The sequence below is a fragment of the Lolium perenne genome, chromosome 5 (genome assembly GCF_019359855.2).
Source record: "Lolium perenne isolate Kyuss_39 chromosome 5, Kyuss_2.0, whole genome shotgun sequence".
Lineage (NCBI taxonomy): Eukaryota > Viridiplantae > Streptophyta > Magnoliopsida > Poales > Poaceae > Lolium > Lolium perenne.
The window spans coordinates 43,224,007-43,296,095 of record NC_067248.2 but is presented as its reverse complement, the minus strand read 5'-3'; the positions used below and the strand labels follow the sequence as shown (position 1 = coordinate 43,296,095).

The 72,089-nt window shown below is 42.3% G+C and overlaps 3 protein-coding genes across 3 annotated transcripts; 1 reads left to right on the top strand and 2 right to left on the bottom strand.

Annotated features, from left to right (window-relative positions):
* Positions 1 to 28,481: 28,481 nt before the first annotated feature.
* LOC139831471 (uncharacterized) lies at positions 28,482 to 32,920 on the top strand. The gene is made up of 3 exons (XM_071820751.1): positions 28,482 to 28,593; positions 28,914 to 29,160; positions 32,169 to 32,920. Exons 1-3 carry the CDS (start codon positions 28,482 to 28,484, stop codon positions 32,908 to 32,910), a joined length of 1,101 nt encoding a protein of 366 aa, XP_071676852.1. The 3' UTR covers positions 32,911 to 32,920.
* Positions 32,921 to 33,836: 916 nt separating this feature from the next.
* On the bottom strand, positions 33,837 to 41,805 carry LOC127298488 (anaphase-promoting complex subunit 5). Its single transcript, XM_051328337.2, has 20 exons — positions 41,517 to 41,805; positions 40,747 to 40,906; positions 40,531 to 40,646; positions 40,169 to 40,412; positions 39,466 to 39,559; positions 39,275 to 39,353; positions 39,088 to 39,173; positions 38,126 to 38,255; positions 37,983 to 38,015; positions 37,584 to 37,838; positions 37,227 to 37,304; positions 36,836 to 37,110; positions 36,107 to 36,166; positions 35,890 to 35,957; positions 35,690 to 35,795; positions 35,467 to 35,608; positions 35,133 to 35,231; positions 34,793 to 35,057; positions 34,642 to 34,709; positions 33,837 to 34,521 (listed from the first exon to the last, which is right to left on the bottom strand). Exons 1-20 carry the CDS (start codon positions 41,733 to 41,735, stop codon positions 34,366 to 34,368), a joined length of 2,733 nt encoding a protein of 910 aa, XP_051184297.1. The 5' UTR covers positions 41,736 to 41,805; the 3' UTR covers positions 33,837 to 34,365.
* Positions 41,806 to 46,743: 4,938 nt separating this feature from the next.
* On the bottom strand, positions 46,744 to 49,665 carry LOC127298489 (phytoene synthase 2, chloroplastic). Its single transcript, XM_051328338.2, has 6 exons — positions 49,165 to 49,665; positions 48,341 to 48,391; positions 48,049 to 48,221; positions 47,693 to 47,928; positions 47,247 to 47,439; positions 46,744 to 47,146 (listed from the first exon to the last, which is right to left on the bottom strand). Exons 1-6 carry the CDS (start codon positions 49,544 to 49,546, stop codon positions 46,997 to 46,999), a joined length of 1,185 nt encoding a protein of 394 aa, XP_051184298.1. The 5' UTR covers positions 49,547 to 49,665; the 3' UTR covers positions 46,744 to 46,996.
* Positions 49,666 to 72,089: the final 22,424 nt, after the last annotated feature.

The following is a 72,089-nucleotide window of genomic DNA, read 5'->3' as shown; positions in this document are numbered from 1 at the left end:
TTGTTTATGATCTTGCATGCTCTCCGTTATTAGTAGAGGCTCTGGCCAAGTCGTTACTTGTAACTCCAAGAGGGAGTATTTATGCTCGATAGTGGGTTCATGCCTCCATTAAATGCAGGACGGTGACGAGAAAGTTCTAAGGTTGTGGATGTGCTGTTGCCACTAGGGATAAAACATCAATGCTATGTCTAAGGATGTATTTGTTGATTACATTACGCACCATACTTAATGCAATTGTCTGTTGTTTGCAACTTAATACTGGAAGGGGTTCGGATGATAACCTGAAGGTGGACTTTTTAGGCATAGATGCATGCTGGATAGCGGTCTATGTACTTTGTCGTAATGCCCAATTAAATCTCACACTACTCATCATAACATGTATGTGCATTGGCATGCCATCTTTATTTGTCAATTGCCCAACTGTAATTTGTTCACCCAACATGCTATTTCTTATGGGAGAGACACCACTAGTGAACTGTGGACCCCGGTCCATTCTTTTACATCGAATACAATCTACTGCAATACTCGTTCTACTGTTCTCTGCAAACATCATCATCCACACTATACATCTAATCCTTTGTTACAGCAAGCCGGTGAGATTGACAACCTCACTGTTAAGTTGGGGCAAAGTACTTTGGTTGTGTTGTGAAGGTTCCACGTTGGCGCCGGAATCCCTGGTGTTGCGCCGTACTACACTCCGCCGCCATCAACCTTCAACGTGCTTCTTGACTCCTACTGGTTCGATAACCTTGGTTTCTTACTGAGGGAAAAACTTGCCGCTGTACGCATCATACCTTCCTCTTCGGGTTCCCAACGGACGTGTGCTTTACCATCACAAGCAGCAAAGCTTTTTCTGGCGCCGTTGCCGGGGAGATCAAGACACGCTGCAAGGGGAGTCTTCCACTTCCAATCTCTTTACTTTGTTTTTGTCTTGCTTTATTTTATTTACTTTTTTGTTTGCTGCATTATATCAAAATACAAGAAAATTAGTTACTTGCATTACTTTATTTACTATCTTGTTTGCGTTCTCCATATTAAAAATACAAAAAAAAAATAGTTACTTGCATTTATTTTATCTAGTTTGCTTTATTTACTATTGCTAAAATGGGTACTCCTGAAAATACTAAGTTGTGTGACTTCACAAACACAAATAATAATGATTTCTTATGCACACCTATTGCTCCACCTGCTACTACAGCAGAATTCTTTGAAATTAAACCTGCTTTACAGAATCTTGTTATGAGAGAGCAATTTTCTGGTGTTAGTTCTGATGATGCTGCTGCCCATCTTAATAATTTTGTTGAACTATGTGAAATGCAAAAGTATAAGGATGTAGATGGTGGCATTATAAAATTAAAAAATTTTCCTTTCTCATTAAGAGGAAGAGCTAAAGATTGGTTGCTATCTCTGCCTAAGAATAGTATTGATTCATGGACTAAATGTAAGGATGCTTTCATTGGTAGATATTATCCTCCTGCTAAAATTATATCTTTGAGAAGTAACATAATGAATTTTAAACAATTGGATAATGAGCATGTTGCCCAAGCATGGGAAAGAATGAAATCTTTGGTTAAAAATTGCCCTACCCATGGACTGACTACTTGGATGATCATCCAAACCTTTTATGCAGGACTGAATTTTTCTTCACGGAACCTATCGGATTCAGCTGCTGGAGGTACTTTTATGTCCATCACTCTAGGCGCCGCAACAAAGCTTCTTGATAATATGATGATTAATTACTCTGAATGGCACACGGAAAGAGTTCCACAAGGTAAGAAGGTAAATTCTGTTGAAGAAACCTCCTCCTTGAGTGATAAAATTGATGCTATTATGTCTATGCTTGTGAATGGTAGGACAAATGTTGATCCTAATAATGTTCCATTAACTTCATTGGTTGCCCAATAAGAACATGTTGATGTGAACTACATTAAAAATAATAATTTCAACAACAATGCTTATCGGAACAATGCTTATGGGATAAAATGACTTAATATCGGAACAATGACTTAATTTCAACAACAATGCTTATCGGAACAATGCTTATGCTTATCGGAACAATGCTTATGGGATAAAACTGCTGAATTTTTTTCCAATATTGGGGATAATGATCCCATTGCTTTAGATCATAATGGTTTAGATTTTGATGATTGTCACATCTCTGAAGTTATAAAGTTCTTACAAAAACTTGCTAAAAGTCCTAATGCTAGTGCTATAAATTTGGCCTTTACGAAACATATTACAAATGCTCTCATAAAAGCTAGAGAAGAGAAACTAAAACTTGAAACTTCTATTCCTAGGAAGTTAGAAGATAGTTGGGAGCCCATCATTAATATGAAGGTGAATGATTTTGATTGTAATGCTTTATGTGATCTTGGTGCAAGTATTTCTGTTATGCCTAGGAAAATCTATAATATGCTTGACTTGCCACCATTGAAAAATTGTTATTTGGATGTTAATCTTGCTGATAATTCTACAAAGAAACCTTTGGGGAGGGTTGATAATGTTCGCATTACGGTTAACAATAACCTTGTCACTGTTGATTTTGTTGTCTTGGATATAGAATGCAATGCATCTTGTCCCATTATATTGGGAAGACCTTTTCTTCGAACTGTTGGTGCTATTATTGATATGAAGGAAGGTAATATTAAATATCAATTTCCTCTCAAGAAAGGTATGGAACACTTCCCTAGAAAGAGAATGAAGTTACCTTTTGATTCTATCATTAGAACAAATTATGATGTTGATGCTTCGTCTCTTGATGTTACTTCATTCACACTTTCTGCGCCTAGCTGAAAGGCGTTAAAGAAAAGCGCTTATGGGAGACAACCCATGATTTTACTTCTGCACTTTTGTTTTATATTTGAGTCTTGGAAGTTGTTACTACTGTAGCAACCTCTCCTTATCTTAATTTTGTTGCGTTGTTGTGCCAATTAAAGTCTTTGATAGTAAGGTTCATAATAGATTTGGATTACTGCACAGAAACAGATTTCTTGCTGTCACGAATTTGAGCAGTAGTCTCTGTAGGTAACTCAGAAAAATCTGCCAATTTACGTGTGTAATCCTCAGATATGTACGCAACTTTCATTCAATTTGAGCATTTTCATTTGAGCAAGTCTGGTGCACCTAAAAAATTCGTCTTTACGGACTGTTCTGTTTTGACAGATTCTGCCTTTTATTTCGCATTGCCTGTTTTGCTATGCTTGATGGATTTCTTTGTTCCATTAACTTTCAGTAGCTTTGTGCAATGTCCAGAAGTGTTAAGAATGATTATGTCACCTCTGAACATGTGAATTTTGATTATGCACTAACCCTCTAATGAGTTGTTTTGAGTTTGGTGTGGAGGAAGTTTTCAAGGATCAAGAGAGGAGGATGATACAATATGATCAAGGAGAGTGAAAGCTCTAAGCTTGGGGATGCCCCGGTGGTTCATCCCTGCATATTTCAAGAAGACTCAAGCATCTAAGCTTGGGGATGCCCAAGGCATCCCCTTCTTCATCGACAACATTATCAGGTTCCTCTAGTGAAACTATATTTTTATTCCGTCACATCTTATGTGCTTTACTTGGAGCGTCTGTTTGTTTTTGTTTTGTTTTGTTTGAATAAAGTTGGATCCTAGCATTCATTGTGTGGGAGAGAGACACGCTCCGCTGTTGCATATGGACAAATATGTCCTTGGCTTTACTCATAATGTTCATGGCGAATGTTGAAACTGCTTCGTTAATTGTTATATGGTTGGAAACGGGAAATGCTACATGTAGTAATTGGTATAATGTCTTGAATAATTTGATACTTGGCAATTGTTGTGCTCATAAGGATCATGTTTAAGCTCTTGCATCATATACTTTGCACCTATTAATGAAGAAATACATAGAGCTTGCTAAAATTTGGTTTGCATGATTGGTCTCTCGAAGGTTTAGATATTTTCTAGTAAGGGTTTGAACAACAAGGAAGACAGTGTAGAGTCTTATAATGATTGCAATATGTTTTTATGTGAGTTCTGCTGTACCGGTTCATACTTGTGTTTGCTTCAAATAACCTTGCTAGCCTAAGCCTTGTATTGAGAGGGATTACTTCTCGTGCATCCAAATCCTTGAGCCAATAACTATGCCACTTGTGTCCACCATACCTACCTACTACATGGTATTTCTCTTCCATTCCAAAGTAAATTGCTTGAGTGCTATCTTTAAACACTTCAAAAGTTATTACCTCTTATTTGTGTCAATGTTTTATAGTTCATGAGGAAGTATGTGGTGTTTATCTTTCAATCTTGTTGGGCAACTTTCACCAATGGACTAGTGGCTTCATCCGCTTATCCAATAATTTTGCAAAAAGAGTGGCAATGGGATTCCCAGTCCCAAATTAATTAACCTTCATAATTTTACAAAAAATAGACACTCCTCCATGGTATGTGATTGTTGGACGGCACCCGAGGATTCGGTTAGCCATGGCTTGAGAAAGCAAAGGTGGGGAGGAGTGTCATCTAAATAAAACTAAAATAAAAAGGCACTCCTTCATGGTATGAGATTGTTGGCAGGCACCCGAGGATTCGGTTAGCCATGGTTTGTGAAAGCAAGGTTGGAAGGAGTGCCACCCAAAAATAAAAATGTTTCATGGGAGCCGCTCTTCGAAGGTTTGTCTGGCAAGGGGGTTAGAGTGCCCATTACCATTCGTTGACAACAACAAACACCCACTAGTAGGAAAACCCTTATAGGCGGAGCTTATTTCTGTGGCGCACCACTAAATATGCGCCACAGAATATTATTTTGTGGCGCACCATTCTGGGTGCGCCACAGAAATAGCTTAATTTTGTGGCGCACGCTTTGGTAGTGCGCCATAGAAACTATGTGGGGCCCACATCCTGCCACCACCAATTATTACTGTAGGTATTTCTGTGGCGCACATGTCGTGCTGCGCCACAGAAATAACTCTTTCTGTGGCGCACGTGCTTCAGTGCGCCACAGAAGTAGTTGATTCTATGGCGCACCTGCTCGGGTGCGCCACAGAATTAAGGGACTTATATCATCTCGCCCGTGCCCTCCCCCGCCTGTTCACCTCTCCCCTCTCCCGAGCCCCTCCCCTCTCCCCTCTCCCGAGCCCCTCCCCTCTCCCCTCTCCCCTCTCCTCCGTGGTCGCCTGGATCCGCCGCCGCCGCCTTCCTCCGTGGTCGCCTGGATCCGCCGCCGCCGCCTTCCTCCGTGGTCGCCTGGATCCTCCATGGTCATCGCTGCCGCCGTCGCCGCCGCCTTCCTCCGCGAGGGGCGCATGCCGCCGCGGTCCTCCCATCCCCGCCACCTGCAGCACAAGCTGCCCCTACGGCGAGGAGGGGCCGCCGCGAGGAGGGGCCGCCGTCGCGGCAAGGTGGAGGAGCCGCCGCCTCCTCCTCCTCCTCCTCCACCCCTGCCGTCATCTTCAACCTCGTCCTCCACCCCTGTCATTGGTGCTCTCTCTCCCCTCCCCTCCTCTCCCTCTTAATTCCTCCTCCGCTGCCCCTATGGCTTGTGTTTGCAAGCTCTGGTGATCATTTGATCACCAATTGGTTGATAATTACTTACTGCTTTCTCTATCTATGCATGTTGCTTGATATACTGTGTTGTTGCTTGATTTGTATAGCTTCTCACCATGTACTGGTGGTTGCTTATGCTTTGAAAAGCATATGAATGGATGCATGATGCTTGCCAAGCATCCCTGTTGCCTAGCAGTTGACTAATTCATTTGTCTGTGAAACTTTATCTTGTTAATGTAGATAATTGAGATGAACTACTTTGCAGTAATGATTCTATTACTGTATTTACTTAAGCTAGATGGATGCCAACTATTGTTGGGGACCCTAGCTTCATTTTGAATCCTGTTGGGTAATGATAAGTGTGTAGGCTTGGTGGTTTGGATGGTTTGGTGGTTGAATTGGCCTTTGCAGTCATGAACTGCTGGCTTGGTAAATCATCTGGGATGGTTTCCTTCCTAGTTCCATTTGGAAGATGCTACTATTCAATTGGTTGGCATAACCATGGTGACTTGAGTTGGTCAAATTCCCGGTCCTTGCCATTTGTACCAGGCTTCACTTGGTCTATGATTAAATGATGACCAAACATTGTTATTCCACCCTATGTGCTTGTGTTTGACATGGCTGTTGCTATGTCTCTGTACATATTTACTTGATGGATTCTTGTGAGCTTATGGTATGCTACTATGCTACTGGTGGGCTTGTATACATACATATTTGTAGTTGCTCTTGGTTGGCCTAAGAATGCTCCCTGGCCAGATGCTTGATGTCTTGGCTCAGCCAATGATGCAAAGGCTGAGGCAAAAACTTGGATAAGAACAGATACTAAAATGTGTGATTTAAATGGAATGCTTATGATGGTATACTAAAATAGAGATATCCACAGTAGGGGATCATGTAAATGAATGCCACTGTGGTATCCTTTGAAGAAAATGGGAAGTTTCTGATGGTTTAAAAGACTAGGTGATGCTAGGTTATTAAGTTGGCTGTCAAGGTTGGTTTTATCTGGTTAACTTGGATAGGCTATGTGTTCTTGCTTACTTATGCATATCCATCTCTCTTTGGATTGACTAGCTCAGGGCTTGGCCTCTCTCTTGCCGACATCACTTGGTTACTACCAAGTGATGAATAATCCCTTATGGTACCCCAGCTTTGTTTTGAACTCAACCGAGTAATGATAAATTTGTATTTCTTGTTGGCTTTGATGAAAATAGAGATATCCACAGTAGGGGATCATGTAAATGAATGCCACCGTGGTATCCTTTGAAGAAAAAGGACTGTTTCTGATGGTTTTAAAAGGCTAGGTGGTGCTAGGTGATTCAGTTGGCTACCAAGACTTGTCTCATCTGGTTAGCTGGGATATGCTATGTGTTGTTGCTTGTTTAGGCATATCTATCACTTACTGGATTCTTGGTTCTTGATTGGCCTCTCTTTTTCCAGCATCACTTGGTCTATATACCAAGTGATGAATAATCCCTTTGGAGCATCTGCTCCATGCATGCTATGTGTGTTTGAGCATCTTGACTTATGTCACCATGGTTGCTGGTTTGTTGGTGTTTTTGTACTTGCCGATGATTAGATGGTTGGTCGATCACTCGTACACTCGGGGGTGGAGCAAGTGAGGCTTGGTGTGATGGCACAAATATCAACTTGTGCATCCTACCTGGCCTCACTTACTCCATCCCTGGATGTTAATATTTGTTTCGACCAACAAAGTATGAGGCATATGATATCTAGTTGAGATACCACTTGGCTCTTTCTTCCATTTTAGTGCCGATGATTAGAATGTTTGGTCACCTATACGCCGCAATATACTTTGTAGACGAGCCCCCTTTCCCTGGCCGCCATTCCGTGAACGAGTCCTTGACGAGACAACAACGCCGACCTGCCTCTCCGGCGCAGCACCACTTTTCTTCTCTCGCCGTCCGATACGTGAACGAGTCCTTAATGCCAAGACGGTGCCAGCCTCCCTAGCATCATGCCGACCCTGTTGTCGCGCTTGGGCCCGTGTCGATCACGCGCCCTGCACTCTTCGCCTTTTTGCCCGGTGAACGAATAGACTAATCGTTGGAATAAGGAAGCCGATGACGGCCGATCGCAATTTAATCTTGCGACCGGCCGTCATCGGTTTCCTTATTCCAACGATCAGCCTATTGGTTCATCGGCAAGAAGAACGATGCAGGCGCGGCTGACACACGGCTTGAAGCGCGGCAACACGGCCCGGCATAATGCTAGGCAGGCCGGCACGGTCTTTGCATCAAGGACTCGTTCACTGGACAGCGAGGGACTGCCGTGGTTCTGCGCCGGAGATGCAGATCGGCGTTGTTGTGTCGTCAAGCACCCGTTGACGGAACGCCGACCGGGGAAAGGGGGCCCTTCTGCAAAGTATACGGCGGTGTATACTGCAACTATGGTTTCTGATCATAGTATTGTTGGAGATATGCCCAAGAGGCAATAATAAATTAGTTATTGTTATATCTTAGTGTTCATGATAAATGTTTACATCCCATGCTATAATTGTATCAACCGAAACATTGGTACATGTGTGTTATGTAAACAACAAGGAGTCCCTAGTAAGCCTCTTGTATAACTAGCTTGTTGATTAATGGATGATCATGGTTTCGTGATCATGAACATTGGATGTTATTAATAACAAGGTTATGTCATTAGGTGAATGATATAATGGACACACACCCAAATGAGCGTAGCATAAGATCAAGTCATTAAGTTTCATTTGCTATAAGCTTTCGATACATAGTTGCCTAAGTCCTTCGACCATGAGATCATGTAAATCACTTACACCGGAAGGGTACTTTGATTACATCAAATGCCATTGCGTAAATGGGTGGTTATAAAGATGGGAATAAGTATTTGGAAAGTGTGAGTTGAGGCATATGGATCAATAGTGGGATTTGTCCATCCTGATGACGGATAGATATACTCTGGGCCCTCTCGGTGGAATGTCGTCTGATTATCTTGCAAGCATATGATTGGATCATAAGAGATGACATACCACGGTACGAGTAAAGAGTACTTGTCGGTAACGAGGTTGAACAAGGTATGGAGATACCGATGATCGAACCTCGGACAAGTAAAATATCGCGAGACAAAGAGAATCGGCATCGTATGTAAATGGTTCAATCGATCACTAAGTCATCGTTGAATATGTGGGAGCCATTATGGATCTCCAGATCCCGCTATTGGTTATTGCTCGGAGAGGAGTCTCGACCATGTCTGCATAGTTCGCGAACCGTAGGGTGACGCGCTTAAGGTTCGATGTCGCATAAGTAGATTCGGAATATGAGATGGAGACTGAAGTTTGTTCGGAGTCTCGGATGGGATCCAGGACATCACGAGGAGGTCCGGAATGGTCCGGAGAATAAGATTCATATATGGGAAGTCATTTTCAGGGTTACCGGAAAAGTTCAGGATTTTTCGGTATTGTACCGGAGGTTCTAGAAGGTTCCGGAGGGTACCATAGTGGGGCCCACCTATCCCGGACGACCAACATGGACCGGAGGGGTCGCATAGGCCCACATGGGCCATGCACACCAGCCCCCCCAAGGCCCATGTGGCTGTACCAAGTGGATAAGATCAAATCCCTTGAAAATAGGGACTTAACTTGGGGGGGAAGTTCCCCCCTTGTTTTGGCCGACCCAAAGGCTTGGAGGAGGGGCCAAGGCAGCCCCCCCACGCCTATATAAGAGGGAGGGGAGGGCTGGGGTGCAGCACATCATTTCCCCAAGCCCTAGCCGCCCCTCTCTCCCTCCTCCTTCTTCCTGCGCAGGCTTGGCGAAGCCCTGCAGGAATTTCTCCTCCACCTCCACCACCACGCCGTCGTGCTGCTGGGATTCCGAGGGGATCTATCACACCTCCGCTGCCCGCTGGAACGGGGAGAGGATGGGCTTCATCGACACCGTACGCATGACCGAGTACGGAAGTGCTGCCGGATTGCAGCACTGGGGACGATCGTCTACATCAACAACGAGATCTGATCTCGTAGGCTTTGGAAATCTTCAAGGGTTAGTATCGTATCAATCTCGTTGCTCCGATCTTGTAGATTAGATCTTGGGTGTTCCATAGATTAGATCTTGGATTTATTCGTCTTGCGGTAGGAAAATTTTTGTTTTCTATGCTACGAACCCCATCAGTGGTATCAGAGCCATGTCTATGCATAGATCTGTTGCACGAGTAGAACACAATGGTTTTGTGGGCGTTGATGCTTTTGTTGCTTTAGTTTGTGTACTTTGCATCTTGCGGGATGGTGGGATGAAGCGGCCCGGGCTAACTTTACATGACCGCGTCTCATGAGACTTGCTCCACGCTTGACATGCAACTTGTATTGCATAAGTGGCTTTGCGGGTGTCTGTCTCTCCCACCATATTGAAGATTCCAATTTGCACTTTCTATTGTCAACACTAGTATCACCGTTGTGGTTCATGTTCGTAGGTAGATTGGATCTTACTCGAAAACCCTAAACCACGTAAAATATGCAAACCAAATTAGAGGCGTCTAACTTGTTTTTGCAGGGTTTGGTGATGTGATATGGCCATGATGTGATGATGATTATATTTGATGTATGAGATGTTCATTATTGTATTATGGCAACCGGCAGGAGCCTAATGGTTGTCTTTAAATTTGTTAAGACCTGCGTGTCTATTCTTCATGTAATAGCTTTATTTCAAGTAGTTGTTATAGTAGCTATAAGTGATGGACAACCATGAAGCGGTGCCATGGACCTTGGTGCAATGCTGGTGATGATGGAGATCATGCTCGTGTGCTTTGGAGATGGAGATCAAAAGCAGAAGAAGAAAGGCCATATCATATCACATATTATGAATTGCATGTGATGTTAATCCTTTATGCATCTTATCTTGCTTAGATCGCGACGGTAGCATTATAAGATGATCCCTCACATTAATATCGAGATAATAAAGTGTTCTCCCCTCGTATGCACCGTTGCTACAGTTCGTCGTTTTGAAGCATCTCGTGATGATCGGATGTGATAGATTCTACGTTCACATACAATGGGTGTAAGCCATGTTTGCACACGCGGAATACTTGGGTTTGCTTGGCGAGCCTAGCATGTACAGACATGGCCTCGGGACACAGGAAACCGAAAGGTTGAACACGAGTCATATGGATGATATGATCAACATGTTGATGTTCACCATTGAAGCTACATCATCTCACGTGATGATCGGTTTTGGTGTAGTGGATATGTATCGTGTGCCACTTAACAACCATGAGGGATGTTGTATTAAGTGGGAGTTCATTAGTAATTAGATTAAAACATGAACTAATTATCATGAACATAGTCTGAATAGTATTTTGAATTAAAGTTTGTAGAATTGGCATCCGTTTTCTACCATGCGCTAGTCTTGTAATTGAGATAGAAATACTGTTAAGTCTGACAAGTAACTTTACGGACTGGTACCGTATTGTTAAAGAATCAAGATATGATTAAGTCCTAATGCAAACTTTTAGTAAACCTCACATTGATGATTCAAAGAGCAATGGTTTCAATTAGTACAAAATCATCTTGTCTCCGTGAAACTTGAAGTTCAAATCCGTTTGAAAAGTAAGGAGCTGAAAATTTTGTTTTCAGAAATAAGCGAGGTATGAGATATATGTGATATCTAAGACCTTATTGCAAGATGATAGAATATAATCTAGTGAGACTACATAAACTCATAAGTTTTATGGGAATGTACGAAGGTTGAAGACGCCAGGCGTCCCAATCCTCCAACTAAGTTGGGCACTAACGATATTCGCATATCCATGAAGTGATCGTCCTCAGTATGCACCGTTGCTAAGACTCGTCGTTTCGAAGCATCACGTGATGATCGGGTGTGATAGATTCTACGTGTGCATACAACAGGTGCAAGCCATATTTGCACATGCGAATACTGAGGTTAAACTTTACGAGCCTAGCATGTACAGACATGGTCTCGGAAAGTCGTCATGATATGATGGATAAAATGATGAGTGAAATTGTTCATCATATTACAAAGTTGCTAATAGTGAAGTCTGGAACACTTGTCATATGATGATCAACTTCAAGGTAAGAACCTCAAGGTTATTGGTATTTGACCAATGGACCTAGAAGTTATTGAAGGTGAAGTGTTTTCTGAGAATAGGGAAAGCTAAAAGAGAAACCACAAAGATATTTTGGCAGAAAGAAAGAAAAAGACTAGAAAGTCTAGCTCAGGTGTATATAGATGATATACATGTTATGGATGTATTCCTTGTTTGGTCACATAATAAAATTCTTGGGTATTTGTACCAGATTGGTTGGTATGAGATGTCATACAATACAACGCAATACAAGAATACGATGGCCTAAGTGACTGATAAGGAATATGGTAATAATGCACGTCTGGAACATAATAAAGTGTTATTATGTCTCATCGTTGGCATTCTACCTAGCCCTTAGAGTTTATAATAAAGAACTTAATAAATTGTTATTTTGCTCTGGTCAAATGAAAACAATGAGTTGTTCAAATTATGACATTGCTCCATGTACGATGGATAAGTTATTATAAATCTTAATGGTGAAACACACATACATAACACTGACGCTAAAATGCCATAAGGCAAATGATTTGAATTCCACTCATTAGTGGAACCGCCATTTAGGTCATGTTAGAAAGGAACGCATGAAGGAACTCCATTTGAATGGAATTTTGGAGTCATATGATTTTTGAATCATTTGGCGCTTGCAAATCTCTTCTAAAAGGAAATGACTTAAATACCGTTCATAGGCCAAGAGTTGAACGGGCAACTAACTTAGTGGAAACATACATGATGATATATGTGGTTCACTGGGCATAGTTGTGTGCGGGAGATTCTTCTACTTCATGAAAACTTCCAACAATGAATTGAGTATATATATGTGGATATATTCGATAAGGAAGAGGTTTGAAACATTTGAATGGATTCAAATAAATTTCAGCATGAAGTGGAAATCATCGTAATAGAAAAGTCAAATATCTATGATTGGATCATAGTGGAAATATTTGAATTACGAGTTTTAGCGAACATATAAGAGAGTTATGAAGTTGTTCTACAACTCACGTTTCTTGGAGTATCATAGTGATGATGAAGTATCCGAGATACGTATCCAAACCTTGTTGGATCAAAGATGAGATAAAATATTGATGCCATTATATTTTTATGGATTATGCTTTAGAGACTACCGCTTTTACACTAAATAGAGCATCATCATAATCCGTTGAAATGACACCATACGAGTTATGGCATGGGTATAAAACCTAATAGTCCTTTCTTAAATTTTGGTATGCATAGCATAAGTAAATAAGTTTACAACCAAAATCGGATGAATGTCTTTGTTGGTTATCCCAGAGAATTGATTGGGAATTCTTTCCACTATGGAGACAAAGATAAAAGTGTTTGTCGATATTTCTTACTTATTTCAAAGAAATTGTTTCTAGCGAACTATTTGAGTGGGAGGACAATGGAACTTGATAAGGTTCATGAACCTGAGCATGATGATCAGAGTAGCACAGCATCGGAAATGGTTCCGGAAGTAGCTACGAAGATCATGGCTCCCATGTCTACAAAGTGTTATAGTCATGGAGATCAAAGTACTTATTGAACCTTGTAGGTATGGTTTACTTTATGATCAAATAAATGATTTGTGGACAAAGGATTGATTTTGAACAATAATAAACCAACTACATACAAAGAAGTTATGATGGGCCCTGACTCCGTTAAAATGGCTATGCGCCATGAAATCCAAGATAGGTGAATATTTTTGAAAGTAAATGGATCTATAACATAGATGGACTTGGATGGAATATCCTTAAAGAAGCTTGACTTATCGAAAAATTGTTTACGACAAAGTTCAAAGAGTTGACTACGATAAGATTAGATCTTCCGTGGCAATGCTTATAGTCTATGTGGATTATTCTAGTAATCGCTACATATTTCTTTTATGAGATATGATAGTAGGATGGCAGAAATACATTCCTTACCAGAAGTATGTATGAAGGATGTATACCAGATACAACCAAGAGTTTTGCTGGTCCGTGGAATACTAGATAGGTATACAAACTTCAATTGGATGAAGTGAGTATCACGGAGTTGGAATCTTCACCGGATGAAATAGTCAAAGAGTTTTTGATTTCATCAGAAACGATGAAGATGCTTGCATTTGCAAGAAATTAAGTGGGAGCGTTAATACATATTTATAATACTTTATGTAGATGACATATCGTTGATTATAAATAATGTAATTATATAATTGATTAAAAAGGTTTCATTGAGAATTAACTTCAATGAAAGGATATGGAGTGAAATATATTTAGTGTCAAGATCTATGAAGATAGATTGAAACACATAATAAGTTTAAGTCAAAGTACATAGAATGGATATTGAAGTAGTTCAATATAGAAATATTAAGAAAAATGTTCTTGTCATGCGAAGGTTTAACAACACTTGAGTGTATGTGACACTCAATGAGTAAAAACACATGAGTGACTTTAGATCACGAATAATATGTACAAAGTCAGATGTCCTGTGCTCTAAAAGGGAGCATATACCAGAATGATTCATGTGATGATCATTGGACAACAGTAATAATATCCCTGAGTACTTTAGAAGAACCAAGGATATATATATATATATAGTTTTTGTATGGGGTAATGACAAACAAATCGCTGTAAGGTGTTGCACCGATATTAGTTTGGTCACATATAAAAATATTTTTCAATCTCAATTAGGATAAGTGTTGATTAAAAGGTAGCGCAATGAGCTAGAAGAAGTCTTTGCTAGATTTAGAAGAGTTCTAAATAGTGTGACGGATTCTACAAACGAAGGCAGAATATATCATTGTTTTGACAATGACTAAGAGTGTTAAGTCGAGGAGTTCTTTGAGAACTTGGTGTAGTTCCGATAGTGTCAGAACTTTGAAGCTATATTGTGTGTGACAATATTAGTGACTTATTTCAGACCGCGGAATTAAGGTTCCACCAGAAGACTGAACATATACAATTAATGCCAACTCATTTGGAAAATGAGTGATGCGTTGAGACGCAAATGAATTGCAAAATACATACGGTTCTGAGCATGTCAGATTCGTTGACTAAAACCTCTCCCGTAAGCAAAACATGATAAGCACCAGAAGGCCAAGGTGTTATATCTTTTCAAATGTAAACTAGATTATTGACTCTAGTGCAAGTGGAAGACTGTTGGAGATATGCCCAAGAGGCAATAATAAATTAGTTATTGTTATATCTTAGTGTTCATGATAAATGTTTACATCCCATGCTATAATTGTATCAACCGAAACATTGGTACATGTGTGTTATGTAAACAACAAGGAGTCCCTAGTAAGCCTCTTGTATAACTAGCTTGTTGATTAATGGATGATCATGGTTTCGTGATCATGAACATTGGATGTTATTAATAACAAGGTTATGTCATTAGGTGAATGATATAATGGACACACACCCAAATGAGCGTAGCATAAGATCAAGTCATTAAGTTTCATTTGCTATAAGCTTTCGATACATAGTTGCCTAAGTCCTTCGACCATGAGATCATGTAAATCACTTACACCGGAAGGGTACTTTGATTACATCAAACGCCATTGCGTAAATGGGTGGTTATAAAGATGGGATTAAGTATTTGGAAAGTGTGAGTTGAGGCATATGGATCAATAGTGGGATTTGTCCATCCTGATGACGGATAGATATACTCTGGGCCCTCTCGGTGGAATGTCGTCTGATTAGCTTGCAAGCATATGATTGGATCATAAGAGATGACATACCACGGTACGAGTAAAGAGTACTTGTCGGTAACGAGGTTGAACAAGGTATGGAGATACCGATGATCGAACCTCGGACAAGTAAAATATCGCGAGACAAAGAGAATCGGCATCGTATGTAAATGGTTCAATCGATCACTAAGTCATCGTTGAATATGTGGGAGCCATTATGGATCTCCAGATCCCGCTATTGGTTATTGCTCGGAGAGGAGTCTCGACCATGTCTGCATAGTTCGTGAACCGTAGGGTGACGCGCTTAAGGTTCGATGTCGCATAAGTAGATTCGGAATATGAGATGGAGACTGAAGTTTGTTCGGAGTCTCGGATGGGATCCAGGACATCACGAGGAGGTCCGGAATGGTCCGGAGAATAAGATTCATATATGGGAAGTCATTTTCAGGGTTACCGGAAAAGTTCAGGATTTTTCGGTATTGTACCGGATGTTCTAGAAGGTTCCGGAGGGTACCATAGTGGGGCCCACCTATCCCGGACGACCAACATGGACCGGAGGGGTCGCATAGGCCCACATGGGCCATGCACACCAGCCCCCCCAAGGCCCATGTGGCTGTACCAAGTGGATAAGATCAAATCCCTTGAAAATAGGGACTTAACTTGGGGGGGAAGTTCCCCCCTTGTTTTGGCCGACCCAAAGGCTTGGAGGAGGGGCCAAGGCAGCCCCCCCACGCCTATATAAGAGGGAGGGGAGGGCTGGGGCGCAGCACATCATTTCCCCAAGCCCTAGCCGCCCCTCTCTCCCTCCTCCTTCTTCCTGCGCAGGCTTGGCGAAGCCCTGCAGGAATTTCTCCTCCACCTCCACCACCACGCCGTCGTGCTGCTGGGATTCCGAGGGGATCTACCACACCTCCGCTGCCCGCTGGAACGGGGAGAGGATGGGCTTCATCGACACCGTACGCACGACCGAGTACGGAAGTGCTGCCGGATTGCAGCACTGGGGACGATCGTCTACATCAACAACGAGATCTGATCTCGTAGGCTTTGGAAATCTTCAAGGGTTAGTATCGTATCAATCTCGTTGCTCCGATCTTGTAGATTAGATCTTGGGTGTTCCATAGATTAGATCTTGGATTTATTCGTCTTGCGGTAGGAAAATTTTTGTTTTCTATGCTACGAACCCCATCAAGTATTTGTGTTGACCAACAATGTATGAGGCACTTATTCCATTTTGTCATTCCATTTGCTTTGAGATTTTCAAAATGCCGATGATTAAAATGTTTGGTCACCGTACACTTGGGGGTGGCGTAAGTGAGCCTGGTAAGATAGCACAAATATCAATCTCTTGTGCATCGGACTTGGTCTCACTTACGCCATCCCTGAATGTTAATATTTGTGTTGACCAACAATGTATGAGGCACTTATTCTATTTTGTCATTCCATTTGCTTTGAGATTTTCAAAATGCCGATGATTAAAATGTTTGGTCACCGTACACTCGGGAGCGGCGTAAGTGAGCCTGGTAAGATAGCACAAATATCAATCTCTTGTGCATCGGACTGGTCTCACTTACACCGTCCCTGAATGTTAATATTTGTGTTGACCAACAATGTATGAGGCATTTATTCCATTTCTCTTGTGCATCGGACTTGTTGGTCTCACTTTCTTCCATTTTCATCATAGTAGGAACTGGATGAAGGACCCCGATGCAAGCGAGCCTGGTGGGTAGAGATGAGGGAGCAAAGGAGGAACCGGATGAAGACTACTTTGTAGGATGAAGACTACTTTGTATCTCGAAATTGTGAATTTTGTATGAATTAAGAGTTGTATGCAAAACATTTGACACTTGCCACTATATATGTATCTCGATCGGGATCTAAGTAATGTGATGATGATGTCTATGTTATATCTGTGCAATGTACATGATATTTATATTATATCTGAATGTTGCTGTATATAACCTGTATATCTGTATATTGCTGTCTATAAACTGCATGTGTACAGGAGGCAGCACAAAATCGTGTATAATACAAGCAAATTCTGTGGCGCACTGCAAACCAATTCTGTGGCGCACTCTTTTCTGTGGCGCACCTAAGATCACGTGCGCCACAGATACGTTAACTCTGTGGCGCATGGGCTGGTGCGCCACAGAAAGCTTATTTTTGTGGCGACGTTTCTGTGGCGCACCTCCCATGCGCCATAGAATCCATTTTTGGTGCGCCACTGATGAGGCTTTTCCTACTAGTGACCTCTCAAAACTTTACTTTTATGCTCTCTCTATGTTTTCAAAATGAAAGCTCTAGCACAAATATAGCAATCAATGCTTCCCTCTGCGAAGGGCCTTTCTTCTACTTTTATGTTGAGTCAGTTTACCTACTTCTTTCTGTCTTAGAAGCAAACACTTGTGTTAACTGTGCATTGATTCTTACATACTTGCATATTTGCATTCATCATATTACTTTATATTAACAACTATCCATGAGATATACATGTTACAAGTTGAAAGCAACCGCTGAAACTTAATCTTCCTTTGTGTTGCTTCAATGCCTTTGCTATGAATTTATTGCTTTATGAGTTAACTCTTATGCAAGACTTATTGATGCTTGTCTTGAAAGTACTATTCATGAAAAGTCTTTACTATATGATTCAGTTGTTTAACCATTGTCTTTACCATTGCTTCGAATCGCTGCATTCATTACATGTGCTTACAATAGTATTGATCAAGATTATGATAGCATGTCACTTCAGAAATTATCTTTGTTATCGTTTACCTACTCGGGACGAGTAGGAACTAAGCTTGGGGATGCTGATACGTCTCCAACGTATCGATAGTTTCTTATGTTCCATGCTTGTTTTATGACAATACCTACATGTTTTATACATACTTTATGTCATATTTATGTATTTTCCGGCACTAACCTATTAACAAGATGCCGAAGAGCCAGTTGCTGTTTTCTGCTGTTTTTGGTTTCAGAAATCCTAGTAAGGAAATATTCTCGGAATTGGACGAAATCAACGCCCAGGATCTTATTTTCCCACGAAGCTTCCAGAATACCGAAAGGGAAACGAAGTGGGGCGACGAGGCGCCCACACAACAGGGCGGCGCGGCCAAGGCTTGGGCTGCGCGACCCTAGCGTGTGGGGCCCTCGTGGCGCCCCCTGACCTACCCTTCCGCCTACTTAAGCCTTCGTCGATAATAACTCCAGTACCGAGAGCCACGATACGGAAAACCTTCCAGAGACGCCGCCGCCGCCAATCCCATCTCGGGGGATTCAGCAGATCGCCTCCGGCACCCTACCGGAGAGGGGAATCATCTCCCGGAGGACTCTTCACCGCCATGGTCGCCTCCGGAGTGATGTGTGAGTAGTTCACCCCTGGACTATGGGTCCATAGCAGTAGCTAGATGGTCGTCTTCTCCTCATTGTGCTATCATTGTTGGATCTTGTGAGCTGCCTAACATGATCAAGATCATCTATCTGTAATGCTACATGTTGTGTTTGTTGGGATCCGATGATTAGAGAATGCTATGTTATGTTGATTATCAATCTATTATCTATGTGTTGTTTATGATCTTGCATGCTCTCCGTTACTAGTAGAGGCTCTGGCCAAGTTTTTGCTTGTAACTCCAAGAGGGAGTATTTATGCTCGATAGTGGGTTCATGCCTCCATTAAATGCAGGACGATGTGAGAAAGTTCTAAGGTTGTGGATGTGTTGTTGCCACTAGGGATAAAACATCGATGCTATGTCTAAGGATGTATGTGTTGATTACATTATGCACCATACTTAATGCAATTGTCTGTTGTTTGCAACTTAATACTGGAAGGGGTTCGGATGATAACCTGAAGGTGGACTTTTTAGGCATAGATGCATGCTGGATAGCGGTCTATGTACTTTGTCGTAATGCCCAATTGAATCTCACACTACTCATCATAACATGTATGTGCATTGTCATGCCATCTTTATTTGTCAATTGCCCAACTGTAATTTGTTCACCCAACATGCTATTTCTTATGGGAGAGACACCACTAGTGAACTGTGGACCCCGGTCCATTCTTTTACATCGAATACAATCTCTTTGCAATACTCGTTCTCTTGTTCTCTTGCAAACATCATCATCCACACTATACATCTAATCCTTTGTTACTGACAAGCGGTGAGATTGACAACCTCACTGTTAAGTTGGGGCAAAGTACTTTGGTTGTGTTGTGCAGGTTCCACGTTGGCGCCGGAATCCCTGGTGTTGCGCCGCACTACACTCCGCCGCCATCAACCTTCAACGTGCTTCTTGACTCCTACTGGTTCGATAACCTTGGTTTCTTACTGAGGGAAAAACTTGCCGCTGTACGCATAATACCTTCCTCTTCGGGTTCCCAACGGACGTGTGCTTTACCGTCACAAGCATCAATGAGCACAACGGTAAGTTTTCCCTCGGTAAGAAACCAAGGTTTAATCGACCAGTAGGAGAAATGCATGACTTCTAAAGGTGTTGCTAGCTGACTATTGGCAGGGCGCACTACCGGTGTTAGCAACAACGTGGAACCTGCACACAACAACCACAATACTTTGCCCCAACTTATAGTGAGGTTGTCAATCTCACCGGTTTGCTGAACACAAAGAATTAGACGTATTGAGTGGAAAGAGATGTTTGCAGTAATAAAAAAGAACATGATTGCAGAAAGTAAACAGAGCAGGATTGCAGTGGTTGAATTTATCAGTGTAAAGAAAAGGACTGTGGTCCACAGTTCACTAGAGGTGTATGTCCATAAAAATAAATAACATGGTGGGTGAACAAATTACAGCTACGCAATTGACAAAATATCGACCATACATGACAAGCAAATGAAGCCTGGTGATCACATGTATACGTGAGCACGCCCCGAATGCTTGACATGTGTCACTTTTAGTCCTTTCTTGTTATCCTCACATTTATGTTAACAATTCATATCAGCGTCTAACTCCCACTGAAGTCTGGTGGGACCATTTTTTGAATTCAAAAAGAGTAGACCCGGATGCATAGTATCGTAGGGCCCTACTTTTGAATTTAAATTGTAGGACCCACATGCCAGACCCTACATTTTGAATTTAAACAGTGGGACCTATTACATGGACCCAGTACCCGAACCCCACACTTGGATTCAAAGTGGTGTTCACGTTGCCACTTTCCAAAGCAAGCTTGTTGTAATACAGACCCAAGCATTCTTGTTTTTTCAAACCATGTTGTACCAACCTTCCAACATATGACAGCCATTACAGACATCATGCTCCCATTACACATATCTAAATCGACAGGCCCTTTTTTCCAAATAGACAACCCTTTTTTTCTCATCAAGTACATAGTCATATATTACACTTAATATATCTTCTTATTTTTATTGACAGGTTAGAGGAATGACCCATGTTTTCTTTATCGAGCTTAGCATTTTACTCATCTTTACTCCACAGCACCAGAGGTAGGAGAAGATGAGAAGTACCTCTACCTCTGTTCATACCGGCACACCTTACACAGCGTGTACCCATTATATTTAGAAGTAGACTGACTCACGGTCAATGAGAACATACAGTACTGCAGGGAAGTGCCAAATCAATCACTTCACCCAAATGGATAGTCACAGGTACTACAGCTTTGTTCAAATCACACCTTTCATTTTATCCTCCTACACTAGCTTCACCCAACCTTTCCTGTGCACACCACCCGCTGTGTGATGCTTTGTGGTTTGTTTTGCCTTATATAGCAGCAGCATCCCAACTCCCCTTATTGCCATTCCCCATGTCTACCCAGCCAGACCATGGTAATCAGAGAATCCCGAGCAATCGGTAGAGACACCGACCGTACGTTGTGGTCCACAGCCTTGTCCAGGTGAATAAGCGCTTCACGCTCAAACACAGAAACTGGTCCTCACCTCGCCGGTACGTCGGCGTAGATCCCCAGTTCAGGGTAGTGAACCAGGATCGTCTCCTCCAGCTTAAGTGTCCCCCGGCGAGTGCCGGTTAGCACCCACCCACATAGCGTCAGCCAGAACCTCCAAGTCCACGCGCGCCCACCACAACACCTTCTTCCTGGCTCAGCAGCACATCAGGCCAAATCTCAACTTTGTGTGTAAAGTAAACAATAGAATTACCTTTGGATAAAATATTGTTGTTTTCTCCCTAGTAGCAACATCACATCTACAATCTTAGAAGTTATTTTCACTCTTCCAGAAAACTAGAGGCATGAACCTACTATCGAGTATAAATACTCCCTCTTGGAGTCACAAACATCTACTTGGCTAGCGTATCTACTAGCAGCGGAGAGCATGCAAGATCACAAATAACATATGACAATAATATATAATCGATCTCAACATAGTATACAATATTCATCGGATCCCAACAAACACAAAATGTAGCATTACATAAGGATGATCTTGATCATGTAGGGCAGCTCAAAATATCTAAACATGAGGCACAAATTGGAGAAGACAACCATCTAGCTACTGCTATGGACCCATAGTCCAGGAATGAACTACTCACGCATCACTTCGGAGGCGGGCATGGCGATGTAGATGCCTCCAACGATGATTTCCCCCTTCGGCAGGGTGCCGGGAAGAGGTTCAGTACCCTCCCGAGATGGGTTCTGCAATGGCGACCGCGATGGAACTTTTCGTGGATGGAGGCTCGGGTATTCAGAGTTCTGCCGAGATCATGATTAAATAGGCGGAGGGGCGATATCGGTGGAGGACAGGGTGGTCCACACCACCCTTAGGCATGGGCCAGGGCTAGGCCGCGCCTAGGGCTGGCGTGGCCGCCATACTGCCCCCTTCGATTCCCCTCTAGACTCTGTCTTCGTTACGAAAAAATATTTACTTCGTCTTTTGTTTCGTCCAATTCCGAGAATATTTCCTATACAACTTTTCTGAAATACAAAACAGCAGAAAACAGGGAACTAGCACTATGACATCTTGTTAATAGGTTAGTGCCGGAAAATATATAAAAGTGCAACGAAACATGAGCAAGACATATATAAATTGGTGTAGAACAAGCATGGAGCATCAAAAATTATAGATACGTTTGAGACGTATCAAGCATCCCCAAGCTTAACTCATGCTCGTCCTCGAGTAGGTAAGTGATAACAAAATGATTTTTGAGGTGACATGAAGCCAGCACAATCTTGATCAAGCATTGTAAAGCATTGTGAGTTGGGATCTAAGTACTCTAAACATAGGCATGATACATATGATTCTAACAATAGAACTTAGCAACTATGTTATAACATGAAGAGTAACTCAAACAAAGGATCATGAATAATACTACATTGAAAGCAATTGTTTGTTTATGAGCATAGAGAAAACATAACAAAGTGGTACTCAACATGTCCTTTATGAAGTAGAAAAACATAAATGCTAGGACACCTTCAAAGTTCAGAGGGTGACTAGATACAAGTAATTTAAGAACAAGAAATATTCATAATCATGAATCAATTAATAATAATTTTGGAACTATGCACATCGCGCTAAGAATGACAACTATGCTATCTTAATTGGTGCATAAAGTAGAAGATGAAGACTCAACATAAAAGTAAAAGAGAGACTCTTTGAGAGTAAGCAAGGTAAACAAGTTTTATAAACCTTCCAAAAAGTATGGTGCTTATTAGCTTTGAGCTCTCATTACCCATTTGCCCCTATCATAAGCATCTTGAATGGTTAAAGTTAATGTGAGGCAAATATGGGCTATATGCTTGAAAATCACAAGTTGAAAATCTCATGCTCATTGAATAGGAGTACCTAAACCTCATGCTACTCAATTTAGATCCTAAATAAGTTCTTGTCATTGTAATTATATGATACGTCTCAAATGTATCTATAATTTTTGATGCTCCATGCTTGTTTTACACCAATTCATATATGTTTTGCTTACACTTCGTTGCACTTTTATATGATTTCTAGCACTAACCTATTAACAAGATGCCACAGTGTCAGTTCCCTGTTTTCTGCTGTTTTTGTATTTCAGAAAAGTTGTACAGAAAATATACTCGGAATTGTACAAAACAAAAGCCGAAGTCAATATTTTACCGAAACGAAGACGAAGTCCAGAGGGGGTCGAAGAGGCGCCACAGGGCGGCAAGACCTGCCCTTGGCGCGGCCTAGCCTTGGCCCGCGCCAAGGGGTGGTCTGGGCCCACCAGGCACCCCACCGACCTAAATCCTCCGCCTATTTATTCATATTATCGGGAAAACCCTGGATACCTGAGCCTCCATCCACGAAAACTTCCATCGTGGCCGCCATCGCAGAACCCACCTCAGGGGATTCTAAAGCTCTTCCCGGCACCCTACCGGAGGGGGAAATTATCGCCGAAGGCATTTACATCGTCATTCCCGCCTCCGAAGTGATGCGTGAGTAGTTCATCCCTGGACTATGGGTCCATAGCAGTAGCTAGATGGTTGTCTTCTCCACGTTGTGCTTCATGTATAGATCTTGTGAGCTGCCCTACATGATCAAGATCATCTTTGTGTAATCATATATGTTATGTTTACTGGGATCCGATGAAGAGTGTATACTATGTTGAGAATTATTATATCTTCATGTCATATTTTATTTGTGATCTTGCATCCTGTCCGTTGCTAGTAGAAACTCTGGCCAAGTGGACACTTGTGACTCCAAAAGGGGGTATTTATGCTCGATAATAGGTTCATGCCTCTAGTTTTCTGGGAGTGACATTAACTTCTAAAATTGTAGATGTGATGTTGCTACTAGGAAGAAAACAACAATGTTTTATCCGAGGGTAATTCTATTGTTTACTTTACACACATTATTTAATGCGATAGTCTTTTGCTTGCAACTTAATACTGAAAAAGGTTCGGACGATAACCTGAAGGTGGATTATTAGTCATAGACGCAGTTGGATTACGGTCTATGTATTATGTTGTAATAATGCCCATATCAAATCTCATAGTAATCATCTTGTCATGTATTGGTCGATATTCTATCAATTGCCCAGCTGTAATTTGTTCACCCAACATGCTATTTATCTTTATGGAGAGACACCTCTAGTGAACTGTGGATCCCGGTCGTTTCCTTTACACTGATAAATTCAACCTTTGCAATCTTGCTTTGTTTACTTACTTTAAGCTTTGTTCTCTTTTATTACTACAAATATCTATTTCCACTCGATACGTCTAATCCTTTGTGTTCAGCAAACTGGTGAGATTGACAACCTCACTGTAAGTTGGGGCAAAGTATTATGGTTGTGTTGTGTGCAGGTTCCACGTTGTTGCTAACGCCGGTAGTGTGTCATGCCAATAGTCAGCCAGCAACACCTTCAGAAGTCACGCCCTTCTCCTACTGGTCGATTAAACCTTGGTTTCTTACTGAGTAAAAACTTGCCGTTGTGCTCATCACACCTTCCTATTGGGGTTTCCCAATCGCGTCCATCAAGCACACGCCATCGGTGGTCAGATGCAGTGTGGGAAGACAGAGACCACACCACCATGTGAGAAGGAGAAGAACAAGTGAAGAAGTGAAGTGAAGAAGTGAAGAAGTGAAGAAGTGAAGAACCCCCTTTCACCCCTCCTCCCCTTTGATACCTTCTTTCTTGAACCCCTCTTTGCTCCCCGTATGTTGAACTACCCTCTTATCCCCCGTTGTTGAACTCCTCTGTGATGATAAACTGCCATTCGTAGTAGCCAGGGAATGTCATTATGAACTACCGTTCGTAGTAGCTAGGGATAAATTCGTGAACTGCTAGCTTTGTAAGTGTGCAACTGATGAACTGATGAACTGTGATTTCTATGTGATGGGAGGTGGTAGTATAGTAAGGTCACCCATTGTAGAGAAGATTGACCTTACGCTTGTCTAGATGGTACCAAACAGGTGTAGTTTCATCTGCATCGATATTTGGTGTTGGTTGCAGGCAAACAAACAAAAGGACCATTTTGGCCCAAACCATGTAGCCCGAGCTACCAAACAACAGGTCAATTCTGGCCCGTGGCTCGTTTTGAACCGGAAAGTGTGCTTGCACCACTACGCCGGTGAGCTCCAAAATCAGTCCAATCTACCAAACCGACCCAAGAGGTTTTAGAGTTTTTACGTTCTCAAACTTGGCCGAAAAGCCAAGCCAAAAAGTGAACGCCTACTCTCACGGTATTACAATACTTAAGGCTTTCGCTTGGGCCATACTCTACGTAGCAATTTCATCTTTAATGTACTATGGATAAATTAGCAACAAAGTTGTAGCGTTGACTAAAAAAACCACTTCATGTACTTATTTGTATATGTAGAAGGAATTTAGTTACAAGGTGAAATACCGTGTTTAGCGGCCGGTAACCGGAATTCCCAGTCTCTCTGCAAAAGTGTATACGTGCGAAAAATTGTAGACCGTCTAAATTTATGCTGAAGTAGTTAGTCCAACCTAAATTCTATGTGATTCCTTCGATCTCCCTCACACGCCAACTCATATGTTCCTAACATTAGATTCCTCCTTCTTAAAGAATCACATTTGAAATATTTATATGTTGTAAAGTTTGAAATCCCAATTTATTTTGAGGATCAAATAAACAACTTGTAATTTCCTGCAACAATGGTTACCGGTAATCCGAGTCCCCTGGGATTCTTTTTTCTTCCGTTGGCCAAATCCTAGATCTAATGACAAACTTTGATGTTTTTATATATCAGTTAACTTGTTTTGCAAAAAATATTAGTTAAATTAAAAGCAAAATAAACCTATCTATCTCTGATTGACCTCACAGTAACAAGGAAAACTTTAATAACACTGATTAGAAGCGGAGTCCAACAAATAATCGGATCCACTACATGTTCTCAGGAAGTATGAAACTGCACTCGAGCTTGGGCTCGGCGGCCGCCAGCAGGAGCGGTTCCATGGACAGCGACGGTGTTTTCCGGCCTTTAGGACGGGCTCGTGTCTCTGTGGGGTGGTGGTGACAGGGGTGAGATGACTTCACCGGCCTCGACCTCTCCTTCTCACCGGTGCTGCGGTGCGTTTCAGGCTGCTATTTCAGAAGGACTCCACCGGCATGTCTGTGTGGTCGAGGCCCGAGGGAGGCTGCTCCAGCTCAACCAAGGCTGCTCCGGTTGAAGTTTGAGGAGGAGCCGATTTACTTGTTTATTTTATTTCCGATTTGTCTCTTCTTTGTGTCCATCTTTGGATGGTCATACGGCGACCATAGAGCCAAGCAAATGTACCTATCGGCAGAGCAGTGCTAACAGCGACAATCAGCAATAGCAGGGATAAGCTCAGGAATAAAATCGGGCCCGCCTTTCATGGACTATAGAACTATAGCATGGAGAAAATAAATAGTAAAGCTTCAGCTAGCACACGCATATTTACACACCTTGATTACCGAGAACACAGTTATTGCGCTAAATCAGCTACCTAGGGAGGAGGTAATATAGTATTCATGTTTGTTCACACCTCTATAATTTTATTATTCTGGTTCTCGTGTGCACAATATAATATGTAGATATTTATATTTGCAAACAATGAAAATAATGATCCAACAAATGATTGATTAGAGAAGATGGAGAAACTAAATATATTTGTGTGATTTTATAAGGAATGTTGTAGTCATTACCTTCTCCTATCTACAGTGTAAACTTGTCTAGATTATATATGTCTTTCGTCTGCTCTAGCATCTTCAAGATATTTGTCATGGCCTTTCATTTTTAATTATGGGTATTTTTTTGTTCAAGAAATTTAGGTAACTTAGATGAATTTTTTGTTTGTACCAAACTAAAACTATATGGGTTTAGGGAATATACATTTAGTAAAAATATTTTTCTTTTACTACAAAGATTTTTTTTAAAGAAAAAAAGAACATATGGTCGCAATGCAACCAAAGATAAAAGATCGATCGCGCAAAAAATAATAAAGCAATGCCGGGTAAATATTATTATGTAATTGAAGATGACACATATTTCTATCCGCAGCAACGGGGTGCATGATTTGAGTTCTAATGTATTCGTTGATTTTTTGTGTTCCGGTGCAACGCACGGGTTTTGTCCTAGTATGTCCAAAATAAATTACCCTTTGAGAACATCTTCAACTGGATGGTTCTTAATCTGTATAAGTGATTTCATATAGTCAATCAACAAACATCGGGATACTTCCAATAGAGGAGGTGGTTTACCATGCACAACTTCATTACGAAGATGCCACGTTCGCCAGAGTATTATAAAGACATTGCAAATACTCCCCGCCTGGAAGATTAAGTACCAAGTAGGTTTAATAGCCAATCCGCTCCCGAGTGTTGTATCGACTCCAATAGATGAATCTGCAACTTTTCCGACATACAGTTCTATAGCTGTATCGCTAATGTGCATCTGAAAAAATGGTGCAAATTTATCTTGTTGTTTGAGGCGAGGAACTAAAAATATAGAATGCTCACAGGTACAAATAATGTATGATTAATTGCTTCATAAGTGAACATGGTTTGTTTAAAGCGGATGCAGCGTCTGACCTACCCGAGGACTTACTCATAATAACAAAGGGGTTCTCATCTAGTGATCTACTCCCTCCGTTTTTTAATATAAGACGTTGGGGATTCCACGGTCAACTTTTTCCACGTTACGAAATAATGTGACTTTCCCGTTTTACCCTCGTCTTGTCGCACCGAGACACGGTTCCTTGCTTGCGTCGCCCACCTTCCCCACTCGCTCCCCACCCTCCTCGCTCCCACTCTCCCTCCTCGCTCCTCCATGTCGCGGCCGCCCCCCTCCATGTCGCCGCACCCGACCGCCCTCATCGTCTTCCTCTTGTGCACCACCATCGCCTTTCTCCCCGCAATCCTGATTCCTCTCACATCCCGCCCGAGACGACGCAGTTAGTCGGACCTCAAAGGTCGTATTTTTATGCGCCAGCGACGTGCTGTTGGGCAAAGAGGCACTACTCCGGCGTAGATCTGCGTGCGCCGGCGACGTATTGCTGGGCGGAAGGCCCAGTATTTGCGTGGGCCGGCGATCTGCTACATGACGTGGAGGCACTGGATCTGCCTCAGGAGTAGCTGGAGCGGGACTGTGGCAGATCTCACAAGGCGACGTGAAGAGCTGAGGCAAGGCGACGGGGAAGGGAGAGACCCTGCGCGGGTGCCATCGCCGGCCGCGGGAGATCTGGCTGCTGTGGCGATGGGGATATCCCGCGGCTAGAGGAAATCGAAAGCTGCTGCAGAGGAAGCATCATAGAGGGGTTGTTCTCGGACGCGGGGTTCGGTTTCCCGTCCTTCTCCCGCCCCAACTTCTCCGCCTCCTTCTCCATGTCGGCTACCGCTGCAGCCGGCAACGCCATCTACGCCCAGCTCGTGAGTACCTCTGACTCTCTCCCCTCCGACTTTCTTGTGGTCTTGTGTTCTTCCAACTCGGGGTACTGTAATTGTTTTATGATCTGTAGTTTTTTTGTGATGGAACAATCATGGCCAACTACTCTAGTTTTTAATGAATTGGAGTACTGCTAGGCTGTAGTTAGTGATTTGCTTGTGCAAATAAACTGTAATGTGTTTACAACCTCAGATCTTATTTGGTCAACTACTGTATATAGATATAAGATGTATCCATGGTAACAAAACGTGTCCTAGTTTGATGATTTTTTTGTATCTACAATTTGCATTTACTTCTTTGAATTATGCTCTTCTAAACTCAAGTACTTCGTCTCATGGTAGGCTGGTAGCAATCATGTTCTGTGACATGAGTGGCGCCTCCGCAGCGCCACCAAGCCGTGCATCCTGCTGGAGCCCGGGCAGAGGATAAGGGACAACGTCCTCAGGTGGTACCACAACGAGGGCTTCGTGTGCGCGCAGGTGGTCAACTTCGGCAACCTCCACACCGACGAGGTTGTGGGCGAGGTCGTCGAGGCGGAGGTCACCGGCGTGGAGTACCAGTCCTGGGCAAGCTCGGCAATGTCATCGAAGGGAAGACCAAGCTATTGATCAACATAGAGTAATCGTTAACTCCCCAAACTCATCACATGTTCTTATTATTATGGTCCATATGCACAAAAACGACCTTATCCTTCCACAGTTAACGAAGCAATTCTGATGTGCAAGCAATTGCTTGGCTACCAACTTACTATGCTACAATGTCTGACGCTGTATTCTAGTTCAGGAGACTGACGCTGTATTCTGATTCTCGCAGTAGTATCATAGATGATGTGACAATAAGTATGTGTCCTATACTTGAGTATTTTTTTCTGGATTGTGTTGTGTTTTCTCCTGTCACTGTGTGTTTTGTATCAGAATATTCAGACTGGCACTACTCAAGTCCAGTACTGCACATATGAGTATCTGTCAGTATCTGAATTCTTCAGATATGCTTCACATGCTGAATATTCAGATAATTTAACCAGCTATCTCCAACATTAAATAGAAAAGAAGCTCTACAGTTTAAAATTTGAACTCTGTTATTTCAGTGGTACAATACATTAAAACCTGGTACATTGCATCTTTCAACCTGGTTCATTAGAGTACATTACAACCTGGTACTCCTATCAATAGTTTCAAGGTGGTACGGTACACATTTTGGTCGATTCCATCTATACTCATACACATAGTGCCATCTTTGTAGCTACTTGTGATGTAGGTATTGCATGTGCTTGATTCAGCTTGTGTTGCCTGCGCTTATTGCTTGTGCTTGCTTCTGTTGTAGCTACTTCTACTGTATCTACTTGTGCTGGTGCTTCTACTTGCTCCACTTCTATTCTCTTGCGCTTCCGATGCTTTGCCGCTTCTGCTTTCTTTGCTTCCGCTTCGGCTTTCTTAGCTGCCTGTAATTGCTTTGCTTCTGCTTTCTTTGCTTCCGCTTCGGCTTTCTTAGCTGCATGTACTTGCTTTGCTTCCGCTTTCTTTGCTTCCGCTTCGGCTTTCTTTGCTTCCGCTTCGGCTTTCTTAGCTGCATGTACTTGCTTTGCTTCCGCTTTCTTTGCTTCCGCTTCGGCTTTCTTTGCTTCCGCTTCGGCTTTCTTAGCTTCTTGTGCTTGCTTTGCTTCTGCTTTCTTTGCTTCTGCTTCCGCTTTCTTTGCTTCCGCTTCGGCTTTCTTAGCTTCTTGTGCTTGCTTTGCTTCTGCTTTCTTTGCTTCCGCTTCGGCTTTCTTTGCTTCCGCTTCGGCTTTCTTAGCTTCTTGTGCTTGCTTTGCTTCTGCTTTCTTTGCTTCCGCTTCGGCTTTCTTTGCTTCCGTTTCGGCTTTCTTAGCTGCATGTGCTTGCTTTGCTTCTGCTTTCTTTGCTTCTACTTCCGCTTTCTTTGCTTCTTCTTGTGCTTGCTTTGCTGCTTCTGCTTGCTTCGCCACTTCTGCTTTCTTTGCCGCTTCTGCTTTCTTTGCTTCTTCTTGTGCTTGCTCCACTTCTGCTTGTGCTTTTAGGGCATTTTGAAAAACTTCAAGAGGACAAGCAATGCTTGTAGGTAGTATTTTTAGGGCTTCTAGCCTTGTCTTGTTTGCATGAGGTATACTATACCCGTTGCCTCCTCTATGGTTAAGTACTTCAGTCATACAAGCCTGTAGAGATAGGAAAATCTTGTTCAAGGTAGATGCATTATATCCAGCGAATTCTTCCTGCACGTCACGAATGAGATCTTGTAGTGTTCTAGGGCTCCTGCAGTCCGTTAGAGATTGTATGGAGTTGAAGAACCCTAGATCAAGGACATTCAAATCTGGGCTATTCGCTGGTTGCTGCACCAGCCGGATGTCCATTCCAATATTAGCTACAGCTTCTTTGAATGCCGGATCATTTGGTAGTATGTGTGGCTTTGCGTTATCTTGTTGTATGAAGATAGTCTGTCCAGCATCTTCTACAGGCCAAGCAGCTCGAATTGCTGGTAGTACCTTTTCTATGAGAAACTCCCTCATCAAATCCCTATCAACTTTGACATTCTTAGTCTCTAGGGTACCTTTAGGCCTGTTACCACTCTTCCTTTGTGCTGGCATTTCTTTGACAAACGGCCACACACCAATCTTCCCAGAAAATGTAACATTCTTTGCACTATCAAACCTTGGTCTTGCAACGGCTGTGAGGAACATTACCTTGCCACACACCAATCTTCCCAGAAAATGTAACATTCTGTAATGGTGCGTTGATGCATAAAAAAAACCATTTGCAGCTATTTGAGAAGGTTCAGGTGACCAAACCTCAAGCGAGTCGTGGCACATCTGCTGAAATTTATATTATCTGTCTGAAATATAAAGCCCAGGGATGTACTTACTACTAAGAAAGACAAAAGAAGCCGTGAAGGGTAAGTATGCCTTCTTACATTGTCGCTGGAGTTTGCGTGTTCTTCTCTACTTTTTGCACTACTGTTTTTTGTACTTCTATATGTCTCAAGAATCAGGGCCATGCTGCAATAGTTCATTGTATTTATGTGTCTTGTATTATATGCAAGCATGCATGCTGTAACTATACAAGATTTAGAGAACACCAAGCTTTTGCTACTTCTATAAGTTAACCTTATTTTTTAAACCCCTGAAAGTATTGGTAACTATACAAGATTTAGAGAACACCAAGCTTTTGCTACTTCTATAAGTTTACCTTATTTTTTAAACCCCTGAAAGTATTGCTTTCTGTTCAACATGGAACTTTTCATACAGCCACTGGTTATATATGTCCATTTGTCAGTCTCCACAAGACCACCACACAGTAGAGTAGGATATATAACTTCCATTCAGATCTGGCATGTCTTTGTAAAATCATAATATAGATATTTGTCATGGACATCACTGAGCACTAAAGTCTAGTCATCGATTTCATAGTATACTTAGATTGCATTTTCCATTTTGTTTACAATGCACATTACAGTACCTGTAGCACCACCTCCAGCATCTTGATCCATTTGATCATCTTCCTCATTTACTTGCTCACCACCTCCAACATCTTCTTCATTTGCTTCATTTGGTGGAGTACAATTAAGGTCCGGCAACACCATAATTATCTGATGTGCTGCTCCTGCTCTTTGTTTAGGTATGTGTCTGCTGCTGATCTGAGTGGAGGGGCACCTCGAGGAGCACTTGGTGGTCAAGGAAGAGGCAAGGACCTATCAGACACTTTGCAGTATACCAGGAGCACCCGGGGGAGCAGTTGGGCGAGCCAGATCCGAGGAGCACCTGGAGGAGCACCTGGGCGAGCACCTGGTGGGCGAGCCAGATCCCAGGCGCACCTGGGCGAGCACCTGGTGGGCGAGCTAGACCACAGGAGCACCTGGTGGGTGAGGCAGAGACCAGGAGCACCTGGGCTAGCACCTGTTGGGCAAGGCAGAGCCCATGAGCAACTGGGCGAGGAGATGAGACTACGAGATCCTTGGCGAGGAGAAAGGAGGAAAGGATCGCGAGGTGAGGAAGAACCTGGGGAGGAAGAAAGCTGGGTGGAGGACGGTGCGAGGACGGTGAGGACGGCGCGAGGCGAGGACGGCGCGCGGCGAGGACTGGATCGCGAGGCGAGGACGGGATCGCGAGGCGCGGACGTCGCGGGGAGAGGACGGGATCGCCAGGCCCGGATTTCAAATCGGGGGTACAAATGTCTTTTTACACCGTTTTCACCTGGTCGGGAAAATGCTAAAACGTCTTATATTCCTGCACGGAGGGAGTACGACAGAACTAGCAAGTTCATATCATATCCCCGCCTTCTCGCAAGTCTCTGTATAAAGAGCAAGGTTTCTGTTGCAAAAATAGAATACCTTATTCATCATTTTATTTCTATGTCTTAGTGTTATCTGATCCCATCTCGTCACTTATTTGTTATGTTTGTGCATACCAAGGATTTGAATTCGATAGGCATAGGCATAGAAGGCACCGGAAATCGTCAGTGGATAACCGAAGTTACAACAAGAGCAAGCATTTCCTGACGGTCAGTGTATATCTCCCTCATACGCTGCTGCATCGGCTATTCTCCCTCCGCCACGCCCCTCTGATAACCAACAAGAAATTCTTATCCGGCTGTTCCATATGCGATGCTACCACACCTTCTAGGCTAGCCAACTTTGTAAACTGCTCTTCCTGGATAAAGGGTAAGGACGGGACAAAGAAGGCAGCCCTTCAGTGTCTTGGGAGGAATTTTTCTTGCTTTGCAGAGGGCGAGAAAAAGAAAATGCCACTGGAATGGCTCAAGGGGGATTCTTCAGAGGTGCTCGTCTTCTCCTTGCTTGCTGTCGGTTCCCATGCAAGGAAGACTGTACAAATTCCTAGCTTCTATCTGTATGGTTTGTGCTCGTTCTGAATTGTTCCATGTGCGTTATTCCGCAGTCAATTATGCCTCTGGTGGACTGAGGCGCTGAAACTTTGTTAGCTCTAAAGTTATCAGGACATCCTCCATTATCTTTGATCCCTAGTTCGTGTCTCCAGTTTTGCTGTTGGAGTTTGGCGGCCTTGCTTGTTGCCCCAGATGCTCTCTGATAAAGAGTAGAACATTGCTTGTTGCCCCAGATGCTCTCTGATAAAGAGTAGAACAGACAGGACTCGTATCATGTTTTGTGCCCGGATATGTAATCGATGGGTAGACCTCAAGGTGGACTGATGAATGCACATGGATTCTTTGGGCCAGTAGTATTTATGTTCTTTCATGTACATGTTCAAGGACACCATGATTCAGTTATTGTTTCGATGCTTGACTATCTGATTTTTAGTAAAGAGAATATAGTCAAAATGTATCACATCTCAAACTTCCATTACAACTGAAACATGTTTATAATTTTCATCTGGAGTAGATGATCTGGAAACTCTGACAAACAAAAACGAGAGGAAAAGAAGAAAAAAAATAGGATCTAAATTCCAAGGAATTTTCACTACACACAGCATAGAACACAAGTAGGTCCATCAGATTTGCTGCCGCCGGATATGCTGCCAGACAGATATGCACCTATCTCTCCATCGAGTCACCAGACGAGACTAGCAGCCAGTGACACAACTTGTTCTCCGTATGATCTACGATCAGATCATCAACGCTCTCATACTGTGTAAAGGTTCAGCCAGCGTGCATCCCAAGGTACTCACTTACACACAGAAGAGGCAGCTTGTGAGGAAGCCATGGATAGAGCCTTGAGATCAGGCAGACCGAGCAGACATCGCATCTGTTTATCCACCTTCTGCTGTCTTGCTGCTGGCCATACATGCTCGTACCAGGGCGCATCTTGTAGTCTAGCGCTCAACTGTGCAGCCTGACTACCTCAGTAAGCGAGTGAAGCCTCCTCGTCGCGTGGGTTCTCGACGGCGGTGACATGCTCCTTGAAACGAGCCGCTGCCTCCTCCCTCTCGCCCTCCTTGCCCAGATGGTTATACGCCATAGCCTTCAGATAGTAGGCCTCCGCCGCCATATCATGGTACTGCGTATCACAATGGATTTTTAATTCATGTGAGATGTTAGATCATTCTCGTGCATTTTGGACTCGATATCAGTAATATTGTTCTCCGGAAGAATGTTTGAGATGGAATCGTCAGCTCACCTCTAAAACCTGCAGATCTTCCGCTGCTTGGTTTAGAGGATCCAGAACAGCACAAGGATCTTCGGAAACTGTCATGATCCCGAAATGAACATCAAGCAACACAGCATAAAAGTTAGAAGCACATGAAGGTCAAAGCATCATCCAGATATACCTGAATATTCTGGATCAGTTAAGTAACATTTTGCTAAGACTATATGAGCTCGAGCACGCAGCTCAAGACCACCATGGCCAAGAATCATAGGAAGGCTTTGGTAAACAAGGCTTAATGCCCTCTTCGCATGGCTTGATCCAAGAGCTAGCCACAGTTCAGCAAGAGTAAGCGTGGCAGAAGCTTCAAGCAGATCCAAGTTAAATGATTTGCAGAATGATTGGCTTGCTAATGCGTAAGGAAGGCCAAGGACTGCATTGTCAGACTTCTGAGGGGGGAGAGGGGAAATATTAGTTCTCTATATTTATCAGGGTCTAGCCTCAACAAAAATGATTAGTCTTACTTTATGTATTTCAGCGAGTAATAGAAGAACACTTGCATTCTCTACTTGCATGTTGTAGTTGTAGCATGTAGAGAAAAGAGAATTCGCCACGACTGCTGCCTGCACAAAGGACACTCACGTATTGAGGAATAGATCTTTTCCTTGAATTGTTGGGCCAACATGGCTGAAATGTTCATGAACCAGTAAAGGTAAAAGAGGGGAATACATTTGCATATGGAAAAGTAGTAAATGCATTAGAATATGTGAATCCATTTGAAAATATGAAGTTAAAATGACCAGTAAGATGAGTAAAACATTTATTGGGTAAACTATAATAAGCAAGTAAATTCAAAACCTGGCTAAACTGTTTTGCAGCAAGTAGCGTGCGGGCATGCCGTAGACTAGCTTCAGTCTTCAGCTCAATGTCTACTCCACTGACAGAAGATGAGAGCACCCCAAATTCATCGCAGATTTGTTGCGCAACTCGCAAGTGTCCTCTACATAGATCAATTTTGACAACAAATATTAACAGATCAGATTGTGGACGCAGAATTCAGTGTCAAGAAACAGCTTTGTACCGATGCAGGGCACGATCATGTAGCAATTGCATTTTGAGAAGCTGGATGTGTGGATTCGTCGAGGATGGAAATTTCTCTTCGGCAAGCTTTAGAGCACCAAAAGCCACTGTACAACAATCGCATGATGTCAGGTAACTATGGAAACTTACATTAGCTCTTGGAGGTTATAGCACATATATTTGGGTCATATTGTAACTAACCAGAATACCCTTTGAAGACTACTAATTGTTGAATTAGCTTGACGTATGCTAGTGACAGCTCTGGTGAACTGTAAAGGAACATACAATATGATCACATATCCAGATTAGCAAAGCATAAGATCATTTACAAGGCACGGCTTACACATAACAGGAAAATGATGTAAATAAAATTGTAAGTGTTGAAGAAATATATTAGCTAGAGATTCATTTGTTATACCTTGCAGCATCAGCAAAGCAGGTTGTATAGACCAAAGCATTCATTCGAACCATCGGAGCACTGTGGAGAGGGTTAACCAACATCAGTTTTTTAGAAAGGATGCAAATAACAAGTTGGCAAGAAAGGAGACAAGTTGGAGCTTATTCCAAAATATGATTCAATATAACTTAAGTCTTCCTTGTGCAAAGTTGCTTGACACAAATATTTGTCTTGTGTGGTGACCATATGTGTAATCTCTGTAAACAGATTGTCTAATGAAATATATGGTTACATAAAAAAAAACAATGAAGTGGAAAAGAACATCAGCAGAAAGTTGGCAACAAAGGAGCCGATCAAATGCTTAACATAGAATGATAGAAAGAGGCTGAAGAAAACCACAGGGTTGAATTAAAGCTACGAGCTATGTAAGACCAAGATTTTCTAAAAAGGTCTTATGTGTATCAAACAGGTATAGAACAAAGAGCAGGGTCTATATCCCCTGTTTATGTATGGTACTATTAAAAGTAGGACAATATTTAGCAGTATCAATCGATAAACCAACAGCATTCGACCTAAGCATTTGCACTTTCTAAGTTGACACCCTTGGTAATTGCATATCCAACCAATCCACTCTGTTTCTCCCACACATCCACAATACTGTGCCTAGCTAGAACAATCAGTATAAAGCCTGCAGTTTCTGCAATGAAAATGCATTTTCACGATTAACATTTACAGAGAACAGGTAAGTACCTTCCATAATGCTCCCATGCAGTGGCTCTCATCAAGTACGCTGAGCCGGCTAATTGCAATACTGATGTAGGTATTGGACTTGGTTGTGCATTGAAGTGGAAACTGTCAAAGTCATTTACAATTTGTTTTCCAGGCTTTGCCGAGCTGCTACACCAGGAACTGGAAGCAGCGGACAGATTCCTAAGCCACGAGGTGCTGAAGCTACCATTATCATGTGAAGTTGACAAGTCACCTGTGCCAAAGTCGGACAAGACGTGGGAACTTAATCTTAAGTTCTGCAATAAAACATAAGACAAAAAGCTAATTAATTATAACCAGACATATACATCATCTCTATCAAGGATGAATGATTGAGTGTGATATTATTGAGTACAGCGTAATTGTAACATACCATGCAGACATCGGCAGGACATGTTCTAAGCTTTGTAGAAGCATTAGGGCCAAAAGACACCAATGGCCTCTGGACATGCTGGTAAGCCAAGGTTTACAGTGAGAAAAAAAATCAACAAGGATGCACCAAATTATAACACATGGTGACAGTCCTCTAGCCTGGTCAAGATCAAGTAACTTATGCCTGACACAGAGATAAATAAAAGAACAACTACGTTGTATGTTATGAGTTGTAATGCCATGTCTGGACGCCAGCATTAGGACAGCATACAGGAGCAGGAAGATGGACAGAGACACTTAAGAATGGCTGGGTATTCAAAACATCTTAAAGTCAAATAATACCAAACCGAGATCTTACCTTCAGATCAAATTTTGCAAGGGAGATGTGATCGAAGGATATTAAGCTTGTAAGTTTCAACATATCAGCTCTCTTAAGTGACCGCTTCAACAGAACAAGCAGCTGCTGCTGAATGGACAATGGCGTGCCTAGTCCAGAATTGTTGCCAAGTGAATATGGAGAACCAATTATTCCGACTGTGCTTGATATGCCTATCTTTGATAGTAGATTGGAGATGGCTCCTAATATGTATGCAAGGCAGGAATCGTCATTGTTCTGGAAAAACAAATAATAGCATCTGTTAAGTAGAACAGATGAAGAACAGCTTGCACTATATTTCCATGTCTCCAGAAAACATGATGTGTCCCAAAATGATTGCATGGAACTGTATTTGAGAAAGAGGCCAGTTTAGTAACTAACCATTTGAGAAACACGCACTGCTTCCGTGAATGCCTGGAAGAAAGCAACCAAAAAAAAAACAATGAGGAATGTGCAATATTAAAAAAATAAACGGAGTGATAGGCTGACCAAAGAAAACAAGAAAAACCAATACCTTATATTACCTCTAGGGCTTTCTTCGGATGTCCAAAGTAACAATGCAAGCTGCCTAAGGAAAGCAGAGCACTCTCATACTTTCCAACAATAATATCTTGGTTTGCGGACAAAGAGCGACTAAAAAGTCCTTGCCCTGCACTATACCATCCATAAAGCATAACCAGTTAAGAACAAATTTAGAAGAGGTTACTGTTATATGCAACATATAATTATGACCCTTTGGCTGTGGACAAAAGACTCCAAACAGTAGCGTTGAGCAATACTAAACCTAGGGTAAGAATTAGTTGTTTCCCTTTGGGTGGTTTTACTTTGCGTGCATTTTCAACAGTCTAGATTCTATAGCATATTAGCATCACAAAAGTACGCATATTTATCAACATGTTAAATTATCATAATTAAGTCTCTCTTGGTAAGTGGAATCTGAATGATTGCAGAAATGTCAAACGAAAACAAAGGCCCTTGTAGACAGAGAACATGTAAGGTTCTTGTATTACTTAAAGACATTGATTAACTTAGAAAAAATGTTTGCAGGCCTGGCCATCAGGCTTTTGCTTAACTGGATAGAACAGGTGTCTGAAATATCTATCACTCACAACATGTAATCCCTCCTTGCTGTAATATAGTGCGCATTGGTTTTAGCGGAAGTCAAACTCTACTAACGTTGACCGAGATTATTGCCAAAAATATCCATGTCTACAATACCCTATGTAAACCATATAAAAAATATATGTCATGTTGGTTGAATCTAATGATGTTAATTTGGTATTCTAGATGTTGAACATGGTTTGACTTTGAAAAAATCTCACACGCACTATATTTTGGCATAAGCATTGAGCTGGTGTCTTGCTCAACAGTAACATTTCAATCATACAAAAAGGTGGTCAAAATATCATGCACTCCCCATAGTATGGTTGGAGACTTAGAGGCAAAAAAAAAAAAGGTGTTGGAGACTTAGACGTCTGGGACTGACCTGTAATCAAAGTAGCGGTGAAGATTGTCTAATGCTGAAACATAGTCATCATGGCTCAGAGCATTCAGGTGTTGCAAGAACTGGACCTGTCAGGTAGACAGGGTGAAAAGTAAACCAAAAGTACTGGGAACTGTTCACTGCCTTGCATTGTCACGTACGGGATATACTATACTGTGCCATAACTTACACGATGAAGCTCTGGGGCTAATGTCTGAAGCTGCGTCATGGTGGCATTAAATGAATTCAAAGGCACCGAGCTGGGATCCCTGCAGCAAAAAGATCTGATGTTAAAGGCACTGCACATATCCTTTAGTGTTCAGTTAGTACTACAAAGTTGATGGCGGTATTAGCTGATTGTATGTAGTAAGCGACACTCACTTCTCAAGAATGTCTGCTTGCTGGTTAAGATATGCCTCTAATTGCCACCTTGATCTCAGACAAGTTGGATTCTCATCTGCTTTGAAAATTTTGTCTGCCAAAAAGAAGACATGAATACATCACAAGAAGTAGGTTTGATCTTTTGGCATAGTGGTAAACAAAAAAATAATTCTGCCAAATAGATTGCATTTGTTTGCCCCACCTTTCTGCACACGAATGGCATGAGAAAAAGAAGCATGTGTTTTGCAACAAAGGCTGGTATTACTATAACCAAATAATTATGCCACAAGAAAAGATAGTGTAGCAATTGTGACCCAGCTAGATAGTGGCACTATTCAAATGGCGTGTATTTTTTCTATCAAAAGATGGCATGATGGCATTTTAGGAAGCAAACATTTCAACTTTGGAATAAATTTTGAACTTATACTAGATATCGTTTCTAACATCAATATCAGTGCTAATTCAGGTAGTGAACTCTTTTCAAATATCCCATATGACAGGACAAGAGAAACTGAATAAATGCTAAATCCTGAGTAAGATTTTCTTCCATGTTGTGCTTGTTGCATTCGGTTTTTCTTATTGGTTGTGGTTGATTCTCAAAATTCTGGCGTGCCTACTTTGTTGGCTTCCTAAAAAAAATCTACAATCCCATCAAAATGAAAAAGAAAGATTAGAGCAACTTTGAAGGGTTTAGGGCGTTTACCTTCATCAAAATCATGGAGTGACATTGGTGCATGGATAAAAGACGAAGAGCTCTCCCCCATATGGCTCTCAGTGGCATAACCTTGACCGTATTTGTCAAATACTCCAGCTCTAACACCTATATCTGCATCCATCAGGTCGCTCATTTCCATTTCACTGTTAAAATCCTCATCCTCGGCCAGATCATATGCAGTCTCAGCGGAGTTACAATACGCCACAAGATTTGACAACAGATGGCAGACACCCTACAAGAGTTTTCAGCAAACACACTCAGTACCCTAACCCTAAGTAAGAAAAGGGAAGGGCGTAACAATATCAAAAACAAAATTAAGGGCTGTGAACGCCATATTCTACTTGTAGCACCTCGAAAGTCATTGAATTGAAGGCAAGTATACAGCACCGAAGATAAACCCCAAGCTGGCTATTAGGGTCCAGGAATTCGTCCTCCACACTTGCACCCTCTGGTGAAGTGAGCACCCCTGTCAGAAACCAATTGCAGGGTAAGCTATCTAATTGGGAGCCTTATATTTAGCAGGAAATAGCGAGGACTGAAAAGTTCATGAATGATGTGAATCTCACCTCGTAGCTTATCAAAGAAGTTAAACAGATCGTCCGGTGAGATAAGCCCTGACAGCGTGGTTGTCAACTGCTCACAGAGCCAACCGTTAACTAAATCATCTACTGCCTTCAACTGCCTTAGAAGCTCTTCCAGTGGCGGTTCCAGAAAATCCTCGCAAGACTACAAGAAGAATAAGGTAGGAGTTAAGACATGTATGGGTGAAAATGATGCGTTGTGGAGGGAGACGAGATGAGGAAAGCTACAATGCAATACACACACGGCCCAAACTTTACAACATATCACCATACAAACAAATCAAGTGGATGAATCGTATGCAATAATAGATCGAGAACAAATGTATGAGGGAACATCCTCTCGACCCAAGTCCAAATTGCATATATTAACAACGCTGCAATTGCAAAGCTGTAGGCCTGTAGTGGATTAATGATATGATGGTTGCATCAGCTATCAAGCATACAGATTATACGAGCTGCTTAGATAGAAATCGTGAGGCAAAACCGAGTAATAAACTGGCAAACAACTGATGCTTTACTGAATAGCAATACCTCTGTCTCTGCCCAAACAATAGGATAGATGATTAACCAGCAGAAGTTAAGCAGCTGATGCTACATTTCGACGCTAATTACTGTATGCAGCAGGATTTAGAGAGAACGGTAACATTAATCCCCACATGGTTAAGCGAAATCCGCACTCAATCTGGAGCACACTACCACAGACAGCCCACACACAGGAGGGACGGACAGAGAACCAGGGCCGAGAAGAAGCGTACCCGGGTGAGGGAGAAGAGGAAGAGGCCGAGGCGGTTGTGGTGGGCGACGGACTCGAACGGGAAGGGCGGCGTGGCGGGGCCCCCCTCCTGCTGCGGCGCGAAGACCTGCACGAGGTGGCACACCGCCATCCGGTGCGGCGTCAGCTCCAGCAGCGCCTCGCCGCCAGCGTCCTTATGCTCCGCGCCCGCGGCGCTGCGGACCCCCGCGAACACGTTCATGGCGCCGCCACAGCACAGCCGTCGGCGGCGGCGAGGTCGCCGGAGACGAGGGTTTTGAAACTGTTTCTGCTGCCTGGGAAGCGGGGCGAGTGAGTGGACTGGCGCGGGCTCTGGGGTTTCAGGTGTTGCTCGCCATGAGGCCGGCCCGGCAAGGCCTAGGCACGCACAGTGTTATGGCCCAGCCCAATACGGCTCGAATCCCTTTTGTGACGGGCCGAGAAGGCCCACGTGCCTACAAAGGGAAAGAGCTCGGCATTGATTGATTTTGTGCCTGGCCCGAGGGCCGGAAATACCTATTAGAGGGGCGTATTAAGCACGGGAGGTGCTACCCACCGAGCTGGTCGGTGCCGATCGGGTTACCGCACACCCCGCGCGCCCCCGCGTTACCAACTGGGCCGCAGCCCAACAACAGGTAAGCCGTTTTTTTTCGTTTCTTTTTGTTTTCTGCTGTTTTTTTTAAAACATCTTTTTTTTAAATCTGAACATTTTTCAAATTTTAATATTTTTCAAATTAAGAAGAAATCACTTTTTAAAAATCTGAACATTTTTCAGATTTGAAATTTTTTAAATTTGAAAAAAAATATTTTTTTCTATGAACAATTTCAAAATTTGAACATTTCTGAATTTGAACAAATTTTATATTTGAACAATTTTTGAATTTGAACGATTTTCATATTAGAACAATTTTTGAATTTGAACAAATTTTGAATATGAACGATTTTTATATTTGAACAATTCTTTAATTTGAACAGTTTTCATATTTGAACAATTTTCAAATTTTATTAATTCTCAAATTTGAACGTTTTTCAAATTTAAACATTTTTCGTATATAGACTTTTTCAATTTAAATAAAAAAATTAACAGAAAGAAAAGAAAAATAAAACAGAAAACAAAAAAAAAACGAAAGCGAAATCGAAAAAAGCCTAAATGGGCCAGGCCCAATACCCGACCAGGGTGTGCGGCAACCGCATCGGCACCGACCTGGTCGGTGTATAGGACTGGCCATTAAGCACCGCCCATGCGTGCGGATTTAAATGGACCGACCCAAGTTCCTGCGCGTCCAGCGGGTGTTCTTTTCTCTGTTGCGGTTTTCGTTTCCGATCCATTTTGCTCTGGTTTTCGCTGTGTTTCTCTATAATTTCCTCTGTTTTCTCTGTTCAGTTTCATTTTTTTGTTCAAATAAAAAAATTGTTCAGAACTGAAATTTGTTCACAATCAAATTTTTTGTTTCAAATTTTGTTCTCGGAAACTCAAAATTTGTTCAGATTTAAATTCTCAAAATAAATTTTTGTTCATTTAATTTCATTTAGGTTTGAAATCTGTTTAAATTGAAATTTTATTCAACTCAAATTTGCTCAAAATAAAAATTTGTTCACATTTACAAAATAGTTGCAATCGTGGGTTTCGAATTGGGTCTCCTCCGTTGAGGGCCGGAATTGCAACCAAGGAGCTAATGTTCGGATGGTTGACAAAACTATAAATAAGATTAAACTTATTTTTAAGCGAGCGAATAAATTAATGCCCGTCCCACCCGGGATTGCCATCAGGCGATACCTCGTCGCTCCCGTTAATGAGCGGCAAGTAGGCGCTCCCCCGCCTGCCCAAGGGCAGGAATCATGTTTCACCGTGTTCGGGTCATCGTCGCCACGGAGAACATATCTAGTGCTACCACCCCTTTGCATGCTACCGTGCTACCGTATAAAAAAAACGTATTTTATACGTGTCAAAAATTTATACGAAAAAATGTGAGTGCTCATGAAGCATGTCCCTGTAACATCCCAAAATTTCATATCCAAAATCGACATGAACACTGAGAAACAAAAAAGAGAAAATCACCATGAATAGTGTCATTTTCTGATTTGTCTTTTTGTGACACTAGGTAGCACTATTCATGCTGATTTTCTCTTTTTCGTTTCTCAGTGTCCATGTCGATTTTGAATATGAAATTTTGGGATGTTGTAGGGACATGCTTCATGAGCACTCACAATTTTTCGTATAATTTTTTGACACGTATAAAATATGTTTTTTTATACGGTAGCACGGTAACATTTAAAGGGGTGGTAGCACTAGATATGTTCTCCCACGGAGACGTGAGGTAGTGCTCGGGAGCCCCTATCTCCCGCACTCCCGCCTGCGTGCTTGCGCGAGCAGAGCACGCATGCAGGCATCCTCTCGTCTGCGCGCCTAGGCCTCCTTGGTCGGACGGTCCACGTAAGTCTTCTCCTAGTTTTTCTATTTTTCCAATTATTCATTTTCAATTTTAATTTCAAAAATTTATGCTTTTAAGCAGAAAAATTGAACTAAAAATATTGAGATTTGAAAAAGTTCAAAACTAAAAATAATTAGCAACAAAGGTACAAATTTAGAAAATAATAAAATCTGAAATTTTTAAATTTGTAAAATGTTCCAATTTAGAAATTTCAAAGTTAAAAATTGTTCAAACATGAAAATTATTTAAATTTGAAAAATGTTCAAAATTAAAATTGTTCAAATTTGAAGAAAATGCCTCAAATTAAAAAAATGTTCAGACTTTTCAGTCATAAAGAAAAGGATAAAAAGAGAAAAGAAAAGGAAGAAAAAAAATCGATTGAACCAATGAAAGAACCAAAGAAAAATGGAAAAACGATAAAACCAAGACCAGAAAACCAGAAATAACCATATATACACCTAAAATGGGCCGCGATCCAACTCCTGCTCGTGCTCGCGAGTGTTAATGCTTTGTTGGGCGATAAGTAGGCTTTCCCGTCGAGGTCGATATGGAGGAGGGCCGGGGGTGGCGCCAAGGCTCCTAATGGAGCGCAGAATTGATGGGGATTAGCTGGGCTAGGCTACAGAGGAGAGGGAGAGCATGGGCAAGCTCGCGATGAGCTAGAGGGCGTTGGCATGTTCATCGTCGTGAGAGCCCAGAGAAGTAAGGGAGAGAGGTAGATTGGGTGTGGCGGCTAGAGGTAACAATGGGGAGGAGAGAGCGATGAGGTGTGGGAAAGGTTTCGTAGCGATGAGTAGATTGAATGGGTTTGGTTGCTTTGATAGGTGGGCCTAGGTTTTGTGCTTGGGCCGGCCCACGTGCCTCGAAACTAAAAGGCACGGCTCGCTAAGTTTCTCGGGCCTAGCCATTATACGTCCTCGTGGGCTCACAGAGGAGTGAAAATGGGTCAAAATAAGTAATAGGACTTCGTGTTGTATGACGTACAATGGGGGTGGCGCCAATGCTCCTAATGAGCGCAGAATTGATGGGGATTAGCTGGGCAAAGCTACAGAGGAGAGGGAGAGCATGGGCAAACTCGCGATGAGCTAGAGGGCGTTGGCATGTTCATCGTCGTGAGAGCCTAGAGAAGTAAGGGAGAGAGGTAGATTGGGTGTGGCGGCTAGAGGTAGCAATGGGGAGGAGAGAGCGATGAGGTGTGGGAAAGGTTTGGTAGCGATGAGTAGATTGAATGGGTTTGGTTGCTTTGATAGGTGGGCTTAGGTTTCGTGCTTGGGCCGGCCCACGTGCCTCGAAACTGAAAGGCACGGCTCGCTAAGTTTCTCGGGCCTAGCCATTGTACGTCCTCGTGGGCTCACAGAGGAGTGAAATGGGTCAAAATAAGTAATAGGACTTCGTGTTATATTACTAATTTTGTTGGTGCGTGCATATGGGGCACGTTCTCTTGTTTTTTTTAGAATGTGTACTGTTTTAATTCTCTCGTTTTTCTTGTTTTTCAGTGAGTGTGCACTAATTTTCATTAACACGAGATTACGACGTGTCATCCCGAGCTGAGCTGTGAATTATAGTCATTAGATGCAACGAGCTTATTTAAAAAACAAGTTTTTCTAGGCAAGCAACTCAGTGGTTGCTCATAATTTGTAATTTGTGTAGCCTCGTTTATTTTACGGAGTTGTGAAGCACGTGGGTTTGGACTTTCCGATGAAGTGGCTTATGCATGAACTTTAAATGCAATACTAGTTTGTCTCTTTTTTCCTAGAATTGTAAACTAAATCAGAACGAGGGAGTATGGTATTAGAGCTAAGCGCATCATTCAGCGACGCACTATATGTTAATAAAAAAATAGTTACATGCATCCATTGATCTCGCGTGCCCAACCATCTCCATTAACATGGACTTCCAGTCAACGCAAACAACTCAATAATCATCTTGTAAAAAAATTGGACGAAAAGATCCAGTGGTTTCACGATTTGCATAGCCATGTTTATTTTCCGGGGAAAACTTGTCCACATTTCAGATGTGAGGTTTCTCTTGCGACATTGTTACTTCCCCTGCATTCGACAGAAAAGAAAATGCTACCACAGCAACAGCCATCTAGGAAAACGAGACCTTCATTTCACATCCAGCCAGTTGCACGGTGTGGCCACCACACTCTCACGCAGGAACAATCGGCCAAGAGCAAATCAACATGACAGCGAACAGAATCATAAAGCAGGTCGCCTTCTTCCTTTTGCCCTTTTTGTCGCATGTTTGCTGCAATGCTGCTACACATCGCAGGCTACAGTTCACGGCCATGTATATATGTTCCCTAGCATTCTGCGATGGAAATCTGGAATTATCACCATTATCACCAGGATGTGGCTGAGGGCGGCAGCGGCCACAGGAGCTTGCTGACATGGCAGCCAGACATTAGCCTAGAGCTGCACGTAAAGCGTCCAAAAGGCCACATAGTAGGTCCCCAGCCAGATGTGGCTCTCCTTCTTCAGAGTTCATCACCACACATTTGGCCAACACTTGCTGATCACTGATCAGAACATTGTCGTACACTTGGCCAGCACTTCGCTGATCAGCTCATCAGTTGATGAACTTGAGGGTAAGCCGGTTTGTCATCGAGCGTCTCGAGTGCTCTTCTAGGTTTCTCCCAAATATTTCATCCATTGTATAGAAAAAAAAACTGAAAAAGTATGAAGCTCTACTGGGCTCTGGGTTCAGTTTTGACCTGCTGGCCTGAACTTCCACAGTTCCTGAATCCTGACAAGATAGCTTGCACAGGTGACCTCTGGGTCCAGAAAGACTGTTCGATTGTTCTTAAATTGGAGCGGTTTTCATTTCATTCTCCTCCGTGTGTGTGTGTATGAGATAACAAGAGTTCAGTTACTGTGGGACCTGAAACCAGTCCCTAGAACTAAATACTGCTGCGGCCTTAATGGCTTATGGCGAACATACAGCTGACTATATACAACAGCCAATAACAATCTCGCGACGTGGAAGGACCAAAAAGAAGAGAGAACAAGGAACAAAAAATAATAAACATCTGATCTAGGGATTGCTGTGCTCATGACGAAATAGCCGCCCTCGCATATGCCGCCGGTAAGGACAGGAACTTCTTCGCCTTGCCTACATACGCGCGCTTGGTGAAGTTGTTGTAGTCGTTCGCCTCGATGGCGTCGAGGATCTGCCTGTACAGCCACAGTGATGCCAGAACCTGCGAGGATAGAGTCATCCAAATGATATTTGAGTCAACAAGGTTGCAAGTTTACATTTTTTAATTAAAAGTGCAGAACTATGTATGTAGGCCCTCTTACCGGCCATCTGCTCGCAGAATCCAGACTCATGACGCCCTTCTCAGCCTCATCAAAGAACAACCTAGCACGCTGAATTTGTCCCTTCATAAACCTCCTCCATTTATCTGTCACTTTCCCTCTGAATATGTCCTCTTCTGTCAGACCCGCTTGTGCCAATTCGTCCAGTGGAAGGTATATTCTCCCCCTCCTAGAGCTGAGATTCCCGTTCACAAAGACAAAAACATTAGGCTACAAATTTAAAATCGAACAAAAGAAAAAAAAAACTCTGGACAGTGACAGGTTATCTCATAAATACAGAGGGAGTAAAATACAGTAATGCTACTTAGAGATTAAAATTTGGTATCTTACTGGGTACAAAGCATAAGAGGGTGGTGTATAATTTACGAACCCACAATCTACTTGGACATAAATATGCTCGGCGGTAAATAGAGTAAATCAGTACTTACTCTTCTCCTACATCTCTGAGTATGTTCGTCAGCTGGTTAGCAATGCCAAGAGCTAGTGCGGCATTGTACACGCTCTCGGCTGAGGCCTTTGAGTCCGGGGCAATGCCCATCACCGGAACCGTCATGAGACCAACAGTACCAGCGACGTAGTAGCAGTAGAGGTAAAGCTCGTCGAAGGTCCTGTACCTCGATTTCCACAGGTCAAGCCTCATGCCTTCAACCATGTCTTTGAATGGCTGTAAGAAATTTGCGATGTCATGGTAAAATCAGAATAACTGAAATTTGCGAATTTACTATTCACTAACTTCTTCGTAGTGTTTCAGACATGCTACGGTAACTTATGCTGCCTATTTTACCTGGATATCTATTGGGAACTTTGACACTGTGTCTGAAAGTGCTGCATCATACATATCGTAAGGGCGGCCTTCAAATAGATCTTCTAATCTCTTCTCCCATCGATCAAGTGCCTTTGGTGTAATATAAGATGAGTTAGGGCCATCTACCAGCTCATCAGTTCTTCTGCACCATACTGCAAAAAATATAAATAAAAAGTTAGTTGCAGGTAATCAAATAAGGTCATAAGCAATAAATTTATGTTTCATTTTTTCCACGAATAACAGCAATAACTAAATCTGCAGACGAACTTACCATAGATTGCCCAAACAGCCTTGCGCCTTTCAGGAGTCATAAGCTGTGTACCTGAAAGATGAATTGGCACAAACACACCCGTTACTACATGCCCAAATCTTAGCACATGAAGCAAATCTTTAGCACGATGAAAATGATTCCTCACAAGGTCAGATATCCAAGTGGAAACAGAATCATCAAAGGTTAAAATAAAACCAGAAAATCAAGCCCATGCCATGCATCTCGACACAACCGACCAAACAGTCTAGGCCCCTAACCCCCAATCAAGAAAGCTATTAATTGCAAGTGGTTCTTCGGGTGGAAAAAAAGGTTTCAGTGTTTATGAGGGACAAGTGTGAGCTCCATGGAGCCATGGCTCCACCGACCACCATCTCATGTCTCCCATAAGATGGCCAAGATGTCACACCACGTGCACTGCATATATCCTACCTATCTATCAAAGTGGGCACATGTGCACACGGATACGGTTGTTGCTTGAGTTCAGGCTTCAGATACCCTCGGCTCGGGCTGGTTGGCTGGAGAACCAGAAGTGATCTTACCACAGTATTTTTTATAGTATTATTCATCGATTGTACCCCCGATTGCAGTCCTGAGGACTGTATCAAAAATCTGAACGAGATTTTTTAAACTGCAATGATAGTGCCAAAGAACAAGAATAGATAATCTAACTAATTGGTGGATGAGTTGATCCCATGACCCATCGATTATTGTATGCGTTGCCGGCGGTAGCTAGCGAGTATAGTAGCGAATGAGATGGAACGGCTCCACACACACACACAGTACTGCAAACATGTGGCGGGAGACAGTAGATAGACAGTGCTCACCGAGGTAGAAGGTCTTGGCGTACTCGGCGCAGACCTCGCCGCAGCGGTCGTAGGCGTCGCCGAGGAGGCCCCAGCCGAGCTCGGCCTCCTCCTCCTCCTCCCGCCACCGCCGCCTGCCCGCCGCGGCGGCCTCCTTGCCCCGCTTCCCCTGCAGGTCCTCCACGAGCGCCGCCTGCCGCAGCACCACCTCGTACACCGCCTCCTCGGTCGCCGTCCGCGCCGGCGCCGTGGCCACGAGGCTCGCCCTCGCGCGAGAGCCCGCGCCCGCGCCGCCCCTCGCCCTCGTCCGCCAGGCGAGCACGCCGCGCTGCTGGAGGAGGAGGCGGTGGCGGCCGTGGGCGTGGGGCCGGCAGGGCGTGTACACGGCGGAGGAGCCCGCCATCCGGTCGCCGGATCGGTGCCGGCGGTGGGTGGATGGATTTGGTTTTGCGGTGACTGGCCGGCGGGGGATGTGCGTCTGTGTGTGTGGCTGCGCGGCTCTGGGTTTGGGCTTCGATGGAGGTGGTGGGTTTTAAATGGGAGACTGGCTACTGCTTTCGAGAGAAAACAAACAAGTTGTTCACGCTGCGACGTGGACCCACCCAGCCCAAGCAAAACAAGCCCTTGCCTACTGTGTGACCCAGCATCCGAGATGCTCCCTCTAGTCTGAACTTTAGGAGCAATAACAAGAGGGCGGCCTCCATCAAAGAGAGGAGAGGAGAGGGGATCATCATGTGCTGACACTTGTCACGTGTCGAGCTACCCTCACTTTTAAAATAACACATTTCGTAATTAGAATAGTGTTGAACTTAACTCTAAACTCTATGTTCTTATAACCAGCTCATAAGATAGGAATACATGCCAGATCCCGATTAATCATTCGATGTAGCAACTCATGATGAGTTATTTTGTTTTTTGATTATATTAATATTGAAGCTCATAGTACAACATGTCTCTTGAGAACGGAGCAAGATACAATGAAGCTAAGATGTACAAAAAAATGTTGAGCAAGTGTGGGAAGATGTCGAAAACCACTAGTGGAGCCAAATAGATATCAATCATCTGTTCACAACTCAGATTTGAATATGTCGCAATTTCAATCTTCTCGGGACTCTATGCTCCATATCTTTTGGCTCCCCGAGGGTCTATCTGATGTGTTCACCTAAGTTAGGGAGTGTTGAGCTATAATATAAAAGATCCCTCGTCGAGCTCAAACTCTAAAGTCCACGTTATAGAATCTAAGAACCAACAACGCAGCTATTGTCATTCACCATGTGATTCAACTCCAATAGCGAGGACATTATTATCATCGAGAGCATGATCAAACCAATGTAAACTTCTGCATATGCATCTTAAATGAAAATCTTTCTCATTTTCGATAGGCTTGACGATCTAATAAGCATTGAAACCCAAAATCGAGTCAGTACATTTGAAGAATCATGAAGTATGCCTAAATTGCTATGATTTGTTTACCTGGATCATATCAATGAAATAAGACTTGACAGTTGGTAGTAGTCAACCCATCATGAATCTAGATCACCTTCAGCCCCTCGACAATGAACACCAAAGGCAACAACCATATGACTAGAAGAAAAATGTGGAAAAGGGTCAGTGCCTCCTTTCACAAGTGTAGGTAAACTATAACGCCACACTAACCTCGTTGTGTGCACAATGATATGATGCCAGAGGCAACCCACCACCGACCAGTGCTTGTAGGAGAGAGGCAAAAAGACCATCTAGGATGACAAGGGACAAACTAGTTGAATCCTTTCTCTTCGTTGTGATGGAAGATGGCCATTATGATGACCATGGTCGTCAGAATCATCAAAAGGGACCCTTTCAGGGCCACGGAGGTCCCTCAACATTAGCAACGCCGTGAAAGCAGCTAACCCCTTCCACTTAACCATGGAGGTCGTGACTGAAAGATCATGATATCGTGACTAGTGGGGGGTGAAGCTTACAAAATTTAGTGTTATTTAACAGACATATGCAAAAGCTTCAAGTATAGTAAAGGTAATCAAAGATATATAAAAAAAGTGAGCACAACATATACAAACTTGACAAAAAGAGCAAAGCAAGAGGTTGCACAAATCAAACAAAGTCTTCAATCAAATGGACAAATCAAAGCAAAAATAACAAGTAGCAGCGGATAACAGATTGAGGAGAGCAAGTAAAGTGCAACAAGATGCACATAAACACTAACATGCATACATGGTAAACAACAAATATAACAAGATGATCGAACAACAAGTAGTATGAATTGAAATAATGCCACTTGCAACGACGATCCTGAATGCCACTTGCATGGTGAGGCTTTTCGATTTGGTTTGTCGTGGCGAGATATCTCCGCTTATGTCCTTGATCTAGGTCGACAATGCGGAAAAAAAACCACCACAACCAGGTCTAACCTAAACAATCCCTTCATAATCACCCCTTCGGACATGAATATTTTTTTAAGATCAATTCAGACATGAATATTGACTTGCATGTCGACCATGATCGGTCTCCAAGGAGAGCATGTCACAGAGAAGGAGCCGGAAGCCCAGGAAGAACACCGATGGAAATGAAATTGAGTGAATCAAGATCCGCACCTCCATATGAACAACATGCATGAGATTGAGAACACATAGGAACTCCAAATCTACGTTAAGGAAGAGAAGGCTACTTGGAGCTGCATGTACTCCACCGACGATGGGCGAGCCAGACGCCATGAACAAGAGCTCGAGGGGTGGGGCCATGAAGGCAGTTTCCATTGGGGCATTCCGAAGAAGGCGATGTGCTTATGCCTTAATCATAAAGCGGATTTTTTTTAATGTTATCATAAAGCGGATTCATTACAAAATGAAGGTGAGCCGAAGTATCAAAATATGTTCAAGCTTTGAAGATCGTAACACTACAAATGTTTGGTCCAACCTTCGGTGATAGTTGCATTTTATATAACGAAAGAATCAGCCCCTTCATCATGCACGCCTGGTGCCCACTCTATGGGCAGCGCATCGAAGAAGAAATAAATATTTGTATCACGCAAAAAAGTAACACTATCTATAGAACAATGCCCAGTTTCCTCATGGAAGCGAGAAAATACAATACCCGGTTTTCATCACATAATACTAATCAAAGAGTTGGATTGATAAAATTGTTGATCAAAATCAAAGAGTTGGATGATTAATCCAATGAGAGTGGATTTGGTGATCAGGTGTATAGCTATGTGATACGTCCAAAACGTACAAAAGAAGCCTGGTGACCGGGTGTATACGTGAGCACGCGCTGAATATGTGACACGTGGATAACACCGTTCGTTTGTCCGTTTGGTGGAATCTGTCTCAGCAGTTGTATGGAGCCCACGGCCCCACGCATCCGGCAAAGCAAAACCCGATAAGCACACAAAGGTAAAGGAAAGAACCAAAGAAATTCCACTGTTCCGTCTCCTTCGTTCTCGGTTGCTCGCCGTCCCGCCCCCATGTGGCCTTCCTGGGTGAAGAGACGCGCTCCCAGGTCCACCCCATGCCCATCCATCGAGCTCGTCGCCGCTGCCGGCGCCCCCTCCCTCAAAGACGTCCTGTCCCTCCTCCACCCGGAGCCTGCCGCCCACCAGTCGCCGCAGCCCGGCGCGTCGTCGCCGCGCGTCATCCATCGCCTCCGAGGACTGCAGCGCCGTGCGCGCCATCCTGCGGGGGCTGCGCACCGCCGTCGACGAGCGCGACCGCTACATGGACGCCAGCACGCCCCGGAGCTCGCCGCGCTCCTGCCAGACATCCCCCGCTCCGACGTGACCCTGCCCCAGCTCTTCGTCGGCGGCCGGCACCTCGGCGGCGCCGAGGAGGTCCGCCGCCTCCACGAGTCCGGCCAGCTCGCCCGCATCGTCGTGCCCGCGCCCGCCCCCTGCGACCGCTGCCGCGCGTGCTTCCCCCCCGGCCGCCTGATCTAGATCCAGGTCCCGGTGGCTGTGGCTGTGGTTCACCACCAATAACTCAAACTCTCAAATTCTCGAGTTTTAATTTAGCTTTGGCGCTTTCATTAGAAACCTTCGGAAGATTTTGCTGTTAATCTTTCTCCTCTCGTTGAGTCCAATCCTGGGGCCATACGAGATGTGAGATTTATACAATCATATTACTATGTTATACTGTATACTTGATACATCCGTGTTCAGTGTTCTTGTCTCTGCGTATGCGTTTTTCATATGTTATTAATTCGAGGCACGGGTTCCTGCCCTGGCTTCTCCCCTGTGGTCTCTATTGCTTCGCGGAGGTGCTGGCGCGAGGGGCTAGTCGGAGGTCTTCCAGTGCGCGCAGAAGCCGCTGAGGAGCGCTGGGGAGGAAAAAAAAGAGGACGACATCAACTTGAAAAAGTAGGTTAACAGCGTTTGGTGTCCGTTTGTGAGGTTAGAATCTCAAAGCGAATCCAACGATAATGGATGCGTGCTCACGTATACACGCGGTTACCAAATCCACTCTCCCAAAACGTATCTACTTTTCCGAACACTTTTGCTATTGTTTTGCCTCTAATTTGTGTATTGTGGATACAACTAACTCGGACTAACGCTGTTTTCAGCAGAATTGCCCTGGTGTCTTATTTTTGTGCAGAAACTCAACTTTCAGGAAAATCCCCGGGAATAATTGCAATGGGCCTATTTTCATAGAAGATTGACGGAGGGGGGCCACGAGGCGCCCACCCCACAAGGCGGTGCGGTGGGCCCCTAGGCCGCGCCGCCCTATGGTGGCGACGCCTCGGGCAGCCCCCGACGCTTCCCTCTGGACTACTTAAGGGTTTCGACCTAAAAACGCACGGGAGTTCGACCAATCTGCCAGAAGACATCCAGAACTCCGCCGCCATCGCGAAACTCCGTCTCGGGACCAGAAACTCCGTTCTGGCACCCTGCCGGGACGGGGAATTGGCGGAGATCATCGCCATCATCACCACCGACGCCTCTCCATCGACCATCCATGCTTCCCCCATCCATGTGTGAGTAATTCCCTCGCTGTAGGCTGAAGGGGATGGTAGGGATTGGATGAGATTGATCATGTAATAGTCATAAGATTGTTAGGGCATAGTGCCTAGTATCCGTGGTTGGTACTTTTATGATATTGTTGCAACTAGTTATGCTTAATGCTTGTCACTAGGGCCCGAGTGCCATGATTTCAGATCTGAACATGTTATTGTTTCATGATGATATTCATTGTTTTATGATCTTACTTGCAAGTTGTATACACATATTGCTGTCTGGAACCCGAGGCCCCAAAGTGACAGAAATTGGGACAACCGGAGGGGAAGGCTGTGATGTGAGGATCACATGTGTTCACGGAGTGTTAATGCTTTGCTCCGGTGCTCTATTAAAAGGAGTACCTTAATTACCAGTAGATTCCCTAGAGGCCCGACTGTCACCGGCTGGTAGGACAAAAGATGTTGTGCAAGTTTCTCATTGCGAGCACGTACGACTATATACGGAACACATGCCTATGGTTATTTAGTACTTGTATACCGCTTTATTATTATCTGCAAATGCCCTGCCTTGATTGTTACATGAGTTCTCTCATCCATGTAGCGTTCGTTCATCCATCCCTGTGCCTACAGTATTTTAATCCTGTTGTTTACTATAATTACTACTGCTGTCTTTATTTCACTGTTGCTTATATTTCACTACTGCTACTACTATAAAACTGTTGCTACTGATAAACTCTTGCGAGCAAGTCTGTTTCCAGGTGCAGCTGAATTGACAACTCCGCTGTTAAGGCTTACAAATATTCTTTGGCTCCCCTTGTGTCGAATCAATAAATTGGATTTTACTTCCCTCGAAGACCGTTGCGATCCCCTATACGTGTGGGTCATCAAGACTATTTTATGGTGCCGTTGCCGGGGAGCATAACTTTATTTGCAAGTTCACCTGAATTGATATTGTTCACTGCAAATCCTCCATCATCTCGCGATGCTAAAGTCGCCATATTACTATCCACTACAAGAAAAGGTACAACTCTGAGTACCTCTGCTGCTCTTGATTCACCATCTGTGATAAGTAAACTTGTTTCACCACCACAAGCTTCACATGCTGGTACTTCTGCTGAATCTGAAAATTGCTTTGATAATCTTGATGATGCTTCTGCTGTGCTTGATGATAATGGTTCATTAGGTTCTTTTCTAGATGCTACAATTGCTAGGTCTAGACAAATTGAAAATACTGAAATTCCTAATGAAAATACTGCTACACCTGTTAATTCACCTGAGTCTGTTGAACACTCTAGTGATGATCTTGATGAAGATTATGTGGAACTTGATGATGATTTTATTGATAAATGTAATGCTACTACTGGTAACATTAAAAAACTTCTTGCACAACATGCTGTTAGATATAAACTGTCTCCTGATCCTAAATTTGCCACATCTCCTATAAACATTAAGGATAAGGATTATGATTTTTCTCTTGATTTATCTCATATATCTATTGTTGAGAAAACACCTTTTTGTGGTACTGAAAAAGAAAGTGCTGTAGAACACATGAATGAGCTCTCCACTTTGAGTAGTTTGTTTTCTTATGATATCAAGAAGCGTACTTATTTTGTTGCTAAATTTTTTCCTTTCTCATTAAAGGATGATGCTAAAACTTGGTATAATAGTTTGCCTCCTGATTCTATTGATAGTCCAAAAGGTTTGCTTGATGTTTTCATTCGGAAATATTTTCCTGCTAGTGCTCAACATATTGCCCTGCAGAAAATTTATAGTTTTGACCAGGAAGATGGAGAGAAATTGCCTGAAGCTTGGGCAAGGTTTTGCTCTCTTATCAGAGCTCGGCCTGGACATGATTTGGAAAAGCATGACCTACTTGATATATTTTATTGTGGACTAACCATTGAGTCTAGGGAATACCTGGATAGTTGTGCTGGTTGTGTTTTCAGGAAAAGAACTCCAGACGAAGCTGAAGAATTATTGGCTAGAATAGGCCAAAATCATGATGATTGGACTGCACCTGAACCAACCCCAACACCAATATTGAAGAAGAGGGGTATGATTAAATTAAATGATGAAGATATGAGGGAAGCCAAGAAATCTCTTAAAGAGAAAGGTATTAAATCCGAAGATGTGAAGAATTTACCCCCCATAGAGGATTTATGTAAGATAACTCCCCCTTCATCCACGATTGAGGTACATTCTCTTCAACGCTTTGATAAAGAAGATATTCCTTATTCAAAACCTCCTGATCAATGTTTAGATGAGTTTGATAATTATGTTGTTAAGCAAAATAATTTTAATATGAGAGTAGAGAATCATTTAATGGAAAATTCTCGAGCTATTAGTGAATTGCATGATATTGTGGAGAGAACCTCCAATGATGTTAAGATGCTTGTTAAACATTTTCATATGGTTCAAACTCAAATTGATCAACTCACTAAAGTGCAAAATGACTTGTTAAAAAATACTTCTAGAGAAAAACATGCTTATGAAGTAACAACTAGAGGTGGTGTTTCCACTCAGGATCCTCTATATCCCGAGGGGCATCCCAAAAGAGTTGAACAAGATTCTCAACGAACTAAAGAAATTTGTGATCCTTCTAAGAAAAAGAAGAAGAAACATAAAACTGTTGTAGAATCCTCTGAGCCTGTTAATGATCCTAATAGTATTTCTATTTCTGATGCTGAAACTGAAAGTGGTAATGAACATGATAAAGATAATGATAAGAATGATGTTTCTGATAAAGAAGAGGTTGAAGATGAACCTGAAAAGCATGCTAAAATAAAAAGTATACTAAGGAAGATTTTATTGCTAAGAAACATGGTAATGAAAGAGAACCTTGGGTTCAAAAGCAAATGTCTTTTCCTGCTAAGAAACTAAAATCAAAGGAGGAAAAACACTATAATAAATTTTGTGATTGGATGAAACCTTTGTTCCTGCAAATCCCTTTGACTGATGCTATTAAATTGCCTCCTTATTCAAAGTATATGAAGGATATTGTCTCTAACAAAAGGAAAATTCCTAATGAGGAGATTTCCACTATGCTTGCTAATTACTCTTTCAATGGCAAGGTTCCAAAGAAGTTGGGAGACCCAGGTATACCGACTATTCCTTGTTCATTCAAGAATAATTATGTTAGAACTGCTCTATGTGATTTGGGAGCAGGAGTTAGTGTAATGCCTTTTTCTCTTTACAAGAGACTTTATTTAGATAAGTTGATACCAACTGATATATCTTTGCAAATGGCTGATAAATCTACCGATGTTCCTGTTGGTATATGTGAGGATGTTCCTGTTCAAGTTACTAATAATTGCTTAATATTAACTGATTTTGTTGTGTTGGAAATGCCTCAAGATGATAATATGTCTATTATTCTTGGGAGACCTTTTCTTAACACTGCAGGGGCTGTTATTGATTGCAATAAAGGAAAAGTTACTTTCAATGTTGATGATAAGGAGCATACTGTTTATTTTCCCAAGAGGATTGACAAAGTATATGGAGTCAATACAATTTCTAATTTGAGAACTATCAAAGTGGGAGCTATTGATTATCCTATATATGAGCCTAAACAAGGATATCAAAGTATTATGATTGGATCCATAACAATACAATATAAGGTAACATGATTGATTTGAGGTTTATTTCTTCTTTTATCATGTAAAATTTATTTGGTGGCGAGACTTGATCAACCTTGTCAACAAGTACATTTTATATGCATAGAAGAGCTAAACAACAGTTCTTTCTTTCTCCATTTGCTTTACTTGTTGTAGTACCACTTGTTTTGCAAGATGCTTTAGTTGTTTAGAAGGTTGAAAATCTTTTTCTATCCTGAAAAAGTAATTTTAACACCCAGAAATGTGCGTTTTTCAAAGTTCTCAAAAATTTACAAAAATTATACCGTTGGTCTTATTTTTCGAAATGCAACCTGGGAGTGCCTGGGGCTGACCAGTGGGGCACCCTAGGGCTGGACTCCATGGGCCGGTGCGGCCAAGGAGGGGGGCGCGCCCCCATGTGGTGAGGGCCCCACCTGGCCCCACTTTGTCATCCCTTCCACTCATTCCACTCTTTCTCCCGAAAAAACTCGTACCAGTTCATCCTCACTCGCGTTTTCACCCAAGAGCTAAGGATTTTTCGATCTCCTTGCTCAGCCCAGATTTCTGTCTTAAATTTGGCACATTTGCTCTCCGGTATGTGACTCCTCCGATTATCCAAATAGAATTTTGTTTGGTTGAGTATATCTTGAGTAATTTGCTGCTGTAGGTGACATGTTAAGTGAGCTTGCATGCTTGTTCTAAGTTGTAAAAAGTAATTTTGATGCATGTTTAGTACTCTACCAAGTTACTATAGTAGTTTCCCTCAATTATATGTCTCGAAATCAACTTTTATAATGATTGTTGAAAAATTTCAGAAAAGGAAGATGCATAACCACACCTTTGGAGAAGTGTTCGAGAGGGAGACGACAAGAGAGGCAAGGCCTTCACGGGCAGCCACTCGAGTTAGGCGATCCTATGAAGAGGATATCATCGCACCTAGCTTTGAGGATGAAGAGGATAATGGGGTTCCTAATGCTTCATCCTTTCCATGCTTTGACTTTTTGCGTAATGCAGGGTTACTTGATGATTTCTTGTTTCTCATCAATAGAGTGGACTTATCTACCTACATTGAAGATGAGGGTGATCAATTTTACAGGCTAACTAAAATCTTTGTTGAAAGCTTTAAATTCAGCAACTCAGCTTTCTCACCAACAGTTAAATTTAGGATTTATGATAGGCCTGTTACTATGAAGTTGAAAGATTTTTGTGTTGCATTGGATATTGCTCCTATAGGTACAGCAAAGAAGATTGAGGACCGCCCCAAAGCTTTGGCGGAACTCTATCGAGAAGTCACCAACGATGACAACCGCACCATTCAGCGCGGCAAGATAAGGAACATTCAGCTCCCCGCCATTAGATATTTCACTTACTATCTTGCTACTAGCATTCTTGGTAGGGAGAACACTAGCAACATATCTAGTTATCATCTTGCTTTCTTGGTTGCTGCACTTACTAGAGGTACTCCTTATCATCTTGGTGCTCTTATTGCTCGTCGCTTAGATAGTAAGGGGCCTATTTATGGAGGAATCATTGCTTCGCGTATTGTTGCATATATAGGTCTTTCTGTTGATCCTAGTGATGATAAACTAACTCCTATTAGGCTTGACATTGCTGCTATGAAGAGTCACCAATTTGTCACAACTGACTCTAACTTAGAAAATATTGTCTATAGAATGTTGTTTATCGACGGGGATGAGAGGGAAATCCCCCTGCCGCTGGTCGATTTGTTCAGTGTTCGTAGGAGACCGTGGTCGCGCTCCAAGGAGGAGGTGGATGAGCAGCTGAGGATACGTGGTTTCCACCTGCAGGACGACTCCGAGGACGCCGAGCCCTCCGACGGGTACACCATCACGTATCCTGGTGCGTCTTCCAGCACGTACCAGGGACAGGATCCTTCTCCATCATACTACGGAGGTGCCACCTCATGGGCACCGTGGGATTGATCTCCACTTAGGCCAAAAGCCTAAGCTTGGGGGAAGGTATGCTGGCATCACTCATTCATTGCATATTACAATTGCCAGATATGTGTACATACTTGTTTCGCTTCTTATGGTTGCCTCTAATATGAGGAAGATAATATCTGGGGAAGTGCTGTCTAAAAACAGATTCTGGACTGATACTAAAAAAAATTCCTAAAAACATCCAGAACGTTATTTTGAGAAGCCAATTTTTGTGCATGTTCCCCATGTTATTATCTAACTTCCATTAGTTTAGCACTTTTCGAGCTGAATAGCGGAAGATTTTCGTAAAAAATGATTACTGTACTGCTGTCAAGTTTGACGGATTTCTGCCATCTTGTGTTTATGTGACTCTTTTAGTTTTCATTCTCTTGTTTTTGCTTTGTTTCTTTCCTAAAACACAAAAAGACCAAAAATATTTCTGTTGTTTCTCTTCACCATTTGTTTATTTTTGTTTCTTGTTCCTATTTTGCTTTATTTACTATCGTTAGTTTGCTATGAGAAAATCCAAAAAGATTTTGCTTTGTTTGCCTGTTTCCTTTTGTTCTTGTTTCCAATTCGAAAACACCAAAAATATTTGCTGTTCTTCTTTGGTTTTGTAAAGTTCACTATGGAGTTCAGTGGTCTTCGGTGGTTGGAGCTTGGTTTTCATTTCATATTATTGAAGCTACACAAGTGAAAGGAAATAATGACGATCTACGACAATCCGACTGTGGTGAGAGGCTGGTATGAACTCTATTTGTTTTCATTTTGTACATATACTCATCCATGTGAGCATGCTTAGTTGGTTCATGTGAGGTATATGTCATTTAATAAAGTCTAGTAGTTCATAATTTCTCATGTTTAGCTCCAATTTATTAATATGAGTAGCATGTCATAAATATTTGCTTGCATTTTTTATTCATAGATAGGTATGACATTGTGGTATCCTCCTCTGAATAATTCAGTTGAATCGACTTGGCACATGCTCACGCATGCATATGACTAAACAAAAAGTCAATTAAGCCTCGATGATTTACTTTGCTTCTGAGTTCTTGTATCACTCTTATGCCTCCGTTAATTTTATTTTGTCGCAAGCATGATTATGACAGTTATTGCTCTCTTGATCGTCGCTTCCCAGTCTATTGCTAGCCTTCACTTGTACTGAGCGGGAATGCTGCTCGTGCTTCCAAACCCCTTAAAATCAAGTTGTTCCAAAGTGTCCACCATAAATACCTATGCATGGCATTTCAAACCATTCCAAGTAAATTCTCATGTGCTACCTTTAAAACCTTCAAAGTACTTCTCAATTTGTGTTAATGTTTTATAGCTCATGAGGAAGTATGTGGTGTTTTATCTTTCAACCTTGTCATTTACTCCTGACAGACTTTCACCAATGGACTAGTGGCACATCCGCTTATCCAATAATTTTGCAAAAGAGCTAGCAACGGGGTTCCCAGCCCCAATTAATCAACTTTCATCAATAATTCTCTTCACATGTTTTGCCCTGATTTATCAGTAAGCAACTTAATTTGCAAATAGACACTTCTCCATGGTATGTGAATGTTGGAAGGCACCCAAGAATTCGTTTAGCCATGGCTTGCGTAAGCAAAGGTTGGGGGGAGTGTCATCCATAATGAAACTAAAGTATATGTGTAAACAAAAGAGAAGTGGGATGATTTACCTTGCTGGTAGAGATAACGTCCTTCATGGGAGCTGATACGTCCCAAACGTATCTATAATTTCTTATGTTCCATTCTACTTTTATGATGATACTCACATGTTTTATACACACTTTATGTCATTATTATGCATTTTCCGGCACTAACCTATTGACGAGATGCCGAAGAGCCAGTTGCTGTTTTCTGCTATTTTTGGTTTTAGAAATCCTACAAAGGAAATATTCTCGGAATTGGACGAAATCAACGCCCAGGGTCTTATTTTTCCACGAAGCTTCCAGAAGACCGAAAGGGTTACGAAGTGGGGCGACGAGGCGCCGCCACCATAGGGCCGCGCGGCCAGAGGGGGGCCCGCGCCGCCCTATGGTGTGGGCCCCTTGCGCCGCCTCCAACCCTGCCCTTCCGCCTACTTAAAGCCTTCATCGCGAAAACCCCAGTACCGAGAGCCACGATACGGAAAACCTTCCAGAGACGCCGCCGCCGCCAATCCCATCTCGGGGGATTCAGGAGATCGCCTCCGGAACCCTGCCGGAGAGGGGAATCATCTCCCGGAGGACTCTTCATCACCATGATCGCCTCCGGATTTATGTGCCTATCATGATCAAGATCATCTATTTGTAATGCTACATGTTGTGTTTGTTGGGATCCGATGAATATGGAATACTATGTCAAGTTGATTATCAATCTATCATATATGTGTTGTTTATGTTCTTGCATGCTCTCCGTTGCTAGTAGAGGCTCTGGCCAAGTTGATACTTGTAACTCCAAGAGGGAGTATTTATGCTCGATAGTGGGTTCATGCCTCCATTGAATGCAGGACAAAGGACAGAAAGTTCTAAGGTTGTGGATGTGCTGTTGCCACTAGGGATAAAACATCAATGCTTTGTCTAAGGATATTTGTGTTGATTACATTACGCACCATACTTAATGCAATTATCTGTTGTTTGCAACTTAATACTGGAAGGGGTTCGGATGATAACCTGAAGGTGGACTTTTTAGGCATAGATGCATGCTGGATAGCGGTCTATGTACTTTGTCGTAATGCCCTGATTAAAACTCATAGTAGTCATCGTGATATATGTATGTGCATTATTATGCCTTCTCTATTTGTCAATTGCCCAACTGTAATTTGTTCACCCAACATGCTATTTATCTTATGGGAGAGACACCACTAGTGAACTGTGGACCCCGGTCCACTCTTTACATCTGAAATACAATCTACTGCAATACTTGTTCTTTACTGTTCTTCGCAAACAAACATCATCTTCCACACTATACATCTAATCCTTTGTTTACAGCAAGCCGGTGAGATTGACAACCTCACTTTTACATTGGGGCAAAGTACTTTGATTGTGTTGTGCAGGTTCCACGTTGGCGCCGGAATCCCTGGTGTTGCGCCGCACTACACTCCGTCACCAACGACCTTCACGTGTTCCTTGACTCCTACTGGTTCGATAACCTTGGTTTCTTACTGAGGGAAAACTTGCTGCTGTACGCATCACACCTTCCTCTTGGGGTTCCCAACGGACGTGTGTCTTGCACGCCATCAAGCAACTTTTTCTGACGCCGTTGCCGGGGAGATCAAGACACGCTGCAAGGGGAGTCTCCCACATCCAATCTCTTTACTTTGTTTTTGTCTTGCTTTACTTTACTTTATTTACTGCTTTGTTTGTTCTCTATATCAAAAGTACAAAAAAAATTAGTTGCTAGATTTACTTTATTTACTGTCTTGTTTGCGTTCTCTATATTAAAAACACAAAAAATTAGTTACTTGCATTTACTTTATTTAGTTTGCTTTATTTACTACTGCTAAAATGGGTACTCCTGAGAATACTAAGTTGTGTGACTTCACTAGCACAAATAATAATGATTTCCTATGCACGCCTATTGCTCCACCTGCTACTACAGCAGAATTTTTTGAAATTAAACCTGCTTTACTAAATCTTGTTATGAGAGAGCAATTTTCTGGTGTTAGTTCTGATGATGCTGCTACCCATCTTAATAATTTTGTTGAACTTTGTGAAATGCAAAAGTATAAGGATGTAGATGGTGACATTATAAAATTAAAATTGTTTCCTTTCTCCTTAAGAGGTAGAGCTAAAGATTGGTAGCTATCTTTGCCTAAGAATAATATTGATTCGTGGACTAAATGTAAGGATGCTTTCATTGGTAGATATTATCCTCCTGCTAAAATTATATCTTTGAGAAGTAGCATAATGAATTTTAAGCAATTGGATAATGAGCATGTTGCTCAAGCATGGGAGAGAATGAAATCTTTGGTGAAGAATTGCCCTACCCATGAACTGACTACTTGGATGATCATTCAAACCTTTTATGCAGGACTGAATTTTTCTTCGCGGAACCTATTGGATTCAGCTGCTGGAGGTACTTTTATGTCCATCACCTTAGGCGCGGTGATAACCCACAAGTATAGGGGATCACAGCAGTCTTCGTGGGTAGTAAAACCCAATTTATTGATTCGACACAAGGGGAGACAAAGAATACTTGAAAGCCTTAACAGCGGAGTTGTCAATTCAGCTGCACCTGGAAACAGACTTGCTCGCAAGAGTTTATCAGTAGTAATAGTTTTATAGCAGTAGCAGTAGTGAAATAACAGCAGCAGAGTAACAGAGACAGCAGTAGTGATTATAGTAAACAGCAGGATTAAAATACTGTAGGCACAGGGACGGATAACGGGCGTTGCATGGATGAGAGAAACTCATGTAACAATCAAGCAGGGCATTTGCAGATAATAATAAAACGGTGTCCAAGTACAAAGCAATCAATAGGCATGTGTTCCAATTATAGTCGTACGTGCTCGCAATGAGAAACTTGCACAACATCTTTTGTCCTACCAGCCGGTGGCAGCCGGGCCTCAAGGGAATCTACTGGATATTAAGGTACTCCTTTTAATAGAGTACCAGAGCAAAGCATTAACACTCCGTGAACACATGTGATCCTCACATCACTACCATCCCCTCCGGTTGTCCCGATTTCTGTCACTTCGGGGCCATTGGTTCCGGACAGCGACATGTGTATACAACTTGCAGGTAAGACCATAAACAATGAATATCATGATGAAATAATAACATGTTCAGATCTGAGATCATGGCACTCGGGCCCTAGTGACAAGCATTAAGCATAACAAGTTGCAACAATATCATCAAAGTACCAATTACGGACACTAGGCACTATGCCCTAACAATCTTACACTATTACATGACCAATCTCATCCAATCCCTACCATCCCCTTCAGCCTACAGCGGGGGAATTACTCACACATGGATGGGGGAAACATGGCTGGTCGATGGAGAGGCGTCGGTGGTGATGATGGCGATGATCTCCTCCAATTCCCCGTCCCGGCGGAGTGCCAGAACGGAGACTTCTGGCTCCCGAGACGGAGTTTCGCGATGTGGCGGCGTTCTGGAGGGTTTCTGGCGACTTCGACTTCTCTCCGTGCGTTTTTAGGTCGAAGGCAATAAGTAGTCCGAAAGAGGGCGTCGGGGGCCAGCCGAGGCCGCCACACACTAGGGCCGCGCGGGCCCCTCCTGGGCCGCGCCGGCCTAGTGTGTGGGGCCCTCGTGCCCCCACCTAGCTCGCCCTTCTGGCTCCGCCAATATTCTGGGAAAATAGGACCTTCTGCATAAATTCCGAGGATTTTCCTGAAAGTTGAATTTCTGCACAAAAACGAGACACCAGAACAGTTCTGCTGAAAACAGCGTTAGTCCGTGTTAGTTGCATCCAAAATACACAAATTAGAGGCAAAACAATAGCAAAAGTGTTCGGGAAAGTAGATACGTTTTGGACGTATCAACTCCCCCCAAGCTTAGCTTATTGCTTGTCCTCAAGCAATTCAGTTAACAACTGAGCGATAAAAGAACTTTCACGAACACATTTGTTCATATGATGTAAATATTCTCATAATATGGCAAGTACTTAAGCAGTTCATAATAAGATACATGCAAATAAGATCATCTAATAGCTATGTCAATCATGGAAAGGTACCAACAATTAATAATAAGCATCATGAATCATGTATATAAGCAGGATTGCAATGTTCATAAAAGAGTATGATAGAGTGGTATCTCGCTTGCCCATATTTGATCAGCAAAACATAAATGCTCAGGCACCTCTGAAGTTCATAGAAAGACTAGAAATAGTGATTGTCAAAGATAAAAGCATCAAAGTTATACCACAATCAATCATATTTTGTGACAAGCATATTATACTAAGAATGACAGTTGTGCTCTCAAGAAAGTGCTCAAAGAAAGGATGGATACTCAATGTAAAAGTAAAAGATTGACCCTTCGCAGAGGGAAGCAGGGATTAACATGCGCTAGAGCTTTTCATTTTTAAAACAGGAGTAAAATTGTTTTGAGAGGTGTTTGTTGTTGTCAACAAATGGTAATGGGTACACCAACTACCTCGCCAACCGGACTTTCAAGAGCGGCTCCCATGAAGGACGTTATCTCTACCAGCAAGGTAGATCATCCCTCTTCTCTTTTGTTTACACATGTATTTTAGTTTTATTATGGGTGACACTCCCCCCAACCTTTGCTTACACAAGCCATGGCTAAACGAATCCTCGGGTGCCTTCCATCAATCACATACCATGGAGGAGTGTCTATTTGCAATATTAAATTGCTTACTGATGAATCAGAGCAAAACATGTGAAGAGAATTATTAGTGAAAGTTGATTAATTGGGGCTGGGAACCCCGTTGCCAGCTCTTTTTGCAAAATTATTGGATAAGCGGATGTGCCACTAGTCCATATGAAAATCCGTCAAGAGTAAATGACAAGGTTGAAAGTTAAACACCACATACTTCCTCATGAGCTATGAAACATTAACACAAATTGAGAAGCATTTTGAAGGTTTTAAAGGTAGCGCATGAGAATTTACTTGGAATGGTTTGAAATGCCATGCATGGGTATTTATGGTGGACACTCTGGAATAACTTGGTTTTCATGTGTTTGGAAGCACGAGCAGCGTTCCCGCTCAGTACAAGTGAAGGCTAGCAAAAGACTAGGGAGCGACAAATCAAGAGAGCAGTAACTGTCATAATCATGCTTGCGGCAAAATAAATTAACTGAGGCATAAAAGTGATACAAGAACTCTGAAGCAATGTAAATCATCGAGGCTTAATTGACTTTTGTTCAGTCATATGCATGCGTGAGCATGTGCCAAGTTAATTCAACCGAATTATTCAGAGGAGGATACCACAATATCATACCTATCTATGAATAAAACAATGCAAGCAAACATCCATGACATGCTACTCATATTAATAATTTGGAGCTAAACATGAGAAATCATGAACTACTAGACTTTCTTAAATGACATATACCTCACATGAACCAACTAAGCATGCTCACATGGATGAGTATATGTACAAAAATGAAAACAAATAGAGTTCATACCAGCCTCTCACCACAATCAGATTGTCGTAGATCGTCATTATTGCCTTTTCACTTGTGTAGCTTGGATAATATGAAATGAAAACCACGCTCCACCCACCGAAAACCATTGAACTCATAATGAACTTTACAAACCAAAGAAGAACAGCAAATATTTTTGGTGTTTTCGAATTTGAGAACAAGAACAAAAGGAAACAAGCAAACAAAGCAAAATCTTTTTGGGTTTTCTTATAGCAAACTAGCAATAGCAAATAAAGCGAAACAAATGCAAGAATCAAGATAAACAAGTGATGAAGAGAAACAACAGAAATATTTTTGGTCTTTTTGTGTTTTAGGAAAGAAACAAAGCAAGAATAAGAAAATGAAAACTAAAAGAAACACAGAAAAGCAAGATGGCAGAAATCTGCCAAAACTTGACAGCAGTACAGAAATCGATTTTTACAAAAATCTTCCGTTGCTCAGCTCGAAAAGTGTTCAACTAATGAAAGTTATATAACAACCTGGGGAACATGCAAAAAAATTGGCAGCTCAAAATAACGTTCTGGCTGTGCGAACGAATTTTTTTGGTAACAGTCCAGAATCTGTTTTCAGGCAGCACTTCCCCAAATATCATCTCCCTCTCATTAGAAAACCACTCAAAGAAACTAAACAAGTATGTATAAGTATCCAACAACCATAATATGCAAAGAATGAGTGATGCCGGTATACCTCCCCCCAAGCTTAGGCTTTTGGCCTAAGTGGAGATCAACCCCATGGTGCCCATGAAGTAGCACCTCCTTGGTACGATGAAGATGGATCATATTCCGGGTATGTGTTAGAGGAAGCACCCGGATACGTGACGGTGTAGTCGTAGGAGGGCTCGGCGTCCTCGGAGTCATGCTGCTGGTGGAAGTTGTGTATCTTTAGCTTCTCATCCACCTCCTCCTTAGAGCGCGACCATGGTTTCCTGTTGATACTGAACAAATCTGGTTGGGGCAAAGGGACTTCCCTCTCTTCCCCGTCAGCAAACAACACTCTATAAACAATATTATCTAACCTAGAGTCAGCTGTAACAAATTGATGACTCTTCATAGCAGCAATATCAAGCCTCATAGGAGTTATTCTCACATCATTAGGGTCAAGAGGAAGCTCTAAATATGCTAGAACGCGAGAAGCAATAATTCCTCCAAATATAGGCCCCTTGTTAGACAAGCGGCGAGCAACAAGAGCACCAAGATGATAAGGCGCATCCCCAGTGAGTGCAGCAATTAAGAAACCAAGGTGATAGCTAGATATGTTGCTAGTGTTCTCTCTACCAAGAATGCTAGTACCGATATAGTAAGCAAAATACTTAATGGCGGGGAGTTGAATGTTTCTTATCTTGCCACGCTGAATGGTGCGACAATCATCGTTGGTGATCTCTCGATAGAGCTCCAGCAATTTCTTGGGGTTGTCCTCAATCTTCCTTGCTGTACCTACAGGTGCAATACCCAATGCAGCACAAAAAAATTCCAACTTCATAGTAATAGGCTTACCATAGATCTTAAAGTCTACGGTCGGGCGAAAATGCTTATTGTTGAACTTGAAGCTCTCCACAAAGATTTTTGTGAGCGTGTAGTATTGCTCACTCTCATCTGCCACATAGGTGGTTAAACCTGCCTTACCGACGAGGGTCATGAAATCATCCAACAACCCTGCATTACCCAAAAAGTCATAGCATGGAAAGGATGCAGCATTGGGGACTCCATTGTCCTCCTCGGGTGCGAAGCTTGGTGCCATGAGGTCCTCATTGTAGGATGGCCTGAATCGGGTGGATGACCTCGAGGGCCTCCCCGTGCTTGTTGTCTCCCCTTGGAACACTTCTCCAAAGTTAAAGTTGTCCATCCCCCTTTTCTGAAATTTTTCAACAAACAATATAAAATTTGATTTGGTGACATATAATTGAGGGAAACTACCATAGGAACTTGCTAGAGTACTAATCATGCATCAAAACTAGTTTCTACCACTTAGAACAAGCATGCAAGCTCACTAAACATGTTACCTACAGCAGCAAAATATGCAAGATATACTCCACCAAACAAAATTGTACTTGGAGGGTTGGAGGAGTCACATACCGAAGAGAAAATGTGCCAAATTTCAGACAGAAATCTGAGCTGAGCAAAGAGATCGAGAAATCTGGAGTTCTTGAGCAAAAACACGAGTGAGAGGAAACTGGTGTCGATTTTTTCGGGAGAGAGAAGAGTGTGGGAGGAAGAGATGCTGAAGTGGGGTAAAGGGGGGCCCACACACCAGGGTGGCGCGCCCCCTTGCTGGCCGCACCAGCCTGTGGGGTGCCACCCTGGGGTGCCCCACTGGTCATCCCCAGGTGCTCCCAGGTGCCTCGTCGAAAAATAGGACCAACAGTATAATTTTTGTGAATTTTTGAAAACTTTGAAAAATGCACATTTCTGGGTATTAAGTTTATTATTACTGGCCAGGAAAAATTTTGAAATCTCTAATTAACTAAGGAACTTTGCAAAATAAAAGTGCTACAGCAAGTAGAGCAAGTGGAGGAAGAAAGAGATGTTGTTTACCTCCTCTATGCATATAAAAAGTATTTGTTAACAAGGTTGATCAAGTCTTGCCACCAAATAAATTGTACATAGCATAAGAAGAAATAAACCTCAAATCAATCATGTTACCTTGAATTGTATTGATATGGATCCAATCACAAGAGTTTGATATTCTTCTTTAGGCTCATATATTGGACAATCGATAGTTCCGACTTTGATAGTTCTCACATTAGAAATAGTATTAACTCCACATGCTTTTTCAATCCTCTTGGGAAAATAGACGGTGTGCTCCCTATCATCAACATTGAAAGTAACCTTTCCTTTATTGCAATCAATAACAGCCCCTGCGGTGTTAAGAAAAGGTCTCCCAAGAATAATAGACATGTTATCATCTTCAGGCATTTCCAACACAACAAAATCAGTTAATATCAAGCAGTTATTAGCAACTTGAACAGGAACATCCTCACATATATCAACAGGAATAGCAGTAGATTTATCAGCCATTTGCAAAGATATATCAGTAGGTATCAACTTATCTAAGTAAAGTCTCTTATAGAGAGAAAAAGGCATAACACTAACACCGGCTCCCAAGTCACATAGAGCAGTTTTAACATAATTATTCTTAATAGAACAAGGAATAGTAGGTATACCTGGGTCGCCCAACTTCTTTGGAACTTTGCCATTAAAAGAGTAATTAGCAAGCATAGTGGAAATTTCCTCATTGGGGATTTTCCTTTTGTTAGTAACAATATCTTTCATATACTTTGAATAAGGAGGCAATTTAATAGCATCAGTCAAAGAGATTTGCAAGAATAAAGGTTTCATCCAATCGCAAAATTTATTATAGTGTTCTTCTTCCTTTGATTTTAGTTTCTTAGCAGGAAAAGGCATTTGCTTTTGCACCCAAGGTTCCCTTTCATTACCATGTTTCTTAGCAACAAAATCTTCTTTAGTATACTTTTTATTTTTATCTTGCTTTTCAAGTTCATCTTCAACTTCTTCTTTATCAGAAACATCATTCTTATCATTACCATTGTTATTATCATGTTCATTACCACTTTCAGTTTCAGCATCAGAAATAGAAATACTATTAGGATCATTAACAGGTTCAGAGGATTCTACAACATTTTTATGTTTCTTCTTCTTTTTCTTAGAAGGAGCACTAGGTTCAATGCGTTGAGAATCTTGTTCAATTCTTTTGGGATGCCCTTCAGGATATAGAGGATCCTGGGTAGAGACACCACCTCTAGTTGTTACTTCATAAGCATGTTTCTTTTTAGAATTATTTTGTAATAAGTCATTTTGCACTTTAGTGAGTTGATCAATTTGAGTTTGAACCATTTGAAAATGTTTAACAAGCATCTTAACATCATTGGAGGTTCTCTCCACAATATCATGCAAATTGCTAATAGCTTGAGAATTTTCCATTAGATGATTCTCTACTCTCATATTAAAATTTTCTTGCTTAACAATATAATTATCAAACTCATCTAAGCATTGCGCAGGAGGTTTTGAATACGGAATATCTTCTCTAGTAAAGCGCTGAAGGGAGTTTACCTCAATCATGGATGAAGGGGGAATTATCTCACATATATCTTCTATGGGAGGTAGATTCTTCACATCTTCAGATTTAATACCTTTCTCCTTGAGAGACTGATGTCTACTTCCCCCTCCTTTTCCTGTAGACAGTGTTGGGCCTCCAAGAGCAGAGGTTTGTAGAACAGCAGCAAGTTTTCCCTTAAGTGGATCACCCAAGGTTTATCGAACTCAGGGAGGAAGAGGTCAAAGATATCCCTCTCATGCAACCCTGCAACCACAAAGCAAGAAGTCTCTTGTGTCCCCAACACACCTAATAGGTGCACTAGTTCGGCGAAGAGATAGTGAAATACAGGTGGTATGAATATATATGAGCAGTAGCAACGGTGCCAGAAAATAGCTTGCTGGCGTGTAGTTGATGGTGGTAGTATTGCAGCAGTAGTAACACAGTGAAACAGTAAACAAGCAGTAGTAACGCAGCAGTATTTAGGAACAAGGCCTAGGGATTAGACTTTCACTAGTGGACACTCTCAACATTGATCACATAACAGAATAGATAAATGCATACTCTACACTCTCTTGTTGGATGATGAACACATTGCGTAGGATTACACGAACCCTCAATGCCGGAGTTAACAAGCTCCACAATTCAATGTTCATATTTAAATAACCTTAGAGTGTAAGATAGATCAACACGACTAAACCAAGTACTAACGTAGCATGCACACTGTCACCTTCATGCTAAGAAAGGAGGCATAGATCACATCAATACTATCATAGCAATAGTTAACTTCGCAATCTACAAGAGATCATGATCATAGCATAAACCAAGTACTAACACGGATGCACACACTGTCACCATTACACCGTGCAGGAGGAATAAAACTACTTTAATAACATTGCTAGAGTAGCACATAGATAAATTGTGATACAAAATACATTGCAATCATAAAGAGATATAAATAAGCACTTCACTATGCCATTCATCAGTGAATAAGTATTCTGTGAAATATAGCCTAAGAGACCCACACGGTGCACACACTGTCACCTTTACACACGTGGGACAAGGAGTCTCCGGAGATCACATAAGTAAAACTCACTTGACTAGCATAATGACATCTAGATTACAAGCATCATCATATGAATCTCAATCATGTAAGGCAGCTCATGAGATTATTGTATTGAAGTACATAGGAGAGAGATGAACCACATAGCTACCGGTACAGCCCCGAGCCTCGATGGAGAACTACTCCCTCCTCATGGGAGCAGCAGCGGTGATGAAGATGGCGGTGGAGATGGCAGCGGTGTCGATG

What these genes read in the sequence shown, in the direction of transcription:
- LOC139831471 (XM_071820751.1), top strand. Translation starts at nt 28,482, where the DNA reads ATGTCGGCTACCGCTGCAGCCGGCAACGCCATCTACGCCCAGCTCGTG. An exon ending in TTCTTCCAACTCGGGGTACT is followed by an intron (nt 28,594 to 28,913) that starts GTAATTGTTTTA and finishes CTGTGACATGAG; the next exon opens with TGGCGCCTCCGCAGCGCCAC. An exon ending in AAGCTATTGATCAACATAGA is followed by an intron (nt 29,161 to 32,168) that starts GTAATCGTTAAC and finishes CTCTTTGTTTAG; the next exon opens with GTATGTGTCTGCTGCTGATC.
- LOC127298488 (XM_051328337.2), bottom strand. Translation starts at nt 41,735, where the DNA reads ATGAACGTGTTCGCGGGGGTCCGCAGCGCCGCGGGCGCGGAGCATAAG. An exon ending in GCATGGGAGCATTATGGAAG is followed by an intron (nt 36,167 to 36,835) that starts GTACTTACCTGT and finishes CCCTCTCCACAG; the next exon opens with TGCTCCGATGGTTCGAATGA. An exon ending in AAGATCTGCAGGTTTTAGAG is followed by an intron (nt 34,522 to 34,641) that starts GTGAGCTGACGA and finishes TGTGATACGCAG; the next exon opens with TACCATGATATGGCGGCGGA.
- LOC127298489 (XM_051328338.2), bottom strand. Translation starts at nt 49,546, where the DNA reads ATGGCGGGCTCCTCCGCCGTGTACACGCCCTGCCGGCCCCACGCCCAC. An exon ending in CGCCAAGACCTTCTACCTCG is followed by an intron (nt 48,392 to 49,164) that starts GTGAGCACTGTC and finishes TTCATCTTTCAG; the next exon opens with GTACACAGCTTATGACTCCT. An exon ending in GGCTGTTTGGGCAATCTATG is followed by an intron (nt 48,222 to 48,340) that starts GTAAGTTCGTCT and finishes TATTTTTTGCAG; the next exon opens with TATGGTGCAGAAGAACTGAT.